Genomic DNA, 71,283 nt, shown 5'->3' with positions numbered 1-71,283 from the left:
ACTATTATGAGCCCAGAAGCATGAGAGACTTTGTGGAAGGATAGTGAACAGCTGAAATGTAGGGTAAGATTAAAAACATACACCAGTGAAGCAGTAAAGATACTGAAAGACACCAATATGAATGTTTCCCACCAGAGCCATATTAGACATCTACTGTCACTAGAAGTTGCAGGCATGGTCTCTAACTCGCTCAGTAGAGGTGATTGGCTGACCTTTCACTGGATTGGAAAGGAAAAGTATATCACTTGAAATCAGAAGATGATCTAGTTCAGGAAACTGTTTTAAATAAACATAAGGAAGTATTTAAAGATGAACTGGGCACTTTAAAAGGTGCTACTGCTAAAATTTACATAAACTCAAATGTCATACTTTGTTATTTCAAACCCAGATCTGTACCCTTTGCCATGAAACAAAGAGAATGAAATTGAGTTAAAAAGACTATAGACAACTGGTATTATTGAATCTGTAAACTTTTCTCATTGGGTTGCACCAATAGCACCAGTGTTGAAGGCAGATGGCTCTGTATACCTATGTGGTGACTATAAGTTGCCTGTAAATAGACTATCACAATTAGAACTGTACCCAATTCCAAAAATTGAGGCTCTGTTTGCAGTTTTAGCAGGATGGCAATTGTTCACAAGGTTAGACATGAGCTATGCCTACCAACAGATCATCCTAGAAGAAGAGTCCAAGCGGTATGTCACTGTAATACTTACAAAGGGCTGTTTAAATATAAATCAGTTACCTTTTGATGTGTCCTCAGCCCCTGCTATTTTCCAAAGAACGACCAAGGGACTGATTCAAGGAATTTCACATGTGGCAGTATATCTAGATGATATACTAATCACAGCTACCACAGACACAGAACCTTTACAAAACAGGCTAAAGGAACCAGGTCTACACCTAAAAAGGGGTCAGCATTCCTTTGTGCCACATGAAGTGATATCAAGTGGGGATGCTCAGTGATTACATTCAGTGAGAGATGAAGTAAAAGCAATGAGAGATGCCCCAGAATTTAGGAATATTTCAGAGCTGAAGGCTTACTGAATTATTATGATACATTTTTGCCAGCTGGTCAACACTCCTAATGCCTCTGTATATTTTATTTAAAAGGGGGTAAATGGTATTGGAGATCAGCAAAGGAACAAGAGTTTCAGGATTCTAAACTATTTCTGCAATCCTCAGAAGTTCTGGTCTATTAAGCTGACAAAGAACTGATATTGACTTGTGATGCCTCTCCTTATGAAATTGGAGCCATTTTAGCTAATCAGATGGAACATGGGTCAGAGAAACCAACTGGATTTGTATCCCAGGCTCTGTCTTCTGCTGAGCATAATTATTCACAGCTAGATCAAGAAGGATTAGCTGTTATCTCTGGGGTGCAGAGGTTTCACAAATATATACAGGTGTAGGTTTAAAATGTTAATCAATCACAAGCCCTGATGTCATTGTTTAATGAGATGAAAGCTGTGCCACAGATAACATCATCCAGGATCCAGAGATGGGCAGTGACATTAACAGCCTATGAATATACCATTGTATACAACGCTGGTAAGATGATGGAAAATGCAGATGCTTTAAGACAGTTGCCTTTACCAGAGATGCACAAAAACTACCAAAATGGACTCTCTCAATGCACCTCCAGTGACAGCATTACAGGTAAAATCATGAATTGATAATGATCCAGTACTCACAAATGTGTGCTAAGGGGATAGTCCCTGACCAAAGCAGCCCTTATTATAAGTGATGCAATAAACTTAGTGTGCAAGGTGGGTGTGTATTATGGGGAGCATGGGTCACCATCCCAAAGCAAGGACACGAATTAATAATGGATGAACTGCATCAGACACACTCAGGTGCTACTAAAATGCAAGTGTCGGCCCAGAGTTACTTGCGGTGGCCAAAGAGGGATACTGATATTGAGAGTAAGGTACAATCCTGTTCTAACCGTCAAGAGAGTCAAAAAGCTCTCACTGTGACTCTGCTCCATCTTGGGAGTGGCCAGATAGGCCCTGGACAAGAGTACATAGTGATGATGCTGGACCATCAACAGGAACAATGTATTCAGTACTAATGTATGCACGTTCCAAAGTAGATATCTATCCCATGAATTCATCCACTAGTGAAGCCACCATAGAAAAACTAAGGACCGGTTTTAGTATCCATGGTTTACCTGAAATGCTTGTATCAGAGAATGGAAGTTCTTTCCCTAGCATGTCATTCCAAAGATTTATGACACGAAAGAGCATTCAACATGTTACATTAGCACCTTACTATCCACATCAAATGGGTTTTCTGAATGGGCAACTGAGTCATTTAAAGAGGTTATTAAAAGAATACCCAGGGGTACTATAGATACAAAAGCGCCTTGTTACCTGCAGTCAAGTACAATCCTGTCCCCAGCAGAGATGTTAATGGGAAGGAAACCAAGGTTAGACCTTATGCATCAATACTTAATGAGAAAAATTCTGAAACAAACAACAGAAGCAATAGCAGCAACATGACAAACATGCTAAAGAAAATAGTTTTACATTGGAGAAGCTGTCTATACTAAAAACTCTGGGTCTAGTCCCAACTGGATGCTATTCTCCAACATGGTAATTCTGGGGGATGACAGGGTCATGTGAATCAACCGAGAAAAAGGATTGTGATGAACAATGAAGATGTTAATACAGCAAGAATGGAATTGCCACTGGAGAATGCCCAATTAGATTCAGTGCTAGTTTCTGGAAGTCTGGAGGCAACAGCCTGACACAAGATTAGCTACCATGGAAAAACCTTGTGGACAGACGCTCAAGTTACCACATCGCAGAATGACAGGTTTGAACCAAAAGCTGTTCTTGAAAATGCAACAGCAACAGTGGAATAGTAAGAGAAAAAAGAGCTACCATGGCAAAACAACAAAGTAAAAGAAGCAGTGAGAGACAAAAAGGCATCCTTTAAAAAGTGGAAGTTAAATCCTAGTGAGGAAAATAGAAAGGAGCATAAACTCTGGCAAATGAAGTGTAAAAATATAATTAGGAAAGCCAAAAAAGCATTTGAAGAACAGCTAGCCAGACTCAAAAAGTAATAGCAAATTTTTTTTTAAGTACATCAGAATCAGGAAGCCTGCTAAAACAACCAGTGGGGCCACTGGACAATCGAGATGCTAAAGGAGCACTCAAGGATGATAAGGCCATTGCAGAGAAACTAAATTAATTCTTTGCATTGGTATTCCTGGCTGAGGATGTGAGGGAGATTCCCAAACCTGAGCCATTCTTTTTAGGTGACAAATTTGAGGAACTGTCCCAGATTAAGGTGTCATTAGAGGTGGTCTTGGAACAAATTGATAAATTAAACAGTAATAAGTCACCAGGACCAGATGGTATTCACCCAAGAGTTCTGAAGGAACTCAAATGTGAAATTGTAGGACTACTAAGGAGTCTGGTGGCACCTTAAAGTCTTAACAGATTTATTTGGGCATAAGCTTTCATGGGTAAAAGCTTCTTCGGATGCATAGAGTGAAAGTTACAGATGCAGGCATTATATACTGACACATGGAGAGCAGGGAGTTACTTCGCAAGTGGAGAACCAGTGTTGACAGGGCCAATTCAATCAGGGTGGATGTAGTCCACTCCCAATAATGGATGAGGAGGTGTCAATTCCAGGAGAGGAAAAGCTGCTTCTGTAATGAGCCAGCCACTCACAGTCCCTATTCAAGCCCAGATTAATGGTGTTAAATTTGCAAATGAATTTTAGTTCTGCTGTTTCTCTTTGAAGTCTGTTTCTGAAGTTTTTTTGTTCAATGATAGTGACTTTTAAAACTGTAATAGAATGACCAGGGAGATTGAAGTGTTCAATTACTGGCTTATGTATGTTACCATTCCTGATGTCCAATTTGTGTCCATTTATTCTTTTGCGGAGGGACTGTCCGGTTTGGTCAATGTGCATGGCAGAGGGGCATTGCTGGCACATGATGGCATATATAACATTAGTGGATGTGCAGGTGAATGAGCCCTTGATGGTGGGGCTGATGTGGTTGGGTCCTCTGATGATGTCACCAGAGTAGATATGGGGACAGAGTAGGCAACGAGGTTTGCTACAGGGATTGGTTCCTGGGTTGGTGTTTCTGTGATGTAACTCTCACTCTATGCATCCGAAGAAGTGAGGTTTTTACCCATGAAAGCTTATGCCCAAATAAATCTGTTAGTCTTTAAGGTGCCACCAGACTCCTTGTTGTTTTTGTAGATACAGACTAACACGGCTACCCCCTGATACTTAACTGTAGACTGTAACCTATCATTTAAATCAGCTTCAGTACCAAATGACTGGAGGATAGCTAATGTGATGCCAATTTTTAAAAAGGGCTCCAGAGGTGACCCCGGCAATTACAGGCCGGTAAGCCTGACTTCAGTACTGGGCAAACTGGTTGAAATTATAGTAGTGAACAAAATTGTCAGACACATAGATGAACATAATGTGTTGGAGAATAGTCAACATGGTTTTTGTAAAGGGAAATCATGCCTCACTAATCTACCAGAATTCTTTAAGGAGGTCCACAAGCATGTGGACAAGGAAGATCCAGTGAATATAGTGTATTTAGATTTTTTAAGTCTTTGACAAGATCCCTCACCAAAGGCTCTTAAGCAAAGTAAGCAGGCATGGGATAAGAGGGAAGGTCCTCTCATGGACTGGTAACTGGTTAAAAGGTAGAGAACAAAGGGTAGGAATAAATAGTCAGTTTTCAGAATGGAGAGAGGTAAATAGTGGTGTCCCCTAAGGGTCTGTACTGAAACCAGTACTATTTAACATATTCATAAATGATCTGGAAAAAGGGTTAACAGTGAGGTGGTAAAATTTGCACATGATACAAAACTACTCAAGATAGTTAAGTCCCTGGCAGACTACCAAGAGCTACAAAAGGATCTCTCAAAACTGGGTGACTGGGCAACAAAATAGCAGATGAAATTCAATGTTGATAAATGCAAAGTAATTCACATTGGAAAACATAATCCCAACTATATATATAAAATGATGGGGTCTAAATTCGCTGTTACCACTCAAGAAAGAGATCTTGGAGTCATTGTGGATAGTTCTCTGAAAACATCCACTCATTGTGCAGCGACAGTCAAAAAAGCAAACAGCATATTGGGAGTCATTAAGAAAGGGATAGATAATAAGACAGAAAATATCATATTGCCTCTATATAAATCCATGTCGTCTTCACACAATGCACAGTCAACCCGTGGAACTCCTTGCCAGAGGATGTTGTGAAGGCCAAGACCATAACAGGGTTTAAAAAAGAACTAGATAAATTCATGGACAATGGGTCCATCAATGGCTATTAGCCAGGATGGGCAGGAATGGTGTCCCTAGCCTCTGTTTGTCAGAAGCTGGGAATGAGCGACAAGGGATGGATCACTTGATGATTACCTGTTCTGTTCATTCCCCCTGGGTCACCTGGCACTGGCCACTGTCAGAAGACAGGATATTGGGCTAGATGGACCTTTGGTCTGACCCAGTAGGGCCATTCTTATGTTCATGGTACGCCCACATCTTGAATACTCTGTGCAGCTGTGGTCGCCCCTGTCAGGGTTCCCTCCCCATTCTGAACTCTGGGGTACAGATGTGGAGACCCGCATGAAAGACCCCCTAAGTTTATTTCTACCAGCTTAGGCTAAAACTTTCCCAAGGCACAAATCCTTTCCTTGTCCTTGGACAGTATTGCTGCCACCAAGTGATTTAGACAAAAAATCCAGGAAAAAGGGCCACTTGGAGTCCCTGTTTCCCCCAAATATTCCCTCAAGCCCCTTCACCCCCTTTTCTGGGGGGGCTTGAGAATAATATACTAACCAGTTGGTTACAAAGTGAGCACAGACCAAACCCCTGGGTGTTTAGGACACTGAAAATCAATTAGATTCTTAAAAGAGAATTTTTATTTAAATAAAAAAAGGTAAAAGAATCACACCTGTAAAATCAGGATGGAAGGTAACTTTACATGGTAAATAAAAAGATTTAAATCACAGAGGATTCCCCTATAGGCTTAACTTTACAGTTATAAAACTCCCTTTTAGCATAGGGAAAATTCACAAGCTAAAACAAAAGATAATCTAACGCATTCAGGGGCTCAACGGGTAGTGATCAATGGCTCTATGTCTAGTTGGCAGCCGGTTTCAAGCGGAGTGCCCCAAGGGTCGGTCCTGGGGCTGGTTTTGTTTAATATCTTTATTAATGATCTGGAGGATGGTGTGGACTGCACTCTCAGCAAGTTTGCAGATGACACTAAACTAGGAGGCGTGGTAGATACACTAGAGGGCAGGGATCGGATACAGAGGGACCTAGACAAATTAGAGGATTGGGCCAAAAAAAACCTGATGAGGTTCAACAAGGGTAAGTGCAGAGTGCTGCACTTAGGACGGAAGAATCCCATGCACTGCTACAGACTAGGGACCAAATGGCTAGGCAGCAGTTCTGCAGAAAAGGACCTAGGGGTCACAGTGGACGAGAAGCTGGATATGAGTCAACAGTGTGCTCTTGCATCTGAAGAAGTGAGGTTCTTACCCATGAAAGCTTATGCTCCCAATACTTCTGTTAGTCTTAAAGGTGCCACAGGACCCTCTGTGACTTTTTACAGTGTGCTCTTGTTGCCAAGAAGGCTAACGGCATTTTGGGCTGTATAAGTAGGGGCTTTGCCAGCAGATCAAGGAACATGATTGTTCCCCTTTATTCGACATTGGTGAGGCCTCATCTGGAATACTGTGTCCAGTTTTGGGCCCCACACTACAAGAAGGATGTGGAAAAATTGGAAAGAGTCCAGCGGAGGGCAACAAAAATTATTAGGGGTCTGGAGCACATGACTTATGAGGAGAGGCTGAGGGAACTGGGATTGTTTAGTCTCCAGAAGAGAAGAATGAGGGGGGATTTGATAGCAGCCTTCAACTACCTGAAGGGGGGTTCCAAAGAGGATGGAGCTCGGCTGTTCTCAGTGGTGGCAGATGACAGAACAAGGAGCAATAGTCTCAAGTTGCAGTGGGGGAGGTCCAGGTTGGATATTAGGAAACACTATTTCACTAGGAGGGTGGTGAAACACTGGAATGCGTTACCTAGGGAGGTGGTGGAGTCTCCTTCCTTGGAGGTTTTTAAGGCCCGGCTTGACAAAGCCCTGGCTGGGATGATTTAGTTGGGAATTGGTCCTGCTTTGAGCAGGGGGTTGGACTAGATGACCTCTTGAGGTCCCTTCCAACCCTGATATTCTATGATTCTATGATTTATTTTCTTGCCTTACTTACAATTTCTGTAATTTTAGATGCTCATTTCAGATATGTTTTTAGGAGATGTTTTTTTCCTGCCTGGTACCTCTCTCTGTCCAGCGAGGGAACAAACAAAGAGAGCACAAACAAAATCTCTCCCTCCTCCCCCCCCCCCCAGATTTGAAAGTATCTTCTTTCCTTATTGGTCATTTTGATCAGGTGGCAGTCAGGTTAATTGAGTTTCTTAACCCCTTACAGGTAAAGGGATTCTGTACCTCTGGCCAGGAGGGATTTTATGTTACTTCATACATAAAGGTTGTTACCCTTCCCTTTATATTTATGACACGCCCCCCAAATCACAGACGGTGCTGGACAGACTGTTCCACACTGGCTGTGATTTCTTCCTGGAGCTCTAGGAGAAAACAGAGTTAATAAAACACATGCACCTTTAGATATACTACTGATTATATAAAAACTAACAATATTTCTCACGTTTCAAGGACGACTTTAACCAGTTCATTCTGGGAAATTTTCATGGGAGAGTGCATTAGCCACTTTGTTAGAAGCTTTTGAAATCTGTTGTATTTCAAAATTAAAATCTTGGAGCGCTAAACTCCACTGAAGAAGGTTTTTGTTATTTTCCTTGACAGTATGAAGCCACTTCGGCACAGCATGGTTGGTTTGCAGGTGGAAACGCTGCCCCCAAATGTATGGGCGTAGCTTTTCCAGAACGTACACAATGGCGTAATATTCCTTTTCAGTGATTGACCAGTGGCTTTCCCTCTCAGACAGTTTTTTGCTGAGAAACACAACAGGATGGAATTCTTGATCTGGTCCTTCCTGCATTAAAACTGCTCCCACACCACGCTCGGATGCATCTGTGGTTACCAGGAAAGGTTTGTCAAAGTGTGGGGCCCTTAGCACAGGGTCAGACATGAGTGTTGCTTTAAGCTGGTTAAAGGCCTTCTGACACTCTTCAGTCCACTGAATTGCATTTGGCTGTTTCTTTTTGGTTAGGTCTGTCAGTGGGGAGGCAATTTGGCTGTAGTGCGATACAAATCGCCTGTAATATCCGGCAAGCCTAAGAAGGATTGGACCTGTTTCTTTGACTTTGGGACAGGCCACTTTTGGATAGCATTCACTTTGGCCTGTAGGAGAGTTGATAGTTCCCTGACCCACCTGGTGTCCAAGGTAGGTCACTCTGTTTAAGCCTATTTGACACTTTTTAGCCTTAACAGTTAGTCCTGCCTCCCTTATGCGCTCGAAGACTTTTTGTAGATGCTCCATGAATCAGAAAAGATGGCCACATCATCAAGGTAGGTGACTGCAGAGTCTCCCAATCCCACTAGGAAACTATCTACAAGTTTCTGGAAGGTGGCGGGTGCATTTCTCAGCCCAAAAGGGAGCACATTAAATTCATACAGCCCTACATGGGTGATGAAGGCTGACCTTTCCTTGGTGGATTCATCTAGCAGTACTTGCCAGTACCCCTTGGTTAAGTGTAAGGTACAGATGAACTAGGCACGTCCCAGTTTCTCCAATAGCTCATCTGTGCATGGCATTGGATAGTTGTCTGAGTGAGTCACAGCATTTAGCTTATGGTAGTTCACGCAAAAGCATATTTCCCCATCTGGTTTGGGAACTAGAACCACTGGAGATGCCCATGCACTTTTAGAGGGGCAGATTACTCCCATCTGTAGCATGTCCTGTATCTCCCGTTCTATAGCAATTTTGGCTTGAGGAGCCACCCAGTAAAAGGTTGGGCTCTAATTGGGTGAGCATTACCTGTGTCAATGGAGTGGTATGCCCATTCGTCCTGGGGTGGCTGAGAACATCGGCGTGAAGCTAGTGCACAGCTCCTTGATCTGTTGTCGCTGCATATGTCCGAGGGTCATTGAGAGGTTCACCTCTTCCACACCACAGTCACGTTTTCCTCCACAGTAGACACCTTTAGGCCACTCAGCATCATCTCCTCTCTGGGCTGAAAACTGACAAACCTTTAATTCTCTGGAATAAAAGGGTTTTAGAGAATTAACATGGTACCCTTGTTTAGGCTTTAGGTTTGAGGTGGGAGATGCTATGAGATAGTTAAATGGCCTGTCCCACAACGCTTCCATCTTATGGGCCAGGAGCGCCTTCAAGACCATGACCTGGTCCCCTACTTCAAAGGAACACTCTCTGGCATGTTTATCATGCCAGGCTTTTTGCTCTTCCTGAGCATCTTTTAGGTTTTCTCTAGCAAGGGCTAAAGAGAGGGTGTTTTGTAGGTTGTTTACAAAGTCCAGAATGTTAGTTCCTGGAGAAGGCGTAAACCTCTCTCACTGCTGCTTCACCAACTCTAATGGCCCCTTAACCTCGTGACCATACACAAGTTCAAATGGTGAAAACCCCAAACTGGGATGTGGTACAGCCCCATAGGCAAACAACAACTGCTGCGACACTAGGTCCCAATCATTGGAGTGCTCATTTATGAATTCATGTATCATGGCCCCCAAAGGTCCATTAAACTTCTCCACCAGGCCATTTGTTTGATGGTGGTAAGGGGTGGCAACCAAGTGGTTCACCCCATGAGCTTCCCACAGGCTTTTTATGGTCCCTGCCAGGAAATTAGTTCCTGAATCCATAAGGATGTCAGAGGGCCAACCTACCCTGGCAAAAATGTCTGTTAATGCCTAGCACACACTTTTAGCCCGGGTGGTGCTTAGAGCTACTGCTTCCGGCCATCGGGTGGCAAAATCCATGAAAGTCAGTATGTACTGCTTTCCTCTGGGTGTCTTTTTTGGGAAAGGACCCAGAATATCCATAGCTACTCACTGAAATGGAACCTCAATTATGGGGAGTGGCTGGAGAGGGGCTTTGACCTGGTCTTGGGGTTTTCCCACTCTTTGGCACACCTCACAAGACCGGACATAAGTAGAAATGTCCTTGCCCATTCCCTCCCAGTGGAAGGACTTCTCCAAACGGTCTTTGGTCCTGTTCTCCCCAGCATGGTCACTAGGATGATCATGGGCTAAGCTCAAGAGCTTTACCCAGTACTTAGTTGGAACTACCAACTGTCTTTGAGGATGCCAGTCTTCCTGGTACCCACCAGAAAGAGTTTCCTTGTATAAAAGTCCTCTTTCTACAACAAACTGGGATCGATTAGAAGAGATGAGAGGTGGTGGGTTGCTCCATGCCACCATCCAAGCTCCCTGGAGGCTTTCACCTGCTTCCTGCTCGGCCTGGAACTGTTCCCTTGATGCTGGAGACATCATTTCCTCACTGGATTGTGGACTTGGGCTTGGTCCCTCTGGAAGCAATGTAGGTGATGGGGTTGTTTCTGTTGACTGTGAACCGCTCTCTGCTGGTGCACAATGTTGTATTTCAGGCTCCAGCTGAGCCTCTTGTGTAGGTTTATCTGCTGCTGCCAGTGCAGGCTCGGTGGTTCCCTCTGGCGTTGGAGTTGTAGACGGGGTTGCAAGCACTGGATTCAGTGCCGGCAACAGTTTTGGTGCTGGTTGCTCTGCCCATTCCGGTTTTGGGACTAGTTCTGGTTGGGTCTCTGGGACTGGATCCACTATGGCTGTTGCAGTCATTGGCAGGGGATCTGGTTCTACCACCTCAGTTTGGGGCTCTGGTAACACAGACAGGGCCCTGGTAGAAGGCTCAGGAACAGGGATAGGTGTGAAGGCTTGCTTAGCCTGGCTGCGGGTGACCATTCCCACCCTCTTTGCTTGCTTCACATGGTTGGCCAAGTCTTCCCCCAGCAGCATGGGAATGGGATAATCATCATAGACTGCAAAAGTCCACATTCCTGACCAGCCCTTGTACTGGACAGGTAACTTGGCTGTAGGCAAGTTTAAAGAGTTTGACATGAAGGGCTGAATCATTGCTGGAAACTGATGTGCACCGGTGTGAGCTAGATTGACCTTTGGTCTGACCCAATATGGCCGTTCTTATGGAATTTCCTTTTGCAAAGGTTGAATTGCGGCATTCCATACAGGAGAAACGTCCGTCTAGATATTTGAACCATTATACAGTGTAATAGGGGCTGAGTGCCTGTTTTATTTATTTTATTATTTGCAATTTGAAATGCATTGCTAATTACTATTGCTGGGTTTTGTACATTGTATAGTGAATATCTAATAGGGGGACGATGTTATGTGTTCAATAAACCATCCACTAGGTGGAGTGGGCAGATTGTTAAACAAGGAAATGTGTGGCTGTCTAGTATTGGCTTGTTGCGTGTTGGCAACTGTACACCGTGCAGGACCAGAGAACCACTGCAGATCTATGTGTGTCACCTAACTAAGTTGGTTAATACTTAAAGAAGCTGCTGTGTCTGTGGTTTATGATACAACAGTCTACAGGGCCCAATGCAATCTCAGGGGCCTGCCTGCGGTGTTCTCCGTGCAGGATCTGTACTTAGGGAGCGCCGTGGAACTGGTTACCTGTGTAAGATACTTGTGTGCATCAGGCCCTGTCTACAACACTGTGGGCACAATGGCAGCACACCTCCAGCTCTGCACTGTAGCTATGCCAGAGAGGAGAGGGGAAAGGAGTCCCAGGGGGCCTGCCGCCATCAGGAGAGAGGAGCCCCAGGGGGCCTGCTGCCTCTCTGGCTGCTGCCGGGAGGGGGAAGTCCTGGGGGACCCACTGGCATGCCAGCTGCTGCAAGAGGAGGGAGCCCCGGGGGACCAGTGGCCGCTCTAGCCACCCCATGACCGCTGAGTCCCTCAACCAGCTGCATCGGCCGCTGCTCGGGCAGTCCCCAAGGTCAGCTGGCCAGGGCCCCAGAGCAGTGGCTGGTGCGGCTGTCCCCAGGGATGTCTGAGTAGCTGGCTCTGGGACCAGCTGCTTGGGGGGCTCTGGGGTCAGCCACATGGACCACTGCAGAAGTCATGGAGGTCACAGGAAGTCACAGAATCCATGACTTCCACAACCTCTGTGACAGTCACAGAACCCTACTGATAGGTAATCCACCTCCCCAAGCAGCAGTAGCTAGGTTGACAGAAGCATTCTTCCTTCAATCTAGCTGTGACTACACCAGGAGTTAAGTTGGCATAACTACAGCACTTTCACACCCCTAGGGTTGCCAACCCTCCAAGATTGGAATGGAGTCTCCAGGAATTAAAAATTAATCTTTAATTAAAGATTATGTCATGTGACATAAAAATTGTTCCAAAATTGGCAACCCTACACCTGAGTGCATAGCTATGCTGAGCTAACTTTTAAGTGCGGGCCAGACCTAAGTACCAGAGAGGGTGGAGTGGTGCTTTGAAGCAGTACAGAGAATCCTCCCTCTAGGTGCCTGGCATCATCTTGGCATGTTCCTCCTAATCAAGTCCCTGCCATGGCAGGGGTCTTGGTGGTACCTCAGTCCTGTTCTCTGCCTGTAGTACAGTTTAGTCTCTTGAGGACTGAGCTGTTTTAGTCTTTGGGCTCAATATGGGTAGTTGTGTGAAATTCAATAATCTGTGCTATGCTGGAGGTCAGACTAAATGATCTAATGGTCCCTTCCTGGCCTTTTGCCCCTGGGCATAGTTTCACAGAGTTTAAGGTCACACTGGGAACTGCTGGCCAGTAATGGCCAAGCCAAGTGAAAGGAGAACAAATGGTATTATTATTCTATTTACTATTTGAAATATGGTGGTGCCCAGCAGCCCCGGGCATGGCCTAGCACCCCATTGTGCTAGGTGCTGTACAAACACAGAACAAAAAGACCTAAAGAGCTAATTAATGGAGGAATTTTGAATCCTTGCCATGCTCTCAGAGGTAGTGAGAAAAATGACTTCAGTCTGTCTTGCATTCATTCTCCATCAGTGACTGCTAGATCAGATTTGCTCATGTCAATGACAAACCAAGATTCCCTTAACTGCTGGTCTTGCCAGCTCTGATTGGTTCTCTGAAAACTAAGCCACATTCTTTCTTGTGTCAGGGAGCACAGACCCTCTCCACAGTTTGGCAGGGAAGGGATTAAATCTCTTGGGCTGGCTGAAGGGAGCACAGGTGCCTATCTTGGGTGCAAGGATTTACCAGGGAGCTGGGTTGGTAGTTCACCCCCCACCACCACAGTAAGAACAAGGAGGCTGAATCCAGCAGTAAGAATCAGGATTTCTAAGTAGAGGGCTGGAGCTAAGCAGGGATCGAGGGATTTCCCCCTCCTTTTTGGAACTCAGCCAAAGCTAGTGCCAACTTAGACGTTTGCTTCGGACTTTGGCTGCAGCAGGCCCTACCTTATCCCTTTGACTGGGGCACTGGCTGAGGAAAGCCTACTGTGTTTGTCTTTGGCCTGTACAGTAGAAGGGCATTCTTCAAATTTGCTTTTCTGTTTTTTCCCTACAAAGCTCATCACAGAAGTGTTTTAAATTCCATTGAGTCCAGTGGAAATCTAGGAGACTTCGTGGTTGCACCAAGACCTATACACTCTGAGATATTAATGACGTCCATTGCACACCTGGTTGAAGGCCCTCAAGGAGCAACTAGAAACACACATAACAGGGAGAAGTTCTTTGAGACCTAGCAAGCATACTCAGATGGTTTCCTGCCTTGTGATTAGCCTGCCAGCAAGAGACTGGCCTGCTGATGCCCGTTACTACACACGAGCTTCCATTAAACAAGCCCATTTGGAAGGGCATGTGATTCCATGACAGATGCCTTCAAATTTCGTTTCCAAAGGCCTCAGGTTATTTCCTCAAAAATTAAACAAGCCTTGAAGCTGCCAGGCCTTTCAGAGGGTCCCAAAAGAGTTGGCAGTTGAGAGGCGTGACAGAGAAAGGCAAAAGTATTGAGAACATTGGAATAGAATAGTAGCTTCAGACTAGGGAAGGTGGCCATGAATTCATCACGGAGGGTTCCTGTGTGTTGGTGTCCACTGCCTCCCCATAACCAACCCACAGAGTTGGTTCTGACACATTTTTGCGCCCACCCTCAGAAGTGGAGTATTTAGTGAACAGAGCTGGTTGAAAAATGAGAAAATGACCTTGATACAAATTTTTAAATTTCAAAGTTGTTCCCATTTCTCAGTGTTCCAAACATCCATTTTCCATTTCACATGATTTTTTATCAATATTTTTGCTACATTTTTATCCATATCCATTGCTAAATTGTTTTCTACTTTTTCCATTTCCTGAAACCCTAGTTTTGTACTGAAAATTTTCGATTATTCCAACAATTTTTGGTAACGTTTCCTTTATGAAAAAAAAAAACATAAAAAAACCCCACAGTGGAGTGGGAAGGTGGGGTGGGGTTAAGTATGTTCTGATGGAACAGTTTTACTTAGAGCTAGGTGGGAAATTGTTTTCCTCTCCTGTGAGAATGTGATATTTCAGCATTTTTTTCCTGTCCTGAATTGGGACAAAATAATCATCAAAATCTTGAGGTTTTGCAAATCGAAAATCTGTGAACAAATAGCATTGGATCCACTGAAACATTTTGTTTCAATAATTTCAAAATGTTATGTTTCAGTTTTGATCTTTTAAAATTGTATTTACATTTTTTACTATAAATAATCTTACATTTCTAAACAAAAAGTTGTTTTGACACAAAAAGCAAAACTTAGAAAATGCTGAAACAGGACAATGTCAAAACTAGTGTTTCCAAAATTTGAGTAAGCCAACAATTTTCCACAAATGGTTTTAATTTCAATGAGTTGGTATTTTCTGACCAAAAAAAGTTTCATTGGAAAACCTCCAAATGAGCTCTAGTTTTCCAATGGAAAATGGTGATTCAATGCAATCAAAATGTTGAGAACATATTAATTTCATTGAATGTTTCATGGCAAATTAGAGAAAATTAGCTTGAAACACCTTGTTACAAATACACCTCTACCTCGAAATAATGCTGTCCTCGGGAGCCAAAAAATCTTATTGCGTTATAGGTGAAACTGTGTTATATCGGGTCGCGTTATGTCGAGGTAGAGGTGTAATACAAGGGTGGAAATGATAAAGTCAAAACTAAATATTTCAATAAAATTTAAATGAAATATTTTGGGAATATTTAATGTCACAACAAAAGTCTAAGATTTCAACTTTTTATCCTGATTTAGGACTGTAACGGGGTCACACTCACCTCTCACGAGCGCCCCTGGTTGAGTGCCTGTGCCTTCACGCTCTCTACCTGTTTGTGGTGGGTCTTCACTGACTCAGCTCTCCAGCCAAGTCATACACAGTCTGTCTGTGAGATAAAAGCAAAGCAAATCTCTTTTGGGGTACAAGTCCAACAGGGGCCTCTCTCAGTGCCCTCTGTGATGTCTCTCTCAGTTTGTCCCTGCTCCGGAATTGAGCAGTTCCCCAGGGCTTCTTCCCTGGAGGCAGTGTCTTCACTCTCTCAGGGCCTTTCTGGCCCCATCTCATCAGCTAGGCCACTGCAGTTCAGTTCCCCTTCTGGGGTGCCTCAAAGACCATGCCATTTTCCCAGTGGCTGGTAGGGGGGACCTGTACCCACCCTCTACTCCAGGTCCCAGCCCAGAGACCCTATAGATAGCAGCCATCGACAATGTTCCTTTAAATATACTGCATTGCTGCTACAATTCCCAGGGCCACTTCCCCGCAGCCCTGTGCCATCTTCACCCTTACCTCAGGCCCTTGTCCTGATGGAATCCCCGCAACCAGCTCAGGGCTCCTTCTTGCTCTCTCTGGCTTCTGGCAGCATTACCTCAGCCAGCCACACGCCATCCATACTCCTCCAGCTCTAGCAAGGCACTGAACTCATTCTGGCCCTGCAGCTCTTCTTATACTAGCCTGCTGGGCCCTGATTGGCTGCGTCCCACACAGCCATTGTACACCTCTCAGAGGACCTCTCTACTGCCCTTTTCTGGGGCGGGGTGTGGCAGGGCCAAAAGGCCTCCAGCAGGGGGCCTCAAGCTAGTCCAACCCGTCACAAGGACAGAACCAAATTTCAATATAATAGAATTTCCGGTGGAACAGACATTTTGTTTGTTCAACCAGCTCTAATGCAAAAACTTGCAGGCACAATCTGAGAGATACAGGCCAGTTTGAAAACATGACCCACACTCTGTGACTAAGGTAGTAGTTAAAAAATTCAGGGGATCTCAGAGAGAATCCTGAACTCTTTATATTCAAGAAGACGTCAAACTGAAGGGTCAAAGCTATGGAAAGGATTGGAGGAAAAAATTCCCAGTGAATCTAACCATTGGAACATACTATCAAGGGCTGTGGTAAATTCTCCATCTATATTAGGGATGTATAGTGTATATTAAATCAAGATTGGATGTCTTCTTAAAATATACTTTCAAGGTCAACTAGGCTCAATATGGGAATCACTGAGTGAGGTTTTCTGGCCTGGCTATACAGGAGGTTGGACTAGATCAGAATGTTCCTTTCTGGCCTTAAGACCTCTGAAATCCAGGAATGCATTTCATTTTGAGATGGGCTCTGGACCTATACAGCCCCAGACTTGCGGGGTATCAGTAGCCAGGTCTGAATTTTGCAGTCTGAAATGGGGTCCTGCGAGATAGGAAAGGTGGGGGTCTGCCTCCAGATCTGTCACTAACTCATTCTTGTGACCTTCAGGTCACTCTACCTGACTGAGCATCTCGCTGACTCCATCAGTAACAGGAGGATTCTGATGTAAAGAGCTTTGAGATCTCTGGGCAAAAAGTGCCCATTACTGTTAAAACAGTCAGCTTTATTCAAGCTGGTTGTTTCAGGAAGAAACGACGATTGCACTGAACTGCACAGACACTTGTTGCTCATAAATAGTGTTCCATCTTGAGGCTGTTTTACTCAAACACCATATATAAAATAGTGTTGGGGAAATTGTGTAGTGCTGCTGAATTACTGGAAACTGATGGGCTCTAGGACCCAGTGGAGACTTATTCATTGAGATCAGGAGGAGTAAATCCATCCAGCCCAGAGAAAGAGAGAGAGGAACATCCCTGCTCGGGACATAGCAGCAATGTGAAAACCACTCACGGAGAAGCCCTGCAAACTTTACTGAAGCCTTGAGACCAAAAGCCGCTCTTTTCCTCCTTTCATCTCCCAAGTCAATTCCACATATGTTGGCCTGGCCATGCAGCCTGCGGGAGAGCTGTGCAGTTTAGAACAGGCCAGGAATGGACAGAGTTAGAGCTGTTCACATCAAGAAGCAGCGGTAGAGGCTCTGGAGAGAGGAACAGCTGGCAGAGGCCATCCAGGCTGCCTCTTTGGTTTGGTTTTGCAAATACTAGCCATTAAAGCATCCGTTCCTCTTTGGCCACAATGACGGCTTGTGGTTTATGGGACTGGTGGGCTGTGATGGGCTGCGGGGTTTTTCTGCTGGTCCACGGGCAGCAGCCACAGAGCAGCAACACAGACGGCAACCGGTGGAGGCAGATGATCCAGTGGGAGAACAATGGCAGGGTGTACAGCCTCTTGAACACAGGGTCTGAGTATGTGCCCGCTGGCCAGGAGCCGGCGGATGGCAGCACCAGGGTCCTGCTAGCCGACACCCCGAGGAGCCAAAGCAGAAGGGGACAGGGGAACCTCAGGAGGCAAGCGCCAACCTTGCCAGTCAGGGCGGGCTCAGACACCATCCGGGGCCAGACGCGGCATCCATTCGGCTTTGGCCAAGTCCCGGAGAACTGGCGTGAAGGGCCCGTCGGAGACAGCACCAGCTCCCAACGGATCAGGCCATCCACCAGCTGGCAACGACAGACCAGCTCCTCTGCTGCTGCCGTCGCCGCCTCTTCTTCGTTCTCACACTCCTCCTTTGGGCAGCCCTCCTACTCACAGTTCCCCTTCCCCCATCCCCCTTTTGGGAACCAGCATGAGCCCTATGATGCCCAGGTGTCTCGGAGCTATGACGAAGGCTACCTATACTACCGCAGCACAGGAAACGGAGGGGGTGCTGTTGCATCAGCTGCTGCTGGTGTCGGTGTCCTATACCCCTTCCAGTCCAGGGCACAGCATGAGGAGTATGGGGAGGACCAGAATCCCTACCGAGCCCAAGGCTACTATCCTGCTCCAGAGAGGCCCTATGTGGCTGTGCCCCCACAGCCCCAGCCCGCTGATGGGCTGGATAGGAGGTACTCCCACAGCTTGTATCATGACACTGGTGCCACCGCAGAGCAAGGCTTCCAAGAGCCTTATTCGGCAGCTCAGAACCAGCAGCCAATGGGACAACGGGTCCCCGCTATGGACAATTTACAGCTCAGCCCAAGGTCCCCTTTGGGGGCCAGCCCTGGGTATGGAACTGACCCACGATTGGGGCAATACCCCCCTTATGGTAATGTGCCACTGGAGCCCTATGTCCCGCCCCACAACGTGGAACCCCAACCACCTTTCCGGAGCTTGGATCCCTATGGGTCTCCACGACCCGAACCCTACCTTCCTGTGAGGAGCCCGGAAGCCCCACAAGTGATATCTGACAACCAAGCCCGGGTCAGCGTGGGCAGCGTTTACAGACTCCCTCAGAATGGACGGGGTGAGTCCTTGGCCCTGAGGGCTATGTGTGTGGGGGGGAGGGAGGGAGGGGGAAGGAATGCTGCATAGTACCTCAGCTAGACACACACTATGTCCTGTTCACCCACAGCCTTTTCAGGGACACGCCAGAGGGCAGAGCCCTGTGGGAGCAGAGACTCCCCTACACCTGCGTCAACTCCCTTCCGCTCCCCGGGACACTGTGGGCAGGAGGGTCTACCTGAATCACAAGCAGCCCAGCTGCTCACAGCAGCCCAAGTCATCTACTGCAGTTCGGCTGCCTGAGTAATGAGGATGGGACCCCAGGGTCTGAGCAGAGCCAGTGGTGGACAGAGGGAGGCATTCCTGCATATTCAGGTAGTGGGTGGGGGCATATGTGGGGAAGGTGCCATTATACACTGGGGTGATCAACACCCTGTTAACACCTTATATAGATCAGGGTGAATTGGGTGGCAAACCTGAGAATGGGGCCTTGCAGCACTGCATCGCAGGGCCTGAGCTGGGCTGTACTCCTGGGCCCAGCATCACTGCATCGCAGGGCCTGAGCTGCGCTGTACTCCTGGGCCCAGCATCACTGCATCGCAAGGCCTGAGCTGCACCGTACTCCTGGGCCCAGCAGCATGGCATCATGAGGAAGGATAGCTCAGTGGTTTGAGCATTGGCCTGCTAAACCCAGGGTTGTGAGTTCCATCCTTGAGGGGGCCATTTAGGGATCTGGGGCAAAAATCTGTCTGGGATTTGGTCCTGCTTTGAGCAGGGGGTTGGAATAGATGACCTCCTGAGGTCCCTTCCAACCCTGATATTCTATGAACTGCACTGTGCTCCTGGGCCCCAGCATCACTGTATCACGGGGGCTGAGCTGCGCTGTACTCCTGGGGCCCAGAAGCACTGCATTGTGGGGGTGATGTGTGCTGTGCTCCTTGGCTCAGAAGCACTGCATCGTGAAATCTCAATTGCAGTGCACTCCAGCTATGAACCGATTTGTAATTATGCCCTGTTTCTTGCCTGTATTCTGCACCATGGACTGCTCTGCAGTTGTACAGGGGATAGGGTACAGGCTCTGTTGCACTATTTAGCACTGCATTGTGCAGGAGGGTCTGGTGTGATGAGCATCGTCAAGGTCAGAACAGGGACACTCAGTGGTTTCACATGATTTTGACCCCAAAATAGGCCAGTGTTGTAGCTTTTGGCTGAGGTTTGCTTTGCATATTTTGTTTTAAGTTGGAACTTAAAACAAAGGCTAGCGTGTGTGACAGGAAACCCGTGGAATTTAACTCCCCCCTCCCCCCCAAATAATTTGGATGAACCCACGGAAACCCCAGCTCACCAGACCCCTCTGATCCCTGTGATTCCTTTAGCCAGCTTCCTAGTGGTTACTGAGATAAGCACATCCAGAATGGGCTGGCTGATACGCAAGAACCAAGAAACCTCTCCAAGCTCCACGCTCAGTTCCCCTGGGGAAGCCCTACATGCTGGTGTAGACTGGATGAGTATGATGGCCCTGTGTGTGCTGCTGCTGCTCAGCAAAGGCTACAGGTTCCATGCTGGCAGTGCAGCAAGGTGTGGCTGGGATGTCTCAGTGCAGACAATCTAGGAGTAACAGACTATAGAAACCGAGGACACCTGTTTGGAACCAGCCATGGATGGTAGAGCCCAAGAACTGTAGCCATCAGTAGTGGTTTGGGGGACTATATGTGATTAATTGGTGGGTCTCAGTCCAGTTCCTAATCAATATGGGTCTCACATCATGAAAACTGGTCTCACAATTGGCATTAATTGGCCCTCTCATTGACATTCTCAGCAGAGAAGCCAAAGATTGTATGGGAATCAGTGTCCATGCTAAGATCAATCAATCTGTCAACTCAGCTGCATCAGTGCTGTTGATCACGAGGTGTTGCTGATTCATTTGGAAGTTCTAGCAGGAGAGGAGGGGGCTGCTCTTGGTGTCTGTTCTTTCCTCGCTGAGCACTCCCCAAGAGGGATTTGGGTGACTATTCGAACTCCCACTGGAGGCCCCCAGGGCTTCATTTTTCACTCCTGTACTCCGTGATTTGCTCTGGCTTCCTGATGGCCTCCCTTGGTGGCGGTTTCAGGCAGGTTTTTTAATTGGTAAAATCACCTTTAGAATGTTAATTGCTGTTTCTAATCTCTTTAAACATTCAATCCACCCAAGTCACGGCTCATGGCCTGAAAGGAATTTACAAAAGTCCAACCCAATAACTGAGCTGGTTACATCGCCTTTTAGTCAAGCAGCCAGATCACTGGATTGTGTGAGCTTGGTTTTGTGCACTGTATGGACATTCTATCTTTCTAGCCCCATCCTACAGACATGGAAGTTGAGACATAGGGAGGCAAAGTGATTGGCCTAGAGTCACAAAGTAAGTAGGAGCTTATCTAAATAGTTTTATCTGAGAAGTTAAAGAAGGTAGGGTGACAAGTGCTGATCAGTTGTGTAGTCAATGGCTTGACCATGATTTGGTTCATTATGAAGTATATACAAAGACCAAATAACCAATGTCAGTGAGGTTTATTAATATGGTACGAGAAAAAGGTTCTTTCTATATAATACCAGTCTCCAAGCTGCCCCGTGCAGTGATGTCACTTAACACAGAAGGTGTGATCCCCAAGTTACATGTTTCAGCTGGTATTATTTATATGATTTTACAATTTACACATAGAATCATAGAACTGGAAGGGACCTCGCGAGGTCATCTAGGCCAGTCCCCTGCACTCATGGCAGGACTAAGTATTATCTAGACCATTCCTGACAGGTGGTTGTCTAACCTGCTCTTAAAAATCTCCAATGATGGAGATTTCACAACCTCTCTCGGTAATTTATTCCAGTGCTTAACCACTCTGACTGTTAGGAAGTTTTTCCTAATGTCCAACCTAAATCAGTCTTGCTGCAATTTAAGCCCATTGCTTCTTGTCCTATCCTCAGAGGTTAAGAAAAACAGTTCTTCTCCCTCCTCCTTGGAACAACCTTTTATGTACTTGAAAACTGTTATCATATCCTCTCTCAGTCTTCTCTTTTCCAGACTAAAGAAATCCATTTTTTTCAATCTTCCCTCATAGGTCATATTTTCTAGATCTTTAATCATTTTTGTTGCTGGACTTTCTCCAATTTGTCTACATCTTTCCTGAAATGTGGTGCCCAGAACTGGACACAATACTCCAGTTGAGGCATAATCAGCATGGAGTAAAGCGGAAGATTTACTTCTCGTGTCTTGCTTACAACACTCCTACTAATACATCCCAGAATGATGTTAGCCTTTTTTGCGACAGTGGTACACTGCTGACTCATATTTAGCTTATGACCCTAGATCCCTTTCCGCAGTACTCCTTCCTAGGCAGTCATTTCCCATTTTGTATGTGTGCAAATGATTGTTCCTTCCTAAATGGAGTATTTTGCATTTGTCCTTATTGAATTTCATCCTATTTACTTCAGACCATCTCTTTATACATCACTAAAATCCAACCCATTAGTTTGTCCCAGTTCCCTAATTTGTTCTTCTGCTCTGTCCTTATCTTTGTTGTGGATACTAGCATTCCAGGTACTGGTCCATGAAGGAACTTCCTAGCATGTACTAAGATATAGAACGAATGTCTCTTGATTTTGACAGGTTTTCTATCTGCTTATGCCATATGTTTATTTCAGCAAATACAAGGAGTTATGGGATACTTAGTATACTTATAAGTGAACAATCTTATAGTATAGTCCAGTTTAGGTTATATCACTGTGCTTAATGTTACTAGTGCTTAATGGATACTAATATATATGGTGTGGATAATACATGTTATTAATATGATATATATTTATATGCTAGCCAGCATATATTAGTCAACACAAGGGTCTCTCAAAGAGAAGGGGTGAAACTTCAGAGTTTTAGGAAAGGTTCCTACTTATGATTGGCAGAGATGTCCAAAATGTTCACAAGAAATTCTGAAACCAGGTGAAACTGGGGCAAATCTGTGGTTTCATTCCCACAGCAATGACTTCATTCAGATTCACTGAGAGTTTAAAAAACCTTTGGAGTCAATGCAATCTGGTTTTCAAGTGAGCCCAGGCCAGCATATGGTTCAGCTATAAAACCACGTGAATCTCTCTGAGTCACTTATCAGGGGATAGCCGTGTTAGTCTTTATCTACAAAAACAACAAGGAGTCTGGTAGCACCTTAAAGACTAACAGATTTATTTGGGCATAAGCTTTCATGGATAAAAACCTCACTTCTTCAGATGCATAGAGTGAAAGTTACAGATGCAGGCATTATATACTGACACTTGGAGAGCAGGGAGTTACTCCACAAGTGGAGAACCAGTGTTGACAGGGCCAATTCAATCAGGGTGGATGTAGTCCACTCCCAATAATAGATGAGGAGGTGTCAATTCCAGGAGAGGAAAAGCTGCTTCTGTAATGAGCCAGCCACTCCCAGTCCCTATTCAAGCCCAGATTAATGGTGTTAAATTTGCAAATGGTAGCACTGGCTCGGGCAGCTTGGCTCTTAAACAGAGCCGAAGTCTGAGTCCGGGGAGGAGCAGAGCAGCCGCGGGAGAGGAAGTGCCCGGCTGGTATTTTTCCCGGACATGTTCGGCTTTTTGGCAATTCCCCCGGGACGGGGGTTTGATTGCCGAAAAGCCGGACATGTCCGGGAAAAACTGGACATATGGTAACCTTAGCTTATGCCCAAATAAATCTGTTAGTCTTTAAGGTGCCACCAGACTCCTTGTTGTCTCTGAGTCACTGAGATTCACTCTGACCCTTCAGGATAGAGTTCTGTGAATACCTGAATTTTTGGTTCAGTGGCCAAACCAAAAAATCAGGGAAAAAATCATTGTGGATCAACCCAAAATAATTATTTTCAGTGAAACAAAAAAAATAAAAAAATAAAAACTTAATTTAGATCAGACAAAAGACTGAATTTGAGCTGAAACATTTTGTTTTGGTTTCGGGTTTTTTAACCTATTAATAAAAATGCAGTGAAATCCTAAACAAAACAGAATTTCAAGTGGAAAAATCAAAATGTTTCATTTCAAAAATATCAAAACAAAACATTTATGATCTTTCAGCATTTTTTTCTGTTCTCCCCCCCCCCAACAACAACAACAACCAGTTTGGCAAATTCAACTGGAATTTGAAAAATGTTTTGGTCAACACAAACGTGTTTTTCAGCCAGAAAAAGAAGTTTCAGCTGATAAATTGTGTCCAGCTCTAGTGATCAGGACATGACACTCAAGGCAAAAGTCAATGAGGAGTAAACATACCTGTGATCTACTGCTGAGGAAAAGGGTCAGAGGAGGCCCGAACTGATCATGTTGTCCAAAAATCTCCACAGGGGCCTACTGTAAACTTATAAAAGTCCAGCTGGGTGGTCAGTTCTGGGCAGAGGGAGAAGGCAGGATTGGGACAGAGATGAGAGGCTCCAGGAGGAGTTGAACTTGAGAAGCTCAGGCCTGGCTTCGGCTGTTGGCTACAAAGTTCACTGAAGTTATAGAATCTAAACTTCAGCCTGATCTCCTTCTGCCTGTGGGTAGAGCTATGGGGCCCAGCAGCATGATGCAACAATAGGAGCCATGTGGCAGGTGATGACACTGCAATGCTGTGGACCTGATCCAAAGCACATTTAACTCAAGGACCCCAATGCAACCAGCAAACAATTGGATGGATGTTTGAGAAATCTTCTAGGCACCTCCGCGGTGTCCAACCACTCGAACTTAGATATCAGTGATGGAGACCTAGCAAGTCTTTCCACTGTACCTTTCCCTCCCTCCCTCCCAAAATGCCATGAACTCACTGGGTGGCAGGAGTGGGACTGTCTGGGTGGAACTCCACCTTGAGCAGGTGTCTTCAGCTCAGAAAGAAACCCAGCCTCTGCTGAGAAAATTCCAGCGTTCACGGGCATAGCTGGCATTGAGCATGTGCTTGTGATCAGATCCCTCCAAGTCCATGTTTCATGCAAGCAGCACTGAACAAAGGGCTAATTTTATGAGCTTGACCTCATTTCCTTCTGGCCTGGCTCAAGGGGCTGCAGAGGCAAAGGGGAGCTGAGTGTGTATATATTCTTGTCAACTTGCAATACTAAACACATGTGAACTTTTTAAAATAAACGCAACCCCCATGCTCTTTCCTCCATTTACACTACCATTTATTTTTCTCTCTTTCTCTGCTGTTAACATGCTCTCTGGTGTCAATTCTTTCCTCTTCCCCATCCATTCTCTTTCTCCTTCCTTTTACCTTAATATTTATTTCCAGCACTTGCTACACTTTCTCCATTGCATCTTTTGTTATATTTAAGTCTTCTATTTCTCTTTCTCTCTCTTTCGCTACATCTGCTGCCATTTATCTCTGTCTCTTGTCTCCTTCTGTCCTTCTCTCCTCTTGATCTAGTTTAACACCTTTTCATTGGAAACCCACTTACATGTTTTACTTTTCTGTCCTTAAGCAATCCAGACAAAGATCCACAGGGAATGTGTGACTTGGGGAATTGAAACAATAACGAGAATCCTCATTGGTCAATCCAGAAAGTTCAAAAATTGCGAGTCAGGCCCTAAAACTTGTGAGATTAAAAAAATCCTTGATAAATCTCAGGTTCTTTTGCTTTGCTTTCTGATTGTCCTCAGGCTTCTCTCTCCAACCACAAGGACCAGAAACTTACTTTAAAAAAATTAAAGCATCATCATCATCACATGATTCCAGAAGCTGGAGATTTAAAACAAACACCAATTATCATGAGACTTGGGATTAAATTGTGAGAATTGGCTACACTGCCCCCTCTCTCAAGGGTATTTTTTATAAGTGACCAGTCATCCCAGGAAAGCTCTCTCTGTCAGTGGACTGGTTGGCCAGGAGAACCAAGGGGACTGTACTGGTGACAGGATTGTTCCATGAGTCAAACACCATCCCAATCTTCCCTCAGTTCCCCTCTCCTGCCCCCAAAACCAGGTAGACAAAACCTGTGGTTCTTGCAGGGTGCCTGGCAGCTGCTCCCAAATGGGACCTGGGACCAGAGCGCTCCAGGGCCATTAAATTTCAACTTCTAAGGGTACATCAGCAGTGCGATTCTGGGGTGTGATTGCAGCTCATGTGGATGTACCAGAGCTAGTTTTGAGCTAGCTAGGTCAGGCACTGGAGTAGCGAAGCTGTGGCAGCACTTGGGTGCTACCAGCCCACCTCAAACCCTCATGAAGTGCACACTGATGCCACTTTGCTGCTGCAGTACTATGGTAACTGGAGTAAAGCTAGCTTGAAATGTTTGGGTCTGAACTTTGTGTCTCTGGCCAATCTCTCCATCCGAGATAAGGAACAGAATAGGGCAAGGGACAACCACCCCTTATAAAACATCTAAAGAAGATGTGATCTTTTGCCTGGCGGGGTACTGAAGGGGTCATCCCATTGCCTGGCCTCCTCAGCTCCCGTCAAGGAGAGGGCTGTCTCCAGGAGGCCTGGCCATTCTGCTCTGAGCAGTTTCTGCATCAGAACATCTTTCCTCCCCTTGCCTCCACATGTCTCTGATTAGATTTATTTTCATGTTTCTTTCCATATATGTACTCAGGTCACCTAGCAACCGCTCAACCCAGCATAGCTGTCTTGGTTTCCCACAGGGATTTGTGTTCACTCTGTAGGCAGCTTGGTTTGGAGGGCTGGGATTTTTCTTCACATTCACTAGCACATATGAGTTCAGGGTACCAGTGGAATAACAGACCCCCTCCCTCCACTGCTCTCTCAGCACTCACAGGTGGGGCTCCTTTGTCCTTCCACTGAGCCATAAACTCCAGGGCCTGACCGCTTGTGGGCATTAAAGTTCCTGTGACACTTTTCACAGAAGGTGTTAGCCCCAGTGTCCTGGCCAGCTTCCAGGCTGAGTAATTACATTCTGGCTGAGCTGCAAGTCCCTGAGCAGCGTCAGTTAGAGAAGTTAGTCTCCTCCTATAAACTGTTGGGTAGTGTTGCTAGTAGAGAAGAGTGGCCATGTTCCAGTCCAGAGGTACGTGTGTGTGTGTGTGTGTGTGTGTCAAAGCAGTTTGCAAAATTGACGAATGAACCATGTGTGAGGTAGGTCCATGTTACTATTCCCATTTTATAGGTGGGGAAACCAAGGCACTGACAGAGTAAGTGACATGCCCAAGGTGACCCAGTAAAATGGCAGCAGTGCTGGAAATAGAATCCTGGGGTCCCTCGCTCCAAACCCTCGAAACTCCTCCCTCTTCGGAAACAGTCAGTAATAATAATACCTAGCTCTTTTCATCAGTAATCTCAAATCAATTTACAAAGGAGCTTGTAGCGGGGTGGTTACCCCGCTCCTGCCTGAGGGGTTTAAAACAGCCCTGGCAGAGGGCTGGGGCAAAGGGAAAAGCTACTGGGCTGGTTGGGGAAGTAGCCACAGCTGGGCCACGCCCCAATCAGGCCCCAGCTGGCCCTATATAAGAGGCAGGGAGCCAGACACTCAAGAGTCTCTCTCTGTCTTCAGAGAGAGAAGGGCCTGGCTGCAGGGAGATAGACACAGGGTACCTGAGTGGAGCAGGGCTGGAGAAAGGCTGGGGAGCTCCAGCCTTGATAGCCCCAGGCTGTGGCCTAGCGGAAGGCCAAGGGGTACTGGGGGTTGCAGAGGGCAGCCCAGGGCTAGGCCAAGGCAGCAACAGGTCCAAACCCTCCTTGCCAGTGATTGAGTGGCCTATACTGCAGTCTGCCCCAGGGAGCGGGGGCTAGTTGGTGACTGGCAGTGGCTTAGTGCTGAGGCAAGGTGGGGATAGTGGGTGGGGGTTCCCCAGGGAGGGGAGACCTAGTGTGTGGGTACTGCCAGGGGGCAGCACCCAGAGCAAGGGGCACTGGGGTCCTGGGAGGGACATGGGGGCCAGAAGAGGACAAGGCGGATCACTGGCCTGCAGAGGGCGCTCCAGAGGCTGATGAGCTAATTCCCTGGACAACCAGCAGGAGGCGCCGCAGGGTTGAGTCCGGCTCCTGTACAGAGCTCAGTACTGCTAATGAGGGCCAGCTTCAGGGAAAATGGCACCCTGTGTGAACTAGCATTTTGGTGCTCCTGACCCCTGTGGGTGCAGCACCTCCCATTGCCCTGACCCCCCACTTGTATCCCCAACCCCTGCCTCTTTCTTGTGTCCCAACCCCTGCATTGTGCCCCCTTAAGCCCTGCACCCCTCTCCTGCACACATGTGGGGAAACTGACCTAGAAGCATGAAGCAGCTGGCATTGCTGCTTGCTCTCCCCACTGCCCAACACTGCTCCTCCGCACACCCCTGGGGAGCTGTAGGGGGAAGTGAGGACTGACATCAGGGGCCCCTGCATCCAGGTCACTTTTCCCACCTAGGCTGCGTAAGTGCTTGGAGTTGCGCCTTGCTTCCCCACTCACAGCCCCCTAGGGGAGCATGGAGGAACATTGTGTGGGAGGGATTTGAGCAATATCTGTGCATCACACTCCTGGGCAGTTGCCTGGGTGGTCCACCCCTAAGGCCGACCCTGCCACTATCCCCCTTTTACAGGTGGGAAAACTGAGGCACGAGGAGGTGAAGGGACTTGCCCAACATCCTACATGGGTCACTGGCAGAACTGGGAACTGAACCCAGGTCTTCCTGGTCTCTAGCTCTAGACATGTGTAGTTATCAGCAGGGCAGCTCAATCCTGCAGCCCTCATTCAGGCACAACTCAGTTGAAGCCTCTGACAATTGTGCCTGTCTGAAGGGACTGCTGTTATTGGTCCACAGTGAGCACAGTCCATGTGGCTCAGCAAGCTGCCCTGTGAGACCTCTCCCATGGCTGGCTGCTTCCTTGCACGCTGCTCCCCAGTCACACATGACATACTCTCACTCTGCCCACCAATACACTGATGCATGTGTGCTATGGACACAATAGATAAGATTGATTCCCCCCATGCTGTGTCTGCCAGCTGGTGGGCAGGTTTCACAGCAGGCCTCCTGCATGATTGGTGTTTGCAGTGTGATAGTTGCACTTGCTGTGAGTGGGTCTTGCGGAGACCCTTGCTGTCCAGAGGGAGCTAACACTTTTGTGCAAGGTTCTGACTATGAAATTATCTAGTTCTTTTTGGAATCGGATTACATCTTTTGCCCTCACAACATCCTCTGAGAACGACTTCTACAGATTGACTGTGCATTCTCCACTGCATTCACGATTTTATAGTCCTTTGTCATATCCAATCTTAGTCGTCTCTTTTCTAAGTGGAGTAGTCCTGTTCTCTCCTTGTTCAGAAGCTGTTCCATACTCCAATCATTTTTGTTGCCCTTCTCTGTACCTTTTCCAATTCTATCTTTTTTAAGATGGTTTCAGAGTAGCAGCCGTGTTAGTCTGTATCCGTAAAAAGAACAGGAGTACTTGTGGCACTTTAGAGATTAACAAATTTATTAGAGCATAAGCTTTCGTGGACTACAGCCCACTTCTCTGTATGTGTGTATATATATCTCCTCAATATTTATTCCACTCTGTATGCATCCGAAGAAGTGGGCTGTAGTCCACGAAAGCTTATGCTCTAATAAATTTGTTAGTCTCTAAGGTGCCACAAGTACTCCTGTTCTTTTTTTAAGATGGTGCAACCAGAACTGCACACATTATTCTGTGTGTGGGCACAGCATGGATTAATATAGTGGCATGATATTTTCTGTCCTATAATCTATCCCTTTCCTAGTGGTTCCTAACATTCTCTTAGCTTTTTGGACTGCAGATGCACATTGAGCAAATATTTTCAGAGAACTGTCTATAATGACTCCACGATCTTTCTTGACTGGTAACAGCTAATTTAGACTCCATCATTTTGTATGTATAGTTGGAATTATTTTTTCCACTGTGCATGACTTTACACTTATCAATATTGAATTTCATCTGCCATTTTGTTGCACAGTTCTGTGGTTTGGTGAGATACCTTTGTAATTCTTCACAACCAGCTTTGAACTTAACTATTTTCTATAATTTTTATATCATCTGCAAATTTTGCCGCCTCGCTGTTTACCCCATTTTCCAGATCATTTCTGAATATGTTGAACAGCACTGGTTGCAGTACAGATCCTTGGGAGCAGGGGCGATGGATTCTTTCTAAAAGTGGGGTCCACAAGGCCCCTCCCCCTCCGTGGCCCCACCCTGTTCCTCCTTTTTCCCCTGAGGCCCCGCCCCCTGGCCAGCTGGGACAGGGAGCCCAGGCCCCTTCACCTGCCTGGGGTGGGGGACCTGACAGCAGCCCCTGGCCCATGTCCCAGACCCCGGGGTATCCTGCCCAGGGCTGGTGGAGGGTCCACAACTTCCTACAGCTGCTTGCACAACTCTTACTCCAACCTAGCTCTGGCTTACAGCCTGGGGGTGGGGCCTTGGGGGCCGAAGAGCTGCAGCCAGGCCATGATAAGAGCCACCCGGGCAGCTGTGGGGAGCCACGGACCCTCCATCTGCCCTGGGCGGGGGACTCAGATGGCATGCTCTGACCTGAGCCAGGCTCCAGCTTCTGGCCTGGCCGGGGGGCAGGATCTTGGGAGGAAGAGGACGGGCAGGGGTCAGGCTCGTGGCAAAAAGTGGATGGGCCTGGCCTATTGGTCCCCCACTGTTCCGGCACCCCGCTTGGATGTATCCGCTATTTACCTGTCTCCATGGTAAAAACGGACTTTATATTCCTACCCTTTGTTTCCTATCTTTTAACAAGTTACTGATCCATGAGAGACCTTTCCTCTTATCCCATGGCTGCTTACTTTGCTTAAGAGCCTTTGTTGTATTTTCTCAAAGTCCAAGTACACTATATCCACTGTATCCCCCTTGTTCACATGATTGTTGACACTCTCAAAGAATTCTAATACATGTTGAGGTATGATTCCTTTTACACAAGCTGTGTTGACTCTTCCCCCAACTAATTGTGTTAATCTAGGTGTCTGATAATTGTGTCCTTTACTATAGTTTCAACCAATTTCCCTGGTTCTGAAGTTGGGTTTACCAGCCTGTAATTCCATCATTGCCTCTGGAGCCTTTTATATATATTAGGGCTGTCAAGTGAAAAATTAATCACGATTAATCACACTGTTAAACAATAATAGAATACCATTTATTTAAATATTTTTTGATGTTTTCTACATTTTCAAATATATTGATTTCAATTACAACACAATACAAAGTGTACAGGGCTCACTTTATATTCATTTTTGATTACAAGTACTTGCACTGTAAAAAAAACAAAAGCAATAGTATTTTTCAATTCACCCAATACAAGTACTGTAGTGCAATCTCTTTATCATGAAAGTTGAACTTACAAATGTAGGATTATGTACAAAAAAACCTTTCATTAAAAAATAAAGCAATGTAAAATTTTAGAGCCTGCAAGTCCACTCAGTCCTACTTCTTGTTCAGTCAATCGCTCAGACAAACAAGTTTGTTTACATTTGCAGGAGAGAATGCTGCCCGCTTCTTGTTTACAATGTCACCTGAAAGTGAGAACAGGCATTCTCATGGCATTGTTGTAGCTGGCATTGCAAGATATTTATGTGCCAGATGCGCTAAAGATTCATATGTCTCTTCATATGAACCTTCAACCAGCATTACAGAGGACATGCGTCCATGCTGATGATGGGTTCTGCTCGATAACAATCCAAAGCAGTGCAGACCGACACTAGGGTGACCATATAGAAAGTGTGAAAAATTGGGACGGGGTGGGGAGTAATACATGCCTACATAAAAAAAAGCCCCAAATATCAGGACTGTCCCTATAAAATTGGGACATCTGGTCACCCTAACTGATGCATGTTTATTTTCATTACCTGAGTCAGATGCCACCAGCAGAAGGTTGATTTTCTTTTTTGGTGGTTCAGGTTCTGTAGTTTCCGCCTTGGAGTGTTGCTTTTTTAAGACTTCTGAAAACATGCTTCACACCTCTTCCGTCTCAGATTTTGGAAGGCACTTCAGAGTCTTAAACCTTGAGTTGAGTGCTGTAGCTATCTTTAGAAATCTCACATTGGTACTGTGATAAAGTTCCTCCTCTACCTTGGTGAGTCCTGCGCTTATTGGCGGATTTTGCTTGCCTCAGAGATTCACAGTAGCCCTCAGTTTGGCCACTTTCGTGGCTCAAATCTGCTGTTCACTCAGATAATCTCATCACTGGCCAGTATGGGGAAAAAGAGTAAGAACAATCCCTGCAGTTTCTGCTAATCCACCATGTGTGTTGGGGAAAAGCCCAGAGACTTTCCCCTCTGGTGGAACCTCCTTTGTTGGATCAGGAGTTGGGAGGTTTGAGGGGAATCCGGGCTCGCCCTCTACCCCGGGTTCCAGCCCAGGGCCCTGTGGACTGTAGCTGTCTAGCGTGCCTTCTGGAACAGCTTGTACTCCGCAGTCCTCCAGCACATCCTCTCACTCCCAGCTCCTTACGCACACCTCACTAACTGGAGTGAGAGCCTTTTTAAACCAGGTGTCCTGATTAGCCTTAATTAATTCTAGCAGCTTCCCAATTGGCTACAGGTGTCATAATTAGCCTACCTGCCTTAATTAGTTCTAGAAAGTTCCTGAGTGTTCTGGAATAATCCCTGTTATCTTACCTAGGGAAAAGGTTACCTGCTTAACCTGGAACTAATGTATCTACCTTCGACCACTCTCTTGTAGCCATCTGTATACCCTGTCAAAACCTTCTTTGCTTTTTGTCAAATGTGCAGTGAAAGTGTTCTTAAAATGAACAACATGTGCTGTGTCATCATCCAAGACTGCTATAACATGAAATATATGGCAGAATGCGGGTAAAACAAAGCAGGGGACATACAGTTCTCCCCCAAGGAGTTCAGTCACAAATGTAATGAATGCATTATTTTTTTAATGAGCGTCATCAGCATGGAAGCATGTCCTCTGGAATGGTGGATGAAGCATGAAGGGGCATATGAATATTTAGCATATCTGGCACGTAAATACGTTTCAATGCCAGCTACAAAAGTGCCACTTTTTGGTGACATTGTAAATAAGAAGAGGGCAGCATTATCTCCTATAAATGTAACCAAACTTGTTTCTCTTAGTAATTGGCTGAACAAGAAGTAGGACTGAGTGGACTTGTAGGCTCTAAAGTTTTACATAGTTTTGTTTTTGAGCACAGTTATGTAACAAAAAAAAATCTACATTTGTAAGTTGCACTTTCACGACAAAGATTGCACTACAGTACTTGTATGAGGTGAATTGAAATACTATTTCTTTTGTTTATCATTTTACAGTGCAAATATTTGTAATCAAAAATAATATACACTTTGATTTCAATTACAATACAGAATACAATAGATATGAAATGTAGAAAAACATCCAAAATATTTAATACATTTCAATTGGTATTCTGTTGTTTAACACTATGATTAAAACTGCAATTAACTGCGATTAAATTTTTTAATCACGATTAATTTTTTGAGTTAATTGCGTGAGGTAACTGCAATTAATCGACAGCCCTAATATATATATATACACACACACACATCTATCTATACACACACACAGGGCAGCTTGCTGATCCACATGGACTGTGCTCACTGTGGACCAATAATAGCAATCCCTTCCAAAAATTCCTACAAATCACTGTTATTTTTTAACCAACTAGCATCCTGCATCTCCACACAGACAGGCACAATTGCCAGAGGCTTCCTCACGCATATGTCTCCACTACATTCCTATCTTATGGAGCGAGGTCACTTTCCATTGCTCTATTTCTTTCCAACTTTTGTGGTTCATTGATTCCTTGGGCTTTCTACAATCTGTTTATATCAGGAATTTAGGGCCAACTCTTATTAAAGCCAACTGGAGTCTTTCCACTGTCTTCAGCAGGCAATGGATCGGATCCTTAAAGGGTACCCATCACCGTAGTATCTGGGCACTGAAGCACTTACATGTACAGGAACATAAAGCTGAAGGTTTAATGAGCTCTGCTTCCTCTAACTCTGAGTCCAGCTGGTTTGACTTACAGAGCTAAAAGTGGGAAGGGGCTGCATTGCCAACAAGATCTCAGTTTTACTCAAGTTCACTTGGATCCCTCTGGGGACAGAAGGCTCTCCTTGCCACAGCCCCAGTAGCAAAAATGCAAAGCTCAGCTCACTTTGCCTTCAGCCTTGTGTGCCTCAGGCCTGACCTGAGGCTCAAGGTGGGAGAGTACAGTTCAACATGCATGGCCCAATCAGTTCTTGGCCTTCCTCTGAGACAAAGGCGATAATCTGCATATATTGCAGGGGTGGTTTGATGATGGAGTCACTTGCCCTCTAACAAATGGGTTTGAACTGGTGATCTAAAGCAAATGGTTCCATATCCTGCTGTCTCCGGCCTCTGCCAGGTTTCATTTCAAACACATCACTTGTTGGAGGTGTTTTGCAATAACACTCTACACTTGTTTAGCTCCTTTCCTAACATTGTGCAGGTAACCACTATACCCATTTTATGGAAGGATAAACTATAAGAAAGGAACTTATCATACAGCAAGTCAGTGGCAAGAGCCAGAAACATAACCCAGGAGTTCTGACTCCCAGCCCTCTGTTCTGTGCCCCAAACAGCACTTCCATCACTATCTCGATGTAAACCCCCACTTCTTGTTGTAGTGAAGCCATAGGAAAAAAAGGCAACGAACAAGTTTTTTTAATCAACATTTTTTGGATGTTGACATGAAATTTCAAAACAAAAAAAATCTGGATAATGTTGATGAACAATTTTTCAACTAACTATGGGGCTAGTCAGATTGGATTTGGTTGGCAGGGGAGGCCTATTTGATTGTTTTTGTTTGTTTTTTGAGGAATTTTCAAAATTTCAATTTTCAAAAAAGTGTGGGGAAATGTTGATGAAATTTTCATGAAATGTTTCCCCTTTCTTTAAGCTACCATGTGTAGTGAGGCTGCCAATCTGCTTCCTTTTACCAGCACTGAATTAAGAAAGAAAGAAAGAAAGAAAGAAAGAAAGAAAGAAAGAAAGAAAGAAAGAAAGAAAGAAAGAAAGACTAGCATCTTGATTGGAAAGGAACAGAAGAACTTAGTTAAATGATTCTTGTAAGACTTGTACATCCATTAATGCTGTCCTCAAGCACACTTGTAGTTCTTTAACAGGTACACTTGACAGTTGCTTAAGCCACAATCAAGAAAGTTTTATATTCAGTTATTCAAATATGTTGAGGATTCTTGACATAAAGATCAAAGCTTGCCATTCTTTCTCAGTGCTTCTGCAGACAGAACTCCCATTGATTGAGCAGGTCATGCAGCCCAGCGCTTGAAAGCAACTCTACAAGAACAAACCAGTATGTGCAACCCAGGATTAGTGAGCCCCCTTTGATTGCCAACCAGCATGCACAGTCCAGCACTATTGAGTGATTAGAATAACAAATCAGGGAATGCAGCCCTGCACTCATTAGCAACCCTACAGTAACAAACCACTGTGCTCTGCCCAGTGCTTTTGAGCAGCCCTACAATAATAAGGCAGTGCAGAAACTTGGGGGGAGGGAGGATCCATGCTGGTAAAGGAATCTGATTGCTGTCTCAAGTTCCCAAGATTTATTATAAACATCAGTGAAAAGGAAACATTTTTATAAATAATGACCAAACCCCTGGCAATATTCCTTTCTATAATGTAGGCACAAATCATCAAGCAAGAAGGACGGGGCCCAGTTCTGAATTCGTTCCCCGAAGCATGGCTGATCAGCCTGGGGTGTTCTTTTTTTCTTTTCTTTTTAGGGAACAGTTTATTTTGAAAAAAACAGTTGCTTCCCCTGATGCCTTCTCCTTGTCTTTGTGTTCAAAACCCCCTGTGCATTACATCACCAGAAATGACCAAGCATAGAGGCAGGAAACAAGATCCAATCTAGTGACGTGATTTCTCCAGGGAAAGCAGTCCAAGAAACAAGAAGGCATTGTTCTCTGAAAAAAAACAAAAAACACTCAGGACCTGATCCAGTTCCCGTTGAAACCACCATACCCAAACCGATGGAAAGGTTCCCACTGACTGTAGCAGGAGCTGGAGCAGAGCTGAAGTCTCTGGAATTCAGCAAACCCATGGCAGCACAGAGGAAGGCTTGTTGCAACACTGGCAAAGGGTGAGCCCCGTAAAGCTCACTCTGCACAAGCATCCCAGATTGTCTGAAGCTCACCTGAGCTGCTCTGCTGTGGGAAGCTGGGCTGCAGATCCATTAGAAATTGCAGTCAAAGGAGGAGGACTATGCCATAACAGTGAGGTCTGAATGCACTCTGAAATACAGAAGAAAGGGGGAGATGGGGGCTGTAGAATTTGGGGATTGGTCTGCTGGGGCATCAGCGCTGATGCTGGGGCTATGTGGTAATCTTTCAACTTGTACCGCACAGTGTATCCAGGTATTTAAATAACAGCTGGAGCATGTCACCCATAGAGGTGATGGTGGTTCGCAAACAGGGGTGTGCAGCATTATCCCCATTCCTCAGAGAGGGAAACTGAGGCACAGCACATAGCAGAGACTTGCCCAAGATCCCACAGGGAGTCAATGGCAGAGCTGAGGAATAGCACCCAGATCCCCTGAAGTCTAGCCCTCTAGACCATAGTCACTCTGCGGCAGTTCTAAAAGCCTTTTATAAGTGCAAACTTGTCCAGCCTCATGAGTCCCCATGAGGGAGGTTAGCGGAACTGCAGCACAGCAAGGTGAAGCAATTTCCCCAGTCATTGTCACACTGGGACTGAGGGCAGAGGTGCAAATGGACCAGCTCCCCCCAGGTCCAACCATCAGGCCAAACTCACTCCCCCATTCATAGTAATGGGATCACGTCACTTTCTTGCCACTGCCCTTCAGGGACTCTGAAGACTGAGGCTCTACTTCCAGCTGAGCTCTGTAATGACTTGGCCTCCGCCCAGCCCTATCTCCTAGCCCAGCCCTCTCCCGGCCATTGCCAACATCTTGCCTCCCTCTGCTTCTGCTATGAGGCTTCATCTTCCAGCAGGGGCCTCCTTCCTGGGGCGTGAGGCTGGTCTGGGGATACGGCACAAGAACGAGGATAAGCTGATGCTAAGCCACTGCAAGCTAATCTACTCTTCTAAAGCGAGATAGGAAGACATCCCTTGGCAACGTCAGGGAGGCTGGTGCTGAGTAATTACTTGCCTTGCTTTGGAGCCTGGAAACAGGAGAGTCTGATGGGAATGTGCTGGAGGAGCATGAAGGGCCAGGAGACAAAATAACAACAATCCAGGATGGAAAGCAGCCCAGGCATCCCATTCCTGCTCTGTACACTTGCCTCACTAGCTGCCAGATGTGTGCAATGTGCAACGTGTTTTGATGCCTGGCTCAGGGCACTATCGCCCGTGCCTAGCGCCCTGGCTCCTGGAGTCACAACCTGAGAGCAGAGCCTCAGCTAACACAAACATTGTGTTTGGCCCTCATGGACGCAAAGAAAGCTTGACAAGGTGAACTGGGTGTAACCGATGCCTGCCTGAGTCTACAGGCAGCCCAAAACCATAGTTTCAAGAGATGTGGATTGCCCCTTTCATCTTAATTCTGATTCCTGCAGCCTCCCAAAGGAGTGAGAGGAGGGTCGTGACTCAAGGATAGGGCCACAGGGGCACCATGTGGGTTTTGTCTAGGGCGCCCCATGGTCTGAACTTGGCCCTGCTCTCGATGTCTCTCCCACTATCTTCTGAGCATTTTCCCTTGTTGTGCTCCTGGTTGAAGTCCATTCCCTGGGATAATTGCCCCCTCTGTAAAAGCAATTCTCCCAAAGGAGCCTTTCTCCCCTTCAGCTGCATCCCCTTGCTTTAGAATCTTTGGCTGGGATGTAACATCCCAAGGGAAGGAGTGGGAGCCCCAGCCCTTGGACTGTACAAACGGGGCTGCACAAAGCACTGGAGACTATGTTAGAGGAACATAAGAACAGCCATATCATGTCAGACCAAAGGTCCATCTAGCTCAGTATCCTGTCTTCTGACAGTGGCCAATGCCAGGTGTCCCAGAGGGAATGAATAGAGTAGGTAATCATCAAGTGATCCATTCCTTGTCACCCATTCCCAGCTTCTGGCAAACAGACTAGGGATACCATCCCTGCCCATCCTGGCTATTAGTCACTGATGGACCTACCCTCCATAAATTTATCTAGTTCTTTTTTGAACCCTGTTATAGTCTTGGCCTTCACAACATCCTCTGGCAAAGAGTTCCACATGTTGACTGTGCATTGTGTGAAGAAATACTTCCTTTTGTTTGTTTTAAACCTGCTGCCTATTAATTTCATTTGGTGACCCCTAGTTCTTCTGTTATGAGAAGAAGTAAATAACACTTCCTGTAGTGAGTCGGCGTGGCTCCCCTCCTGCCCAGAAGAGGGAGCCCCCGTGCAGGCACCAGAGTGGGTGGAGCCACTGCCGCCTGTCCCCGCCCCCCGGAAGTCAAGGGGCGGGACAGGAAGTATAAAGGCCGGCCGCCAGAGCTCAGTCGGTGGCCAGCCACCACAGGGAGCAGGCGTGTGGCCGGGAGCTCCCGGCCAGGAGACCTCCAAGGCCAGGGCCCTAACTGGCCAGAGCTACCCCAGGCCCGCTACGAGGAGGAGCCGCCGGAGCCCGTCCGCTCCCGTCGCTGGGAGGAACCCTGGGAGCCCCCCTACACCAACCCGGAAGGCGAGACTGCACCAGAACCCCTCCGCCTCTGCTGCTACCCGGAGGAGCCGCCCGAGTGCGATTGGCCTGATTTCCCGGCGGAGCTACCGGACCTGCCACCAAGCCCCTGGCCGAGAGGAGCCCATGCAGATGGACTGGTCCGAGCCCGGTGCGACGAACGAGGTAGGCTCTGAGGGGGATCCTGGAAGTAGTCCGGGGGTAGCCGACCCCGGTCCGGCTGCAGACGAATGTGAGCCAATGTCAGTGTGTTGCGGTCTGGATACCCCACTGACCAGCAGCGGCAGTAACCGCTGCTAGGGCCCCGAGTTGGAACGCAGTGGAGTGGGTGGGCCTGCGTTCCCCCCTGCCACCCCCGCTCACGGGTGGCAGGCTTCCCCCTCACCCAATGCTCGGCTACAGGAGCCTAGGTGTACCTTACCTGTTTGCTCGCTCAGCCCCTGCAACTAAGGGCCTGAGCTATCCCTGTGTGTGCCCCACCCTGATCCAGGGCCTGGGCTCTTTGACTGCTGGCTTGCTCAGCCCCTGCAACCAAGGGCCTGAGCTAACTGGGTGTGCCCCGCCCAGATCCAGGGCCTGGGCTCTTTGACTGCCTGCTTGCTCAGCCCCTGCAACCAAGGGCCTGAGGCTTGAACTGACTGCTGTCTGCTCAGCCCCTGCACTAGAGGGCCTGAGCCCTGAATTAACTGTTGACAGCTCAGCCCCTGCACCAGGGGGCCTGAGCCCCCGAACTCCCGGTTGTCTGCTCAGCCCCCGCCTGAGGGCCTGAGCCCTGAGCTAGCTGTCGGCTTTGCTCCGCCCCTGCACCAGAGGGCCGGAGCTTCTGGACTAACGGACTGCTTGTTCCCCCCCCCCCCCCCCCCAGTAGTGAGTCGGTGTGGCTCCCCTCCTGCCAGGAAGGGTCGAGCCCCGGCACGGACCTATTACACTTCCTTATTTACTTTCTCCATACCAGTCATGATTTGATAGACCTCTGTCATATTCCCCCTTAGTCGTCTCTTTTCCAAGCTGAAAAGTCCCAGTCTAATTAATCTCTCCTCACATGGAAGTTGTTCCATACCCCAATCATTTTTGTTGCCTTTTTTTGAATCTTTTCCAATTCCAATATATCCTTTTTGAGATGGAATGACCACATCTGCACGCAGTGTTCAAAATGTGGGCACATCATGAATTTATATAGAGGCAATATGATACTTTCTGTCTTATTATCTATCCTTTTCTTAATGATTCCCAACATTCTGTTAGCTTTTTTGACTGCCACTGCATGTTGAGCAGAGGTTTTCAGAGAACTATCCACAATGACTCCAAGATCTCTTTCTTGAATGGTAACAGCTAATTTAGACCCCATCATTTTATATGTATAGTTGGGATTATGTTTTCCAGTGTGAATTACTTTGCACTTATCAACATTGAATTTCATCTGTCATTTTGTTGCCCAGTCACCTAGTTTTGTGAGATCCTTTTGTAACTCTTTGCAGTCTGCTTTGGACATAACCTAAGAAGTTTTGTATCATCTGCAAATTTTGCCACTTCAATGTTTACCCCTTTTTCCAGATCATTTATGAATATGTTGAATAGTACTAGTCCCAGTACAGACCCCTGGCAGACACTAGTATTTACCTCTCTCCATTCTGAAAACTGACTATTTATTCCTATCCTTTGTTTCCTATCTTTTAACCAGTTACTGATACATGAGAGGACCTTCCCTCTTATCTCATGACCAGGGCTGGCTCCAGGCACCAGCCGACCAAGCATGTGCTTGGGGCGGCCAATCTTGGGGTGGCGAGGGGCGCTCAGGGTTTTTTGTTTTTTTGTGGGGGGTTTCAGTCGGACGGCGCTGGGGTTGGGGTGGGTTGTTTTTGTTTTGGCGGCTGGGGGGGGATTCGGCAGCGGCGCTCTGGGAGGGGGGGTGGCGCGGCGGGGCACTCCCCGGGGAGGGTGTGTTCAGCAGCATGGCTCAGCAGTGGGGGCGTTTAGCGGCGCTCGGCGGGAGGTGTGTGTGGTGGCGGGAGGGTTCGGCGGCACAGCGCTCCGCAGTGGGGGGGGGCTGTTCAGCAGCGCTCCACGGGGAGCTGGGGGGTTCGGCAGGGGGGTTCGGCGGCGCTCCGCAGGGGCTGGTGTGTTCAGCGGTGTGGCGGTCCGCGGAGGGCTGGGGAGGTTTGGCGGCGCTCTGCAGGGGGCTGGGAGGGGTTTGCGGTGCGGCGCTCTGCAGTGGGCTGGAGGGGGTTTGGCGGCGCTCTGCGGGGGGCTGGGGGGGTTCAGCAGTGCGGTGCTCTGCGAGGGGGGGTGGCGGCGCAGTGCTGTGGGGGTGTGTTATGGCGGCGCTATGGTGGGTGGCACACTTTTTTTTTTTTTTTTTTTGCTTGGGGCGGCAAAAAAGTTAGAGCCAGCCCTGCTCATGACAGCTTACTTTGCTTAAGAGCCTTTGGTGAGGGACCTTGTCAAAGACTTTCTGAAAATCTAAGTACACTATATCCACTGGATCCCCCTTGTCCATATGCTTGATGAGCCCCTCAAAGAATTCTAGTAGATTGATGAGGCATGATTTCCCTTTACAAAAACCATGTTGACTTTTCCCCCAAAATTATGTTCATCTATGTGGCTGACAATTCTGTTCTTTACTATAGTTTCAAACAGTTTGCCCGGTACTGATGTCAGGCTGTAATTGCCGGGATCACCTCTGGAGCCCTTTAAAAAAATTGGTGTCACATTATCTATCCTCCAGTCATTTGGTACAGAAGGTGATTTAAATGATTTAAAGGTTGCATACCACAGTTAGAAGTTCTGCAATTTCACATGAGTTCCTTCAGAACTCTTGGGTGAATGTCATCTGGTCCTGGTGACTTATTACTGTTTAATTTATCAATTTGTTCCAAAATCTCCTCTAATGACACCTCAATATGGAACAGTTCCTCAGATTTGTCACCTAAAAAGAATGGCTCACGTTTGGGAATCTCCCTCGCATTCTCAGCCGTGAAGACCAATGCAACGAATTCATTTAGTTTCTCCACAATGACCTTATCGTCCTTGAATGCTCCATTAACATCTCAATCGTCCAGTCGCCCCACTGGTTGTTTAGCTGGCTTCCTGCTTCTGATGTACTTAAAAATGGAGGAGAAGCCTGCATCGGCTGGCCACCTACAGACTTTGCAGCTCTGATTTCTGCAATTGACCTTTTGATGGCACCACCCACAGGCTCCGGCTTCTTCCTTTCCCTGGAGGTGCTCAATCCCTGCTCCACCCCAAGTCCCACCTCCACTCCACCCCTTCCCTCCACCCCCGCCCGACCGCTGCCCTGCCTCTTCCCATCACTGCTCCTCCCCCTCTGCCCACCACCTCCCGCATGCCATGGATCAGCTGATCTTCAGTGGGCAGGAGGCACTGGGTGGGAGGGGAAGGGGGAGGAGCTAGCTGCCGGTGGGTGCTAAGTATCCACTAATTTTTTTTCGTGGGTGCTCCAGCCCTGCAACACCCACAGAGTCAGCACCTATGGCACCACCTTCTCTTTCCTGTTTAGCTGTGGAAACATCTGCATCATACATCCCTTTCAGTGCAAAGGAAGGTAAATCTTGGCCCTTCACCTCTTCTTATAACTAGATTAGCTCCCTATTTGCCACCTTCTGTACTTTTGCCAAATATTAATCTCTCTCCTGTTATATCTCAACCAGAGTTACAGTGTCCCATACTCCAGCAAGGCAGCAACAGCCCATTTGTAGTGTTGAAATGATCATTCTCCGCTCACTAGTATCCAGCTTATTGGTTTCACAGACTATGTCTATCCTATAAGGTTTGATCAATGTAAGTTACGTTAGCAATCTGCCGCCAACTTTTGTATATAGTCCAAGTGTATTTCACCACAAGCCCATCCCCAGATCCTTTGCCTGGTCAGAATTCCTGAAACTTGTGTTTGTAATGTCCTGGTGATATCCCTGCCACATTCCTGACCAGGCCTTGGGAATAACCAAAGGAGAGACTGTCTGTCCCCAGAGAATCCTGCCCCCCTCACACACACACCTTTCTGTGGATCCCTGTGCTTGCTGGGACAGGACTTCGGGAGTTTAGGGCTCAATCTAACCCACTGAATAATAATTCAATCCAATCCCCAATGATAGTTGTTTTTTTTTTTCCAATGACTTTAACATGAGTTGGATTGGGCCCTTAGTGAACTCTATCTATCTATCAAACATTTCCACATAAGTGAATAATAAAAATGTTTGCCTTCGATAGCACATTTCATCAAAGGATTTCAAAGTACTTTACAACCACTCGGTATTTAAGCCTCACAACATTCCAAAGAGACAGAGCCATTCTGTTTCTCCCATTTAGAGATGGGGAAACTTGGCACAGACAGGCTAAGAGATCTGGCTAACAGCACACAGTAGTAGAGCAGGGAATAGAAGGTAATAGCCTAGACACTCAGTTCCCCAGCTCTAACCATCGCATATCCCTGTCCTCCCTCAAAATGCTGTGCTTTTCATTTTGACACACAAAATAAACATGAAAAAGCAGTAGATCTCCTTCCCGCCCTGCACCATCGCACACTGGAAATGCTGCAGTAACACAGAAATGGAGATATCTGGAAGTAACTTGGATTTTTTTATAAAAATGAAAATACCACATGTATTTAAGATGCAAGCAATGCTGAAGTGGAACAACATTAAAACAGGACCAAGCACCAGTCAATGAATTCAGAGGAAAGGATGAACATTCGGGGTGAAATCTTGACCCCATTGAGGCCAAACACAAAACTCCCATTGACTTCACTGGGGCCAAGATTATGCCCTCCCCTTTCTGAGTATGACACATTCTGAGTTCAGTGGAACATCAAGAGAGAATTTAAGCAATCAGATTTGTCTAATGCAGAGGGCATTAGTTCCCTGGAAAAGCCTTGTCAGTACCATTTGTAACCATCACAGCACCCAGAACTAGAACGCACAGCATCTTGGCAGCCTCTTTTCCAGGAGCGCTGCCAGCTTTTTTGCCGCCCTAGGCGGCGGAAGGTCCCGCCCCTAAAATACCGACGACGACCAGCACGGCCAAAGATCCGGTCGCTGCCCCCCAAATGTTAGCGCCCTGGTCTCCCATGTTTAAAAAGGATGAATACAAACTGGAACGGGTACAGAGAAGGGCCACTAGGATGATCCGAGAAATGGAAAACCTGTCGTATGAAAGGAGACTCGAAGAGCTCGGTTTGTTTACCTTAACCAAAAGAAGGCTGAGGGGGGATATGATTGCGCTCTTTAAATATATCAGAGGGATAAATACCAGGGAGGGAGAGGAATTATTTCAGCTCAGTACTAATGTGGACACGAGAACAAATGGATATAAACTGGCCGTCGGGAAGTTTAGGCTTGAAATTAGACGAAGGTTTCTAACCATCAGAGGGGTGAAGTTCTGGAACAGCCTTCCGAGGGAAACAGTGGGGGCAAAAGACCTCTCTGGCTTTAAGATTAAGCTTGATAAGTTTATGGAGGGGATGGTTTGATGGGATAACGTGATTTTAGTCAATAGGTCAATAACGTGCCATCGCTGGTAATTAGTAACAATGGTCAATGATGGGATATTAAAAGTTACTACAGAGAACTTTTTTCCGGAGGGTCTGGCTGGAGAATCTTGCTCGCATGCTCAGGGTTCAGCTGATCGCCATATTTGGGGTTGGGAAGGAATTTTCCTCCAGGGTAGATTGGCAGAGGCCCTGGAGGTTTTTCGCCTTCCTCCGCAGCATGGGGCAGGGGTCGCTTGCTGGAGGATTCTCTGCGACTTGAAGTCTTTAAATCATGATTTGGGGACATCAACAGCTGAGACAAGGGAGAGAATAATTCCATGAGTGGGTGGGTTAGCTTTTGTGGCCTGCATCATGCGGGAGATCAGACTAGATGATCATAATGGTCCCTTCTGACCTTAAAGTCTATGAGTCTAATGGGTTGCGCCGGCCCTGCTCTTTTCCTTTTCAGATTCCTAGTAAATCACCCGGAGAGGTGGTGTGGTCTCGCCAAAAGGAGTGAAGAGATCAAAAGCTTCCTTTACTGATTTCTGTGCTATCACTTGTCTGTGGATTCCCTAGCATGTTACCAAGATTGTTAATTTAACACCTTTCATGCCCACTAAATTCACTTAAAAATAAATCATTAAATAGGAAGAACTCATTTCAGGTGCTGTATCCCCAGCCAGGTTGGTAGTAAAGTAATTGCTATCTCTGCTGGTTTGGAAGGGAAAAGAAGCCACAATCCATGGCAAATCTGATGGGTAACCCAGCCAATGGAATCTTTCATTTAATCAGTTCCAGGAGGCTGGATGAAGTAGCCAGCCTTTGGAAATGTAAGAGTTTGATTTGCCAATGAAACGGGGGTTGGAGGGGGGAAGCAAGGAGGATTTTCCATCTCTAGCTGAAATTAAAAAAACATGGCAGTCACCAAGGCAAGCCTTCCCAACAAGGTTAGGAGCAGCTGCCTCCAAGTCTGAGAATACTGCTGTGTCAGATGCACACAGCGAGCAGCTCCCGTCATTCTTTAAGTGGCTGGTGTATTTTCAGGTTTTTCTCAGGCTGCGTCTCCATCTTTTACAGGCCTCCCTGACTTAGTACCTGATCCAAACTATGTCCAGGCCTCCACCTACATCCAGAGAGCTCACCTCTATTCTCTTCGCTGTGCTGCTGAGGAAAAGTGCCTCGCCAGGTAAGGAGATGGGTGATCCCATGTTGCCAACTCTTGTGATTTATATCATGAGTTTTGTGCTATTTGGGGTTCTCTCTGAATCCCCAGCTCCTGGAGTCAGGAGATTAGGGGAGAATCTGAACTTTCCTTTATAAAAGAAGTTTCTAACCCTCGTGGTTGAAGAGAAAAGCTTAAAACATGAAACTTAAAGGCCCAGAAACCTGAAGACAAAGAAAAAGAATCCAATTTTTTTCAATCTCATGATTTTTAAGACAATGATTTTTGAATGATCTCGTGATTTTTGAATGACCAACTCATGATTTTTGAATGTTTGGAGTTCGTGATACTGTTGTCGCTACCTTGATATTAATGATGGGCTAGCCAAAAATCTGGTTGAATTTGGAAAGCTTTTGGGGCCCATAGATCATTTGGGTAGTCCCAAGAACTGCTTGGTTCTGGTTGAACAGGATAGAGATATTGCAATAACATTTCCGCTTCCGGTGCCAGCTGTGAATTCAGAGATGTGCAAACATGTGGCCAGCAAAGGCACTAAACAGGAAGTCTAGGAGAGAATGAATCTGAGGATTCTTTTTTTATTATTGTACAGCCCTTTTCGGCACATGTCCAGATTTCCGAGAAGGGTCAAAATATTTCAATGAAAACTTTTTTTTATTAGAAAAAATAATTTGTGCTTATGAAAATCTACCCTCATTCACTGTGGATACAGTGGAATTTGAAGATTAGTGTAACTGTTCTTTCTGGTTCATACACTGAATATATTGGTGATTATGTTCTATTAAATTAGACAGATAGATGCCAACAGCAATAATAGTCTCTGGAATTTACTTGGCATTTCTGTAGCTGCTTAAGGCAGTGCTGTGCTAAATATAATGAAACATTGCCTTTGCTTAGTAAGGACCAGATTCTGATATTGCTGCACACATTGGGTAGTATATTACTCTGCACATAGGCCATTAACAACAATGTAGTAAGGTGTTTGACAGAAGTAAGGGTATCAGAATCTGGCCTTAATTAAGCAGATGTGCCTTGGAATGCACAGTATTAGCAGATGTGGCTCGTAGTGATCTTAATGAGGGACTGGGTTATTTTACTTGATGTATTTTTGTTCCCCTTGCAATGACTCATCTCAGCTTCTCCGCACTGTAAAGTTGAGAGCACAGATAGAATTGCAATCAGTTCCTGTGCTCAAAATGAACTTTGTGTGAGGAGCCCACTCGGAGCTGGGCAGCTGTTCTCAGCTGGACTCTACGATGGGGGACAGCAAATTTAGCACCACTTAAACCCAACAATTTAGCAATTGATGCCTCAGCCTTGTCACACTCTGTATAACCCTTTTCCTCCAATGGGGTAGCAGAGCCTTTTCCTGGTAGAAGAAGTGAGATCTCCTGGCCAATGTGGAGCAGCTTCTGATCTTCTTTAACAGGGTATGCCATGATGGTAATAAAAGGGGGAAATGTGAGTGCTGAGAGTTTGGGGGGGACGACTTTGCAAGGTGGGGAGGCTCTGTCCTTTTTTTAAAAAAAAAAAATCTTTTTTCCGCTAAGGAGAATCTTAATACAGATTTATTTGCTGTTATTTTTCAAATCTGCTCTAGCTCCCATACTGCTGAGCAAAGCTTCAAAGAGCCACTTGCTACAGCCAGAATACTCAGAAGAACTCAGCGCTCTAGGGACCAGATTTTCACCAGAACCCAGAGCACTGGGTGCATATTGTTCGCTGAGCTCTTTTGACAATCTGCCCATCAGCGTCACACCGGGAGTCATTGAGGGATGAGCCCTGGTGAAAATTTGGCCCTTATTTGGGAGCCTAACTATATGGTGACCATATCCCATTTTGGTCGGGACCGTACCTTTTTTAAGCCCTGTCCCGGCCATCCCGACTTTTTTGGCAAAAGTGGGCATTTGTCCCATTTGCTTTTGCTGACTTGATCAGTTGGCAAGAGCAAACAGGACAAATGCCCAGTTTTGTCAGAAAAGTGGGGTGCAGAGGAACCTATCGGGGGGGGGGCAAGCAGTAGTGCCAGCCCTGATTGGGGAGAAGGCAGGGCTCAAGCAAGCAGCAATGCCTGCCCCAGCGCCACACGGAGGCGGCGGGGAGCGGGGAGGGAGGTGGGCGCCTCAGGCCAGCCCTGTGTGGTGTCCCATTTTCCCTTTGGGAAATATGGTCACCCTACTACTGGGAGTGGAGTCCATTGGCAAAATCTAATGCTGAACTTGGGTGATGAGCATCTGGGAATCTGACCCTGAGCTCCTTTGAAAATCTGGTCTGCTGCAACAGCTATTGAAATCAATAGAAAAGTTCTCATCAACTGAATAAATGTTAGAATAAGCCCAAATTGCCTGGAAATAGGACTAAGCATTTCACCCCCACCTCCCACCCCCAGGGGCAGGTTATAACAAGCTGAATGGAGCAAATAATGGATTTTTCAGTTAGGCTGAAGAAAAGGCCGGTTCAATTCGAACGAAAACCATGTTTTTTTCAAAATATTTCATTAAATTGAAAACTTGGAAAATCTAATTTTGGAATGTTGCATTCGTTTTGAAATTAATCTGCTTTCAAGTTTTTTGTTCTGATTCAGCCATCTTCATGTGTTTTCACCACTACCACCCATTTGTTTTTTTTAACTAGCCACATTGGAAAAGAAAATGCTGCTTCAAACTGAAAAGCTGAAACAAAAAGTTTTGACTTAAAATCAAATCCAAAAGGGATACATCAGCTTTAACCCAAATTCAGGAACAGTTTCTGAGCCAAAAAAAATGCATTTTTCAGCAAAAAAATCTATTTACTGAAAAAAATTCCCTCCGCTCCAAGTAGAAGCTCACCCAGTCCCATCCCTCAGCCCCTCCAGTGCTGAGCTGTCCCCAGCTGCTTTCAGGGTGAAGTGACTTTCACCCATCTCCCCCATTTCCTTCCTTTTAACCCCTTCAGCACTGCCTACACCCCCGAGGCCACCGACTATGACATCCGGGTGCTGCTGAGGTTCCCGCAGCGGGTGAAGAACCAGGGCACAGCAGACTTCCTGCCCAACCGCCCCCGCCACAACTGGGAGTGGCACAGCTGCCACCAGTAAGTTGAGGAGAACTTGGCACTCTTCAGCACCTTACTAGTCCATCTCTGGGTGACAGGGCCTTGCCACTGGGACCTTCCTTTGGTGGGCAGAGGCTGGTATCCAGCCATGGGGAGCCACCCAGGCTCTGGATCAGTAAAGTAGCTTGAGCACATGCTTCAGCGTTTTGCTGAATTGGGGCCTACGTCAATATGCTGAGGGTGAGAGCCACCCCTGGCTATAGATCAATGGACTGGCCTCCTCCATTCCTGCACCCACCTTGTCTTCCTCTCTCCATTTTTCTTGTTCCCTCACTCCAACCCTTTTCTTCTTTCTTTTTTCCTCTGCTCCTCTTTTCTTTCTTCCTTTCTCTGCAAAATTTATTTATCCCACCCCATTTCCCTGCCAGCTCCCCTTCATGTATCCATAAGCCGCATGCTGCTCAGGGTGAAGAATTAGAATTAATGGAGATATCCCATCTCCTAGAACTGAAAGGGACCTTGAAAGGTCATCAAGTCCAGCCCCCTGCCTTCACTAGCAGGACCAAGTACTGATTTTGCCCCAGATCCCCAAGTGGCCCCCTCAAGGACTGAGCTCACAACCCTGGGTTTAGCAGGCCAATGCTCAAACCACTGAGCTATCCCTCCCCACCCAACGGGTCAGGCCACATCATCACAGACCCCTGAACTGAGCACCATGGGCAAAGAGAAGGTTGGGCTTCTAATGCTATGATTGATGCGTTATGGGAGCAGGTGGCTTTCAAGAAGCCGCACACTCCATCGCTCAGAGCCACAGCATTTTCCCGATGTGAGGTGGGGAGGATCTGAGATCCTGCCACTTTCCCTGCCCCCACCCACTCCTGGGCTGCTCTGATGCCCCTGCACCCACCCAGCATGCATGTGTGAATAGCTCTGCGGTACATGCCCAGGGCCGGCTCCAGGGTTTTGGCCGCCCCAAGCAGCTAAAACAAAACAAACAAACAAAAAAAAGCCGCGATCGCAATCGCGATCTGCGGCAGCAATTCGGCAGGAGGTCCTTCGCTCCCAGGCGGAGTGAGGGACCGTCCGCCGAATTGCTGCCGAATATCTGGACGTGCCGCCCCTCTCCGGAGCAGCCGCCCCAAGCACCTGCTTGAGAAGCTGGTACCTGGAGCTGGCCCTGTACATGCCTCTGCCCTGGGTTTTCCCCAGGCACTACCACAGCATGGACGAGTTCAGCCACTACGACCTGCTGGATGCGCCCACGGGGAGGAAGGTGGCCGAGGGCCACAAGGCTAGCTTCTGTCTGGAGGATACCACTTGCGACTTTGGGAACCTGAAGCGCTATGCCTGCACTTCACATACCCAGGTGAGAGGAGGGGGAGATGTATCCAATAGATCCGGGGCCACTCCACCTTCTGACTGCGATTTAGTGCAGGGCTTTCTTCCCCTACTGGACCCAGTCTCCTAGGACACCCAGCTGTGTGAGTGGGCAGGGACAGTCACCTCTGGGAGCTGGGGAAGGGATTAGTGAGTGTCCAAACCTGGTCAGGAATCTCCCTCATGGCATCATACCAGTGCAGGTGTTACACCTCCCTCTGGAATATCAAGAAGGCTCAGGTGGACATGTCCTATTGATTTCCTGGCACTTCCCCAAAGGGGGGGGGGGTGACCCCACCCCCCGCCAAGCCAGAGTGGGGCTGGGGAGCGAAAGCAGCCCCCTGTCTGTGTCCTGGGCTCCCCGCCCAGGGCACATAGAGGGACCCAGGCTCCCCACAGCTGCCAGCGCCGCTCTCCCAGACCTGGCTCCAGCCCGGGGGAGGAGGGGAGGAAAGGGGCCTCAGAGCTATAGCCCAGCTATGATATGAGCCAGGCGGGCAGCTGTGGGGAGCCTGGGTCCCTCCATCTGCCCTGGGCGGGGAACACGGGCCAGGGGTGCCCTCAACCGCCTCACACCCCTGGCAGGTGGAGGGACCCAGTCTCCCCCACAGCTGCTGCCCAGGCTCCCCAGACGGGGTCCCTCCACACTGGCCTGGCTAGGGGGTTGGAGAGGAGGAGAAGGGGGCAGAGTCCACCCTGGTGAAAAGTGGACTGGCAAGGCTCCCCCTCCCCCAGTTCTGGCGCCTCTGTTTCCTGGGCTTGCCCAGTGCTGGGGAAGGAGAGGCACCCAAGGCAGCAGTATCTTTGGCTGAGCACTCAGTAGTGCTTTTATATGTGTATATAGAACTAATATGCACTCTACACTTGAATCTTTCTGATGCTCACCTATATAGGTGTAGCTAGGCAGTTACCCTGCTCTGGTGGAAAAAAGCTAGGCTGATTGGGGAAGCAGCAACAGCTGGGGCCTTGCCCCAATCAGGCCACACCTGGCCCTGTTATAAGGGCTCAGGGAGGAGTCTTGGAGGGAGAAATACCTAGCTGACTGGGAATAGGGTACCTGAAACAGAGCAGTGCTGGGGAGCTCCAGCCTGGCAACTCCCCAGGCTGAGGCCTTGTTAAGGGCCTATGCAGGTACTGGGGCTGGGAAGTGCAGCCTGGGATTAGGCAGAGGCAGCTGATCTAACCTCCTTGCTAATGGTGAGTGCCTGTGACAGACTGCAGTTTGTCCCAGTGAATGGGGGCTAGATGATGACTAGCAGTAGCCACTGAGGCAAGGTGGGTGTAGAGGGTTGGGGGTTCCCCTGGGAGGGGAGACCCAGAGTGTGGGGGTACTGCTGGGGCAGAACCCTGAGGTAAAGGGCACTGGGGTCCAGAAGGGGCATGAGGCAGGTGAGCCACTAGCTACCAGAGGATGCTTTGAGTGCTGGGGTGAGCAAAACACAGATGCACCAATTTTTCCTGAAATGAGGTAAAATAGTTATTCCAGATGGGCACAGGAATCCATTCCAGTATTTTCATATAGCCATCACAGGCATCACATTTAATGGACAGAGTCCTCAGACTGCTCATTCCCTTTCATTCAAAACACCTGAACTGGATTATGGTGTCCACCCGGAATGGACTCTGCAACACTGCTCCTGGGAGGAAAATGTGTTTTGCATTAGCAGAAGTCGCAGACTAGGCAGGCCACCTGCACAGAATTGAGCAGTGTGGGTAATTCCTGAACATATTTCTATATAAAGAAAGAGAGGGAACAACAGAAAAGGAAAAATGAGAAATGCTGAAGATAAAAAGCAAAGTATTATAAAGACCTGTATTATGCAGGTCAGACTAGATGAACTGATGGTTCTGTCTGGGCCTTATGAAGCATGAGCACTGCTCTTTCCTTCTGTCAGGGCTTGAGTCCCGGTTGCTATGACACCTACAATGCTGACATCGATTGCCAATGGATTGACATAACAGACATTCAGCCTGGAAATTACATCCTAAAGGTTGGTTTCCCTGTAATGTAGGACTTCTCTGTATGGGCCATTGCCATGAATAGAGCTAGGCAGTTACTCATGAAATCTATGGTACTGGATTTTGGTTTGTGTGTGTCCACGGCCCCATTGCCGGTCCCCTTGGTTGTGAACATCCATCCACACAGCATGTGAATAACAGGGCTGATCAGACATTCTTCTGAGGACAGAAGCAACTGCATGGAGGGCTAGTCACTGCTAATTGTCAATGCATAGCTTGCAACAGTGGGGGTGGGGGAGGGGTATGAAAATTAAACAATAGCTGGTCACCCCTGAGAACAGATGGAAAAAGAGCCATTGTGTACTCATACTCAAACACATTTTTAGGACCAAATTAAGCCCTGCTACAAGCAGGCACAATGCCATTCAGTTCAAGGGAAGCTAAGCCCAATTACACCAGGGCTGAATTTGACTTTGTTTACACTTTTTTTTTTTTTTTTTACAATTTGCTACAGAGAAGCAAGATGGTTGCATCAGGATGACAAGCTGTTCACTTGGAAGAAAGTGGAGGCATTTTACCTTTAGAAGAAATCCTAAAACTTAAAAATGTGACAGTATAAAAGCAGAACTGCCCATGACAGTTTATTTCCCTAAAAGGAATTACCCCCCCACATCCCATAAATGTGCATTTTTCATTGCAAAAAAATGTAGCTACATATGATAATGTACATTACAGTAGAGCCTAGGGACCTGCCAAGAACTAGGCCCCATTGCACTAGGTGCTGTACAACCACAGAGTCGTAGCTAGTCCTTACCCTGACTAACTTACAAGCGCGCTCTCTTTCTCTCTCTCTCTCCACCTCCATTATCAGAGGAACTGTTTCCTGACGTGGTCTTTGTCTTGTTTTCTCAGGTTCAAGTGAACCCCAAGTACATGGTGCTGGAGTCAGACTTCACAAACAATGTTGTGAGGTGCAATATTCACTATACTGGACGCTACGTTGCCACTACAAACTGCAAAATTGCCCAGTAAGAGCACTCGTGAAACTCTTCCCATTCCTTGTCTGTCTCCCTGGGTTCTTCCATGGTGCCCATTGCCAGGGCCGCCCAGAGGTGGGGGCAAGTGGGATCATTTGCCCCAGGCCCCGCAAGCCCTGGCCGAGAATCCTTTCCTCACCTGGCGGCGGTCCGGGTCTTCAGCGGCATTTCAGCAGCGGGGGGCCCTTCAGTCGCTCCAGGTCTTCGGCACCATTTTGGCGGCAGGGGGCCCTTCAGTGCTGCCGAAGACGCAGAGCGACTGAAGGGCCCCCTGCTGCCGAAATGCCGCCACCGCAGACTCAGAGCGCCGCCTGGTGAGTACAAGCTCCCCCGCTTTGCCCCACGCCCCCTGAATCCTCTGGGTGGCCCTGCCCGTTGCTGCGGTGTCCAGGCATCTCACCTCTTTCTTCTTCTGCCTCCATCACTTCTTGATGGTGTGGACTTAAGGATGAAAAGGGAAATGTGAGGATGGAGCTGCCAGGAAGTTGCTATTGGGGAGGGGCATGGGAAATGCAGAAATAGTACTTGAATGGGAGGGGGAGAGAGACAGGTCTTTCCAGAACTAGACTTGAGAGTCTAGTGCAGCAATTCTCAAACTTTATTGCATCATGACCCTCTTCTGACAACAAAAATTACTACACAGCCCCAGGAGAGGGGACAAAAGACTGAGCCTTCCTGAGCCCTGTTGCCCTGGATGGGGGGGTAGAGGCAAAGCTGAAACCCAATGACTTCTACCCTGGGCGGGGGGCATGTAACCTTAGCTCTGGGGGGTGGGGATTGGGCTTGGGTTTCAGACATGGTGGGGCCTAGGGCCATCACCTGTCTGGGTGACTCCATTAAAATGGGGTCCCAACCCACAGTTTGAGACCCCCTGGTCTAGTGGAGCAACAGTTGCCACCTGAAATGGAGTAGTTCTGTATCCAGCTGCCACCTTCAGAATGATCTGCTCCCCAAGCAGCCCTCTGCCACAGAACTAAACATACCTTGCTTTGCTCCCTTGCTCAATGTTAGGCTGTGGTCTCATCAACACCATTCCCATGAGATGTCTCCATCGTTAATTCTTAAGCAAGAAACACCACGTGCCTCTTATGTCATTTCCTCCACTCCTACCACGTGCTTCCCCCATGCCAGGCCTGTGCAGGCTTGTTCCCCACACTCTGCTGCTTTGCACAGCCTAAGGTAGTTCAAACACATGACTAGGGACCCGGAGCTCTGGGGCCTCGTCCCACCTCTGCCACTGATCCACTGGGTGACTATGGGCAAGTCACTTTGGCTTGGTTTTCAGAGGTGCTGAGCACTAGCTGCTCTCATTGACTTCGCCACCTCTAGAAATCAGGCCTTTAACCTCCTTAGGTCTCAACCTGTAAGGTGTGGTGAATCTTTGCACAGGGGGCATGATGATTAAGGGATTGTCTGTGAAGCACATGTAGAGCCTCAGCCAAAGGTGCTAGTTACCCAAATGAGTCAAAGCAGCACTTGGTGCACGTAGGGGAATTATGCTACCTTTCCACTGGATAAGGTCAGTTTGACCCTGGAACAAGTTAGAGCAACCTCAGGGCTGCTCTAACTTCCACCAGTGCTGGCAGCTCCCAAACAGCCTGCTTCACAAGCCAGGAGCACAGAAACACGTTGTGTTCTGTCCCCAGCCCCACCTTGCCCCTCCTCAGCCCAGGGTTGCCCCTACACAGGTCCCATCGCAACCCTCTCTGTGCATGTTTGGGAAGCACTGTGGTGTCTCTGTGAACACTATAAGCGCACAGCTAGGGAAACCAGCACAAACAGGACTGCTGGGGAGAAGCTCTCCCAGGACTGCCAAGTGACAGCAGTTGGTTTGGACACAGTAACCAAGAGGGGGGGGGGAATTAAATTATTTTTCTTTACATTTTTCTCATAAAAAACATACTTTGCAACTGGCTCACGCTTGATCCTGAATGGAAAAAAAAAAAAAAAACTCCCATGGCCAGCCAAGGCACTGTCAGGGAGGAGTGCGGGCTACAGACATCACACAGCCTTACAAGATGGAGGGATTCCTGCCAGGCACTGCTAGGGGTCCTGGGAGCTGCTTCCCCCGCCAGTGCTCCATGCCGCAGTGGGACAGGATGCCTTGCCAGCATTCTACGAGTTTTGGATTTCAATTAAACTCACAGGCTGAAATTCTGGCCCCATTAACATCAGTGGCAGCTTTGCCATTGATTTCAGTGGGGCCAGGGTTTCATCCACAGGTCCTCCAGATCCCAGGGAAGACCAGGCTGTATTTTATGGGGTCTGGGATTTCCAGATTGTTCTGTAGCTCTCTGGTACCTAACTCCCTTTCAGGATCTGGGCCATGATGGCTGTGCTAGTTGACAGCTGAACCTTAGCTGGGCTACCCCTCCCTTCACATAACAAGCCACAATAAATTTAGTCAAATTTTTCCATTGAAATTTTTTTTCAGTGGAAATTAGCTTTTTGACCATTTTGCATATTTCCAGTAAACATATTAGTTTTTCAGTTTAGTTTTTGGTTTTCAAAAATTGAAAATTTTTACTAAACACATCTTTGCCAAAAAAAGGGGCAGGGGAAGGGCCACACAGGACTTTATTTTTTGGTGGGGGCGGGGGAGGAATGAGCATTTTCCAACCACTTGCTGAGTGCTCTTATTTTCCCCTTGTAGGTCTTGATCCACACAGGGAGGGACGCATGACACCTGACCCCACCTCCCAACCCAAATTCAACACTTTCAAGATGGTGCTTGAGATGTCCGCTTCTGGGGTGCATGATACAGTGGGGTATAAAACGTTTCTCCATTCCAGTAGCCCCTGGAAACCAAAAAAGTATTTCTCAATTTTAAGAACATGAGGGAAATGAGAGTGATTATTTTAAATATTTTTATACTTAACTTTTCTTCAATCTTGGGGCTTTTCTCTGTTTCCAAGTGGAGTTTGCTGATGATTTAGGTTAAATAAAACAAAGGTTATTACTGTACCAGGCACTACCAGTATCTGCAGATTACATGCTATATCGGTAGATAGCTCTATAGTCTAAACTGTGCCCAGCTGTACAATATGGGGCTGTATTTTTGTGCAGGCTTGCTAGTGACATTACAAATCCTAGTCCCCAGCCTCACAGTAAGAATACAGCTGTGATCTGGGTGTATTTTATTATTTATAATCTGACACCAATGCACCCCAAATAGGAACTAAGGTGAAAAGTTTCAAATGCGACTTCTGGTTTTGTCTATGTTCTTGAGTGCTCAGTCTAAGACTTCTTGGGTCTGATTGTCAGAGGTACTGAGCACCTGCAGTTCCCATTGCCTTCAGCTGGAATAGTGGGTATTCAGGGCTTCTGAAATCAAGCCCAAATTGTTCTGCTTTAGGATACCCAACATTTAGCCAAATCTCTAGGGCTAAAATCTGCTCTCAGTAACTGTAATGTTGTTAAAAAGTTATTTTATTATTTGTATTGCCATAGTGCCTAGCAGTCCGAGTCATGGACCCAGGCCCCATTGTGCTAAGTGCTGTTCAGATACAGAACAAGCCGTTCCCCATCCAAAGAATTGACAACTTAAGTAAAGCAATGTAACGCCACTTAGTACTGACGTCACAGTCAGAGGGGTTACTCTTGATTTACATTGGTGAACCTGAGATCAGAATCTGGCGTGGAGTTTTAATTTTTATTCAGTTTAAAGGGATGTTGTAAACGGAGTATTTATATTTTGTTTAAAAAGCCAGAAGGGATTAAAAAATACCTAATATGACTGGAAATATTTTAGTTTATGATTTAAAAGAAAAATAATAATCACATCAGGTTGTTTTATAATTTTTTAAAAAATTACTGTTAAACTTTTCCCTGCAGTGTTGTAAATCCAACAGGGCAGGGGGATTGTGACAGGTTCCCCATGGGGTGCCACCTGGAACTGGGGTGCCAGCGAGCCCTCTAACCCACCAGCCTGGGCTCCTTCTCAAACTGTACTGCTGTGACAAGCTGCAGACACGCTCCTGGTCTTACATTTCCACCAGCATATACAGAGGTAGGAACACACCCAGCTGCAGTTACATGCAGGGTCTCTGACTAAAGCCAAAGTAACTCTCAGCTCCTCAGGCGTGCATGCCCCTCTGGAGCATAAACCCAAAATTATACTGTCTTGCACTGTACAGGGAACTACAGCTCATAGATTTCGCCACTTCCTTCCTCAATGTGGAGAGGAATATGCAACAGCCTATCTGAGCTAAGATTCCCACACACTTCATTCCAAACTCACTGGTTTAGATTAAAACATAAAATAAATTTATTAACTACACAAGATAGATTTTAAGTGATTATAAGGGATAGCAAACAGATCAAGGTGGATTACCTAGCAAATAAACAAAAATGCAACTTAAGTTCATTATACTAGACAGATTGGATAAGAATAGCAGATTCTCACCCTAACTGATGGTACAGGCAGACTTGTAGATTCTTAAAGCACTTACGGCATTAGCTTTACAGCTTGGGTTTCTCAGGACTTCATACACAGGCTAGAAATCCCTTTAACCTGGGTCTAGCACTTCCTCACAGTTCAGTCTTTGTTCCTCAGGTGTTTCCAGGAGTCTTCTCATGTGGGGAGTGAAGAAGAACAGATGATGTCACTCCCCTGCCTTATATAGCATTAGCATAGGGTGGGAACCCTTTGTTTTAAAACTTGGTTCCCAGCCCAATCTGTGAGGAAAATACTGATCTCTGAAGTCCAGAGACATGTGGTCTGGTCACATGATCTTGCAGTGTTATAGCAACCATTGCTTACAGGCTAGTCAAAACGCCCACAGGAAGGTTAAACTATTCCACAGTCATAGAATCATAGAATATCAGAGTTGGAAGGGACCTCATGAGGTCATCTAGTCCAACCCCCTGCTCAAAGCAGGACCAATCCCCAACTAAATCAACCCAGCCAGGGCTTTGTAAAGCCTGACCTTAAAAACCTCTAAGGAAGGAGATTCCACCACCTCCCTAGGTAACCCATTCTGGTGCTTCACCACCCTCCTAGTAAAAAAAGTTTTTCCTAATATCCAACCTAAACCTCCCACACTGCAACTTGAGACCATTACTCCTTGTTCTGTCATCTGCTACCACTGAGAACAGTCTAGATCCATCCTCTTTGGAACCCCCTTTCAGGTAGTTGAAAGCAGCTATCAAATCCCCCCTTATTCTTCTCTTCTGCAGACTAAATAATCCCAGTTCCCTCAGCCTCTCCTCATCAGTCATGTGCTCCAACCCCTAATCATTTTTGTGGCCCTCTGCTGGACTCTCTCCAATTTTTCCACATCCTTCTTGTGGTGCAGGCCCCAAAACTGGACACAGTACTCCAGATGAGGCCTCACCAATGCCAAATAGAGGGGAATTATCACATCTCTCGATCTGCTGGCAATCTCCTACTTATACAGCCCCGAATGCCATTAGTCCATTTTCTTTGCTGATTGGTCATGAGCCCCGTCCGACTTCCTCATTGTTGTACCTGAAAGGCTGGCTGTGGGTGTTTTCCAGAGTAAGCCCATATGAATATTGACTAGGGATCTGTATTTCAAAACTTCAGATACAAAATGATACATGCATACAAATAGCATAATTATATTCAGCAAATCATAACTTTTCCAATGACACCTCACATGACCCCTCTTGTACAAAATGCATCATGATCATGCCATAATCATATCATAATATCACTGTGAAGAATATCAGGTGCAGTGTCACAGGGATTAAGGGAATGAAAACTGGAAATGAAAGTGACTAACAACAGAGGGTCAAACTGACTAGCCAAGTGAAGGATACAAATGGAAACATTCTCCCTTGTGGCGAAAACCAGCAAGGAGAGCTTAAGTAAGATCTAAGTGGTGACTAGATCCTTGTGCTGGCTCTCTGACAAGGAGTGAATTTTACTCTTCACGAAGCTGATGCAAAGTAAATTCAGTGTGACTACGCTAAGGGGTACTGTGTTAAGTACCCTCTGGGTATGTCTATACCACAAAAGCTGTGCAGGGCTAGTCTACTGGGGTTAGCATGAATCTAGCTAGAATGGCTAACAATAGCAATGAAAACAGCACAGGGCAGGTAGTACAAGCCCTGGGTATGTACTCAGCTTACTAGCCCACGCTGCACTGGCTTTTTGGTTGTTGTTACCTGCACTAGCTGGATTCAAGCTAGGTCAGATTTGCTAGGCTGTGCACAGCTTTTGCAGTGTAAATATACCCTAAGTAATACTATTGCAGGGACAGCTGCAGCTGCATATGGTGTTATATTTCCCCAGGCTCCATAACGGAGGAATGGGTGGACCTCAGAACAAAGCCCCAGAGCCAAACACTACCCTGTCCCCTCTGAACTTTGGATCTGGACCCAGCCTTTGTGGATCAGGACTAAGGCTTCTGGTCTTGCACCACAATAGCTCAATGAACCCATATGTGATCAGTGAAAGGTTTAAAGCTATTACAGGTGATACAGTGCAACTATATTTTTGAGCCAACCAATGAAATAAAATCCTTTTTCAATCACTATGATACAGGAAATTAACATTATTATTGAGGTACCAACTGCTTTTTGCCATTGTATCTGATGCTATAATATATGGCAATGAGTAGCAGAGCTGTTAAAGGACTAGAGCTACCCTGGGCTGATTTCTTCACCAGCTGCTTGATGGGACATGGATGGCCCCCACTTCCACACTCCTCTCCCTCCCCTCCCCCCCATGCTGGATCAGGAATGAAAATGAGGAATCCACTTATCAGTGACTCTGGAGAGGCTCCTCTGTGTTATGTTTAGAGATGAGCTCAAGCAGCAATGTTTGGCTCTAGGTCTCAACCTTCCAAAAGTTCAGGGGAATTTGGCTCTGGGTTTTGTTCTGGGCCTGTCTCCAGGTAGTCTTGAACAAAGTAGTGAGAATTGGAACAGAGCCATCTGGGAGCTGCACGTTGCTGTCAGCACTAGGAGCCAGAAGGAATTGATCGTTGGCGTCATGTGAGCTTAATCTCCATGCTGCCTCTAGAGCAGAGTCACCTGATGGATGTTTTGTGCCACCATGCATCTTGCATGGCTCTAGGACCACTCCAGAGATGTTGCACAGACCCAGCGCAATCTCAACAGGCTCCAATCTGGCCATGCCTGTCCCTCCCTCTGCACCCTCCTCCCAGCCTAAATTAATCCCCCACTGGAAAAAAGAGACTGCCCCATAATTCAATCCTGTTGCTCTTCCTGTTTCCACCCATGCCCCAGCGCTCTCCACTCCCTCCATCTCCCCTCCTAGGCAGACCACGGAAGGGAGAAATCTTGGCTTCTTCTCTTCCCATGGTCTTCCCTCTCTTCTTTTCTCCAGACAAAGGGCTGTCACCTCTGACGTACTCCATGGATGCCTGGACTTCACAGCCATAAGCAGGGAGAGAACTCAGCTTCTCCTGCGCCATAGACACAAGCTTCTACTCCCTGAGCTAAAGGAGACTCTCCATTTGCTATAGTAGGGCTTTTATCAGATCTGGGCCTCCAGCCACTAGGCAGAGCCATGATAATACTCACTCAAAGCAGTTCTAATGCCATCCACTAAAGGGTAGTGGTACACAGACACACTGTGTACATGGGCAATTTGCAGCTGGTACCAATCCCCCTGGTTTCAGCATGCCTGCAGAGCAGCGATAGGCAAAGCTTGAGAGGGCTGATACAAGTAAACAGCCACAAGTGCACCAAGATGTGGTTTCCACTAGGTCGTAAATCTGGTGAGCAGAGTCCTCATTTTGCTTTTGATCCCTGCCAGAAAGCAGGATGCACAAAGGCCAGGAGGAAATGTAAAAAGAAAAATGTTAAATCTCAAGTTCAAAAAGGTTGGGTTAAGTGCTGGGTGAGGCTTGGGGCCTATTGTTACTTGAGCTGCCGTCTAAGAAACCTTCAGGGCCCACCCTTCACAGCCAAGTCGCATGATTTGTCTCATAAACAAGGCTGGTGTGGGTCATATTGGAATTCTACTCCTGGCCTAGACCTGGGGTGCTAGAGCTTGCAGCATGTCCACTGTCTTCCTGCCCAGTGTGCATTTCCATGGCAATGGGAACACAGCCTCGAGGCTGCCCAATCAACAAACACACACAAAACCCTACCTAGAAACCGCTGCAGGGCAGTGCCCCATCACTACATCATCACAGTCCATCTCAAAGCAGACCAGCGCAGCTTGGGTGGGGCAGCGGGGTCGATGAATTTGGGGTCCACCAGGGATTGGTGGGTAGCTGAAACCTGTGCTCCAGTGTCTCTTCATGCAGTAATCTTCCTTTTGCCCACACTCACAGTTTCCCTTCGCTTTGGGGGTATTTGTGAGGTATCTGGGCCTGAAGACTCTCGTGGGACCCTGAGGTGATGAGCTGCAGTCAGCTGGTGTTCTTGGGGCAGTTGGCCTTCATATGCCACAGCTCATTACATTTGAAGCATCACACAGCTAACTGTGGGCTGGGGCGAGGTGGGTGGTTGGAGAGTAGGGTGGTGGAACGAGAAGTCATCTGGGGTTTCCCTGGCTGTCTGGAGGGCCTTTTCTAGCTCTAAGTGCTTCAGCTCCACTTCCAAACGCTTCGCCTCTCTCTTCTCCTCCTCTTCCACCTCCAAGCGCTTCATTTCCACTTCCACCTCCAAGCACTTGTCTTCCGCTTCCAAGCGATTCATCTCTAGGAAGAAACTCCTTTCGTCCTCAGCTAGAACTCGGCCTGAGTTAAGGGCATCCCTCCATCCTGGCACCGGGATTTCAGTTGGAGGAGGGCTGACCCTTCCCTTCTGGGACATCTCCATTACCCCATCCCCTCCCTGCATTTCTGTCATGGAGCTGGATGTCTGGGGTTCATCTGGGTCTGTCTTCTCTGTGGCGTGCCACTTTGGGAAGACTGGTTTCTCTAGGGTTTCAGTGCCCGACCGCAACCTCATGCACAGGGCTGCCCTACTCTAGCCTAGCTATTTTGTTGCCACGAACCTAGGGGAAAAAATAAAATAAACTGCTTGTTGGACTCCCTGGCTTGGCAAGCTGAACCCTTTGCATGCCTGTTCTCCCTCAGGCAAGAAAGAAAGAAAGAAAGAATTCCCTGGCTTTGCAGGCTACCAAAAGGAAAAATGTGTCCTTTTAAAATGCTGAGATCTGTGTTTCTGGTTCAAAATGATCCCACCGCTCTGCCACCATGTCAAAACTGATTCCTCTCTCTGGCACTTCGAGTGCAGAAGGTGGGGGCCCGCAAGGATTCTAAAAATTAATACTGGCCACTCCAGGCTTGTATTAAACTCCCAAGATTACAGCTTCTCTCTGACCTTGGATGGGTAGATGCTGCCACTACACAAATGCAAAAAAAAAAAAACCTCTTTGAACCCATGAAGGCACACTTGGGAAATACTCCTTGTGGGATACCCTCAAGCTCTTTCACCCCACTCCTGGGGAAGAGCTGAGAAAAAAAAAAACAAAGGAAATCAGCTGTTGCCACTGGCTAATTAAACAACATATGCACAAACCTCTTAGCACACAACAACCCAATCCTGTTCTTAAAAAAGGTACAGTCTATTAAAAACAAAAAGAAAGAAAATACATCTGGAATTTAGGCTATTGCTAGATTTAAAAAGAGCAAATATAATAATTGAGCATCAAGAATGGTTTTCTTAAGGTCTATCTTAAAGATTATAAGCAAAACAAAAGCACCTAGGGTTAGCACAGAGGAGTCCACAAGCCATACAGAAATAAAAGGGATAAACCTAATCACATCTTCCTAGACATTTCCTGATCTACTTACATATCTGGGGGTTCAAATAAGTCATTCTAGGTATGATCTGGTGATTTTCATACCTGGCCCACAGCTTTTTATGGCATAGCTCTAGCCCTGTTGCTCATCTCTGGGAGAACAACCATAGACAGACCGACAAAAGAGGAGTCTTGTTTCAATTTTAAAAAGTTCTAGCCTTCCCATTGGCTTTTTTGGCCAAGTGTCATTTCCTTTTACCTATGCATGCAGTCAGACTTTTTAACCCTTTACAGATAAAGCAAGTAACGAACAGCTACCAAGAGGATTTTATAGCTAGCTGGCTGGCTGGGTGTCCATAAAAGGGAGCTCCCCCCCCCCCCCCCCGCCTTCATTTATTACAGAATTGCTGAGCAGGAAATGGTTTTTCCCATCCCACAATCATTTTTGAATGTTTTACCATGCTGCATAGGGATGAAAAGTCAAGAGCTTGAAAATATCTGCAAACCAATAACCCCCCCACCCCCAAATTGGATCAATCAACTGATTTCTTTAGCTACTTTTGAAACATTTTGACCGTTTAAATCTTTTCTAAGTATAAAATTAACTACAATTTTGAAACCAAAAATAATTTTGAACCAAAAAATGAAGCTTCTCATTTAAAAAAAAAAAAAAGATGAAATAGGACCATTTGGAAACATTTTTCCTCCAAAGCAGGAGATTCATCAACACCAGCCATTGCTTGGAAACAGTTTTGGTTTCACTACCTTGCCATTTTTCAATGCCAAACATTTTGTTGGAAAATGCCCACCCGGCTTTAGTTCCAAGGCACCATTTTGCCCGCTGGCTTTTCAGAGTAGCACTGCACTTTAAGGGCACATCCCTCTCCAAATGTAAGCTCTGACCTTACATTGAGGATACCAAAGAAGCTATCTTATGTCCCAGTCTTTAGGGAAGGTAAAGTCACTGGAGCGCTTGGCAGGCAAGTAGAGGGAAAACCAGAAACCCTACCTCTCTGAGACCCCTGCAGCAGCAGCAGCCAGAGCAGGTCTCTTTGGAATGTAAGGTACCGGCAGTAATGGTGAGGTTTAGGACTAACAAGGAGCCCAGATATGCTGTGCACCTGGGAGGCTGCCCCTTCCCAACCTACCTTGCTGCCTGTGATGACTTGTTTCAAGAACCAACTTGTCCCTGAGGTAAAGGCAGGGCCGGCTCTAACTTTTTTGCTGCCCCAAGCAGCAAAAAAAGCGCCGCCCCGCCGAGCCCCCCCCGCCGAGCGCCGCCCCGCCGTAACCCCCCCCCGAGCGCCGCGCCCCGCGCCGCCCCCCCGCCGAGCGCTGCGCCACCGGAAACACACCCCCCCCTGAGCGCAGCGCCCCGCGCCGCCGGAGCCCGCCCCCCGCCAAGCGCCGCGCCGCCGGAACCCCCCCCCCGGAATGCCACGCCGTGCTGCCCCCCACCACCCCAAGATTGGCCGCCCCTTACCAGGTGCCACCCCAAGCATGTGCTTGCTTGCCTGGTGCCTGGAGCAGGCCCTGGGTAAAGGCCACAAGCAAACCATATTCCTACAGACTCCTCAAGCATGTCTTTCCTCTGCCTCCCCCAACTGGAGACCCAAGCAACCTCCCAGAGGGGAGCCAAGGAAATGGAATCCTTGAAAAACAAAGACCTGGGAAAGCAGGTCAAGGCAGAGTCAGACAGGAATGACTGGTATGTGGCAGCCCTTCAACACATTCCTCCCACTCTTAACTCTTTGCTGGCAGGAGGCACAGGAGCGCTAGCCAGGGAGGCTGCTGCTGCACAGCCACAGGCCTACACTGCTGCTGCTGTGTCGGTGGGAGGCCAGGGAAGGCGACTGCCTTGCTCGGCACTGATAGCACTCGCTGGACAGGTACTAGTAACTGGCTTGGTAGAGGGAGCAGCTGTCTACCAGCGGGTAGACTGCAGCCAGGAACAGCGGCAAATGTCATCCATGCAGCTCCAAACAGGTCCTGCTATTCCAGGCCTGGGCCCCTCAGACAGCCCTGGCAATGTCCTCCTCCCCCCTTTCAGTGATTCCTGACAGCCCTCCCCAACCCGGTGATGCCCCTCAGTCCCAACCTGCAGCCTGACCTCCACTCCTGGCCAATCATACACAGCTCTGCCAGTGCCCCTCAGCCCAGCTGCCATCTCCCCTTGCTATTCCAGTTCAGGGAGCCTGGTACTCCATAGAGCCAAGCAAACCTACTTAGCTCAGTCCTAAGCGATCCCACCCCCTGCTCTTCAGCCCCCCATGGTCTTGTCTCCTGGCCTCCCCATGGTCCCCACAGCCCCTCACTGGGATCACCAGTCTGGCTGCATTGCTATGGCATTTGTGCTGTGCCAGCTGCAATGGGACTCCCCAGAAGTTGTGTCTCCACTTGGGGTGGGCACATTAATCCTCTGAAGTGCTTGTGTGCCCATCTCCCAAGGGCTGCAACCTGCTCCTGGGCTGCTGTGGGAGTCCACAGCCCCAGTCGAGGAGGAGAGATGATGACGAGACCATAACTAACTGTTGCACTCCTCGCAGAGGACTGAGCCCTCCTACCTCTTGCCCCAGCCAGTGGAGTTATTCATGGAAACACCCTGGTTCTTCCACAGCCCAGCCTTCACATCACATAAGCACCCTGCCTGGGAGGTGCTGGCAGGGGCGTAGCAGCATTTGGCTGGGCTCCCAGACAATGCACCTCTCCTCCCAGCCTGAGTCATGGGTTTTAAGACCAGCAGGGCCCACTATGATCATCTCATCCACCCACCTTCAGCGCCAGCCAGAGAACCTCGCCCAGTGACTCCTGCAGCCAGCCCAGAACAGCTGCTTGAGCTGGCTGCCTGCTTCCTTCCTACAGAGGGGAGGGATAGCTCAGTGGTTTGAGCATGGGTCTGCTAAACCCAGGGTTGTGAGTTCAATCCTTGAGGGGCCCCTGGGGGGCAAAAATCTCTCTGGGGATTGGTCCTGCTTTGAGCAGGGGGTTGGACTAGATGACCTCCTGAGGTCCCTTCTAACCCTGATATTCTATGATTCTATGAAACAATCCATGTCCCAACAACCACCTGCTTGGAGCCTCCCAGACCCTTTTTTTAGTGGCCCTCTTACCCCTTTCCCAATGCCCTATGGTGCTGTTGCCCTTTCTCCCCCCTCCCCCGACCCCCAATTTACAGACCTTGGTGGCATGGCTGGGGAGCAGGTGGCTGTGTCACCTGCAGGTTCAGGTGTAGCAGCCAGCAGCATTGGGGCTACTCTTGAAAAGGCTTCAGCAATGGTCATTGCTGCTCCTTAATGGGCCAGAGAGGTCTGTACATAGGGACATAAAACCCCTTCTCCCCTCAACAGGGCTGAATACTCAGCCAATGCTGCGGCAGGAGGCAGTGCAGACTAGTGGCTAGGGCACCAGGCTGCGATCTAGGCACCTCTGCTGAGGGACCGTGGGCAAGACACTTCCCCTCCCCTTTGTCTGTCCTGCCTATGCAGATTGTAAGTGCCTGGAGACAGGGACTGCACCTAGCACAATGAGATGCTGATGGTAGTTGCAGCCTCTAATATAAATTCCACAGTCCTCTGCAGCCCCTGCCAGAGCTAGCCCAGAGCAGGCCAGCCAATCCTGACCTCTAGCAAGGTAGTGACAGCAAAGCAATCATTGTGACACCTGTTTTCGGAACTCAGGTGGGCTGCTGGGACATTCAGTACTAGCCCATGTGAAGCAGAGAAAGCAGGGCCAGTGGGAGTTGGTCTAAGGGGAAAGCAGAACAAACAGTGATGTGTCATTTCCATAACGCAGGGCAGCTCTCAGCATCCCAGAATCTCCAGGCTGGCCAGCCGGCTTTGCTCTCCTTGCGACAAAGCTGCACATGCAACAGGAGCACTCCAACCCTGGAGGTTACTGGTTTAACCCTTGAAAAGCTGGCCCTCTGCCAGCAGGCTGACACTGCAGCCTGTGAGTATTTTCTCACCACAGCCAGTCCATGAGTGCCTAGAGGGCCCAGCCAATAGCAGGGTAGGTCTTGGTGGCTAAAGAGCAAGCGAACCAGGGAGGTGAAGCGATTGCCCAAGCAATTGCATGAGCGAGGTAGCACAGCTGCAAATAGATATCAGGGCTGCTGAGTCCCAGGGCAAGGCCCTAGCAACTAGACTATGCTGCCTCATTTCAGGTTTTGTAGACAGGCTACATAATGGTGCTAGTGAGGGCTAGCCACTCCTGTGGTTTGGGGAAAGGCCCCTGCAGCACTTCTTCCTGCTGCCACAAACCCAGGCAGCCAGTTTTCCTGGCCCCATCAAGAGGGAGGCAAGCCAGCTGCGAGAACCTGGCTACTGGGACAGGACGTGTGGAGGTGTGTGGGTACAGGGAGAGTCAGGGCTGGGCCCAGCCCTAGAGTAAGGAGGACTTGGTGGCTGGCTTGGGATTAGGAAGGGGCAAGGGCTGAGGAAGTGTTGATAAGGGGGTCACATTTCCGGGGATTGTTTGATTTATCCCCCCTCCCCTCCAACAATGGGGCAGTCGGAAAGAAAAGGCAGTTGTGAGCAGAGATCCCTCACTCCATGTGTCAACCTACTGCAGAACTTTTATGGGCAAGTGGTAAACCTCAGTGAGGGTAGGGCTGTGGAAGGAGACTGCACCTGACCGTTAACTGTGGCAGCATGAATTAGTGCTGCTCCTGAAGAACAAGCTACCCATCACGTAACACCAAAGTTAGCGTGGTGTTTGGAACTGACACAGGCAGGAACCATGGGTCCTCTCTGCACCAGCTCACTGTGCAAGGAGGAAGGTGGGGTTTGGGCTAATGCTAAGAACTGGCACTCAAGAGACCTGCTTTCCATTGCCAGCTCTGCACCAGGCTCCCAACCATACTCTGGGGTGCAGCATTTCACCTTGCTGGGCTGAAAGCTTCTTATGCCATTAAATGGGGATAGTAAATGAGCTATGTGAGAACAACACATCAGAGTCCCTAGTGCTGCCCCACTAGACTCATCTGATCTATAGCCAGGGCTGAGCAGTGCTCCTGCTGACCTCAGCATCCCCTCCCACTTCTGGCTGAAGAGCCCACAGCACTTGCCTGCAATTAACCCTCCTGGCCTCCCAAAAAAACAATGAAATGTTAATGCATCTACTTTAGACAGAGGGAAACAGATGTAATTGAGCTGGTCCAAAGACACCCAGCAATCACCAAGGGTGAACAAAGGGAGTTCCCATTCCCTGCTGTCTGTTCTCATTCTTCGACTGCATTAAACTCACTGTGATATTCTATACCTTGAGGGAGCTTACTGTAACCCCCATTTTCCTCATTTTCATATAATTGTGATCTTACATATAAAGCATGCCTTGTAAGGTTATGATCTGCTGAAAGACATTTCTCTGTCCATATATGTGTATCATTAATACATATGAAGTTATGAGAATTGTGTTGTATGGTGGTCACTGAAACATGCTGTAAGTTGGGGAAAGTAACCAACACGGGGTGTGAAACAACCCATCAACAGCCATTGTCCAGCAAGGGAGCTACAATGCAATGACTCACCTGCATGAGGCCACACCAGAGGAATTGCTCAACCTTGCTTGGAGAGACTCAGCAATACCCCCCAGACACACCTGGACTTGTGCTCCCCAAGCACATGAACAGAGTATAAAACAGACAGAATGGACACATACTGGGCCCTTCTCCTGCCCCCACCTTCACTGCAAGCAACTAAGACACTGAGAAGAAGACAAGACTCCAACAGAGGAGATTGGCCCAGGTTTAAGGAACAAACTTGTTTATTAAGGACTGCAATATCCAATGGGGTGAGAAAAACTGCTTAATCTAGATGTTGCTCAGTCTAATAGGGTTGAGAGTTTAGATTGCATGCTTATATTTTCTTTTTTGTGATAACTAACTCTGACTTTTTGCCTATCACTTAATATCACTTAAATATATCTTTTATAGTTAATAAATTTGTTTGTTTATTCTACCTGAGGCAGTGCGTTTGGTTTGAAGTGTGTCAGAGAGTCCCCTTGGGATAACAAGCCTGGTAAATATCAATTTCTTTGTTAAATTGACAAACTCATAGAAGCTTGCAGCATCCAGTGGGCATAACTGGACACTGCAGGACAGAGGTCCTTGGGTTGTGTCTGGGACTGGAGGTATTGGCTAGTGTCATTCGGTTGCACAATCCACGGAGCAGCTTACCTGCCAGATCCTGTGCATGAACAGCCCAGGAGTGGGGGTTCTCACAGCAGAGCAGGGCAAGGCTGGCTCCCAGAGTCGAGGATTGGAGTGACCTAGCAGATCACCAGCCCAGATAACACAGAGGGGAACACACACCCACACCCATTACATATTACGTTCTTTCTTACAGCAGACAGAGTTCCCTGCTGCTAGAGTGACCTTCAGCAAATCACTGAGCTGCTCTGTGCCCCACCTGTACAAAGGGAAGAGCAGCACTGTCCTACCTCAATACCTGACGGATAGGAAGTGGTCAGAGATGGCTGTCAAAGAGGCCATAAAAGTACCCTAGGTAGATGCTGTTGCATCATGCAGTACTGGACCTATAAGTTGCAGTGCTTTCTAATAAGGTTTTCTAACATACAGCTTAAGTTTTCACCTTCTCCTTACATCCATTATTCTTCTCTCACACAGTTGAAGTGAGGCCAAGACACCTGTTTTCATAGCTAGTATAATGAAATCCATTGATTTTACTCTGGCTGATGTTCAGCCGAGTGGTAGCAGCACCAGGCAGAATATCCTCCGGCTAGTAGGAGCCAGAACAGAAGGCAATTCCTAGTCGGTTATTGGCAGCTTACTGATGGAACCTGATTGCCCTGACAGGACCAAATGCTGAGCTGGTGTCAATATTGATCAACTGAAGTCAATAGAACAACACAGATATGCATCAGCTAAGGAGCTATAGCTGAAAGCAAGTTGCTACTTGTGAATTTCAGAAGCAGGGATTTAAATATAGTTGTTGGAACTTGTTTTTTTAAATAAAGCCTCTAAACTTTAGACAAATGAGCATCAAAGCAGGGGGGGGAAAGAGTAGGATTCATGTATCTCAGATTAGCAAAATAAGTCCTTCAAAAACCCAGTCTACCAGCAGCTGTCTGAAGTTGTAGGTGGGCAGGATTTTATTTAAAAAGACATATGCAACAAGTGTATAATTGGCAACAGGAGGATAAGGCTAACCACAGTCAGCAGCACTGTGAGCAGGAGGGCTTTACACCTCTTTAAATTTGGAAATATTTTTAACATGGGATAAGGCTCAGGGGAATTGTTCTATATTACAAAATTTCAGTGCCAGCAGAATCCAAAGGAGAGACTGCAGAGAAACCCAGCTGGTGGAACCTCTGCTTTCTTCCTGTCCCATCCCAGTTTATAGCAGGCCAACTTAGTCTCAATCATTTACTCCTCCCCTTTTCACATCATCACTCCATTTGCTGCTAGGTCAGGATCAGAGGGACTCTAAATAGACATAATTCCCATGGGGAAGGGGTAGATGAGAGGAGCTAAGGGCTATGCAAGAGGTGGTCTGTTAAAGTTGCCTCCACCTCTATTTTGACTTTCCAGCTTCTTGCATCTTCTCAGCATTAGTGGCACTAGTGCACATGTCCTTATACAGCAGGAGAGCACATCAAAGGCAGTCTGAGTGATCACAAGTGGACCCACAGTCTAAAAGAGATCATAAAGACCAGCATCATGTTTCAGTATAGAGTGATGAGGGGGGCAGTAGGAGAGTGAGTTCAGTTTGGCCTGTTAGCTAATCAAGATCACGCTAGGGTTGACTTTGGCTCACAGGAACTTTTTCTGCTATGAAGTGCTCTTGTTCCATGACCTCCAGCCCTCTTTCCCCACAAGGTGGCAATGGAGGACAGGATTTCCCTTCTCACACTCACTTTCTACAGCTTAGTAAGAACAGCTTTAGCACCTTCCAGTTTAGCACCTTCTCACTTCAGAGAGCTTGCTGGGGTAGGGAAGGAAGAAGCAATCAGTCTGTTTCAGACCACTTCCTTCCCCCAGTTACAGTGGATCACAAGTTTAGTTGAGACAACAAGCTGATGCAGTTGAAAAAAAAGGGGGCACAAACCAGAGGGGTGTCATAGGTAAGATACATCACTCAGCTCAGCTTTGATGATGGCCCAGCTGGAGTATGGTGGCCAGTTCTGGAAAGATGTGTATGAGTTAGAGAGTTCAGAGCTATGAAAGAGTTAGAAGAGCTGGCCATGGAGGAAGGGTTAGAAAGTTGCACATGTTCAGGCTTGAGAAAAAGACAACTGAGGGAGCACTTGATAAGTCCTCTTTATAACAGCCTGTAGCCAATTTGAAGACAAGGATCAATTGTTCTTGCCCTATGTTTGATGGATGTAGAGACATAATAGGCTTCAGGTGCAACAAGGGAGATTTAGGTTATTTATTAGGAAATACTTTCTAGCTGTAAGGGAAGTTAAGCTCTGGCACAAGCTTCCAAGAAGCTGTAGAATTCCCATTGCTGGAGGTTTTTAGGAACAGATTGGACAAACCCCTATCAGAGATGGTCTAAGTTTACTTCTGCCTCAGCCAGGGGCATGCGCAAAAGAGACTAGATGACTTCTTAGAGGTCCCTTCCAGCCCTACATTTTGTTTATTGCTACATGGATGTGCAGCAGGGAGAGACTTAGGGCAGTTGATATAGTTGGTTCTCATTAGTATGAAGATACCCCTGTTAGCAATGCTTGGGATAAATTACGTGTATTTATAGTAGGCCAGGTTTCAGAGCCCCTGCAGAACGAACACTCTCTCTCACTGATGGCCAGGTATTAGGAATCTCCATTACCTGTTCACACCATTTTTTACCCCTCTCAGGGGTAGTTTCATCATTAAAAGAGCATGCCTCCCCCCAGCCCAATCCACAGCAGAGTTCATTCTCCTCCCAGCTACAGAGGAAGAATTCAGCATTAGCACAGAATCCCATTGTCATGCTTTATTAGAGAAGTCACAAGAGTAAAGCCAAGGAAGCAAACAGTCACTTTTGTTGCCTAAGAGAACAATTAAGACAAGAAAGGCTTGAGCTACAGCCACAGCCATGGAAACCAGGCCAGAGCTATGGCCGCTGCCATGGAAACCAGGCCCACCTTTATGCCCTGCACTTCTGCAGCACCTGTGGAGAGACAATAAGGCCATTAGAACTGAAACCATGGGCATTTCAGCCATGTCACAGCTTGCAGCTGCCTTACCCTGTGGTGCTTCCAGTTGATGTTCTAAGAGACCCTTTGAGCCTTGATTAAGAATGAACAATGGTCCAACCACAACATCAGCCTGATCTTCTCTCCCCCAGGAGTCACCTGGATGGAGAATGGAAGAGAAACTCACCAGTAACACCTTAGACACTGG

General features: G+C 47.3%; 2 protein-coding genes across 4 annotated transcripts in view; one reads left to right on the top strand and one right to left on the bottom strand.

Moving 5' to 3' along the window:
• The first annotated feature begins 17,070 nt into the window (after positions 1-17,070).
• Positions 17,071-55,979, top strand: LOXL1 (lysyl oxidase like 1). Of its 3 annotated transcripts, XM_034784502.1 has the most exons (7): positions 17,071-18,632; positions 44,735-44,843; positions 47,772-47,909; positions 49,080-49,236; positions 51,143-51,238; positions 52,119-52,234; positions 54,897-55,979. In XM_034784502.1, exons 1-7 carry the CDS (start codon positions 17,429-17,431, stop codon positions 54,901-54,903), a joined length of 1,827 nt encoding a protein of 608 aa, XP_034640393.1. In that variant the 5' UTR covers positions 17,071-17,428; the 3' UTR covers positions 54,904-55,979. The 3 variants fall into 3 exon arrangements, with proteins under 3 accessions (XP_034640393.1, XP_034640395.1, XP_034640394.1); XM_034784504.1 differs by lacking the exon at positions 47,772-47,909; XM_034784503.1 differs by lacking the exons at positions 52,119-52,234; positions 54,897-55,979 and adding an exon at positions 51,721-52,062.
• Positions 55,980-70,864: 14,885 nt separating this feature from the next.
• The window catches only part of LOC117883903 (zona pellucida sperm-binding protein 3-like), a 4,482-nt gene continuing 4,063 nt past the window's right edge, over positions 70,865-71,283 (bottom strand). Inside the window, exons 8-9 of the mRNA XM_034783753.1 lie at positions 71,127-71,234; positions 70,865-71,050 (exon numbers count right to left, since the gene is read on the bottom strand). Of these exons, the coding sequence (XP_034639644.1) occupies positions 70,962-71,050; positions 71,127-71,234 (197 nt within the window). The 3' untranslated portion in view covers positions 70,865-70,961. The remainder of the gene's footprint in view (positions 71,051-71,126; positions 71,235-71,283) is intronic.

This window comes from Trachemys scripta, chromosome 10, assembly GCF_013100865.1.
Source record: "Trachemys scripta elegans isolate TJP31775 chromosome 10, CAS_Tse_1.0, whole genome shotgun sequence".
NCBI lineage: Eukaryota > Metazoa > Chordata > Testudines > Emydidae > Trachemys > Trachemys scripta.
The sequence above is the reverse complement of the archived record's forward strand: the minus strand, read 5'-3'. Positions and strand labels throughout refer to the sequence as shown.

Excerpts from the sequence above, each read along its gene's own strand:
- LOXL1 (XM_034784502.1), top strand. The coding sequence starts at position 17,429 with ATGACGGCTTGTGGTTTATGGGACTGGTGGGCTGTGATGGGCTGCGGG. Across the intron at positions 18,633-44,734 it reads ACTCCCTCAGAATGGACGGG|GCCTCCCTGACTTAGTACCT; the intron begins GTGAGTCCTTGG and ends CATCTTTTACAG. Across the intron at positions 44,844-47,771 it reads GAGGAAAAGTGCCTCGCCAG|CACTGCCTACACCCCCGAGG; the intron begins GTAAGGAGATGG and ends TAACCCCTTCAG.